Here is a 72089-nt window from a genome sequence, read left to right as displayed (position 1 = left end):
AGAGTATGAAACTGTAAAGTGCTGAGTGTGTGACGGTGGAGACAAAACAAGATATGTGGGCAAGGATGTGCACGAATGAAATGTTCCAGAACAAACAATGACGCAGGAGCAGCAAGGAGTACAAGATGACCCAGGGGCAGCTGGTGGATAACAACTGGGGACCCTGTATGGAAAACTACAACCAGGAGGAGCGAGCAAATGATTCTGCAGAAGAAGAAAGACCAATAAGAGCAAGCTAAAGTTAAATGCAGTATACACATAGCCAATAGAATAATGACAGAATGCCTTTGTTGATGTGCCATTTGCATATTGTGTAGTATAATTAATGGCTGGGCAACTCGGAAGTAGAGTACGTCTGCTGGTGGCAACAGAGGCGTACAGAGGTGTATTGAGAGGGACCCGAGACCCAGGTGATGTATTAGATTTGTGTGTTAGGAATAAATCCACTCGTGTGTGAAAATGCCGGCTTCCTGATACCTTTCTATTACGAGCGCGCATATTGTTGGATGAGTGGCAGTTGGGTAAGGTCACAAATTGGAGTCAGATTAGTAACTCGAGTTCATGTTAAATTAGAAATATATTCCAACAATTTATGGTGACCCTGACGTGATGCAAGAGAGGTAAAAGAGTCTGGGACTCTAAAGAAGTCTGGGACTTCGGTAACCACAAGAGTCTGGGACTCGGGGTCTGGGACCCACGTCCACACCAGGTGACGACCTGATAAAGACGCCACACGTCCGACCGTCTTTCCTCTTGGGCCCACAGTGAGACAAGGTAAGCAGATTCCTTTTCAAATTCTGCACATTGACAACGCTAAATTATAAGAGGAAGGATGAGCGGAACAGTGAAAGTGTGTAGTAGGGTATAAATTCTGTGATTTACCTACTAGAATAGTTTGGAACTATTCGCGGTTACTATACGGTTTAAAATCTGGGATTTACGTATCAGTACAATAGTGTGGATTTAGTAGGGTATAAAATCTGGGATTTACCTACTAGAATAGTTTGGAACTATTTGTGGTTACGATACGGTTTAAAATCTGGGATTTACGTATCAGTGTGGAAGCGGTGTGAGTGTGAGTGTGGAAACTAAAATTGTTCTGCGTAAAAAGTGGTTGGGAGACACACGAGTGGATTTAAAGATGGCGAATAAGAGGAAGTGTGATAGTGGTCTCGGGTCCCTTCAAATTAAGGGTCCCTTCAAATTAAGGGTCCCTTCAAATTAAGGGTCCCTTCAAATTAAGGGTCCCTTCAAATTAAGGGTCCCTTCAAATTAATGGAATAAAAAGTAAGAAAATTAAGAAGGAAAAAGAACGGTGTCAGAAGTTGTTTCTGAAATTAAAGAAGGATGAATTGTTTCACGGAGAAAGAGCAAAATTAATATCCGAGATAGTCTAAAATGTAAAGATTGGAAAATAAGTGAAAGGCAGGATCCTGATCGAATTAAAAATCTAGATAAACAGATCAAACCCATGTAACAGAGTGGGAACCTGGCTGAGGAAAAAAAAAAAAAAAAAAAAAAAGAAACGGAAATTATCTTAAATGTACAGGAGATATTCGCGTTAAAAGGAAAAGTAAGAGAGAAACACTGAAGTTAAAATTTGCAAAATAAAAGGAAAAGAATTACAAATAGCTTCTAAAAGTAAAATAGAGAATAAATCAGACAAGTAAGATGAGCAAAAAGGTGTTCTTAGTGTGCTCTTTTTGGTCTTTTATGTTGTGCGCCAAACGTGTGTGTAGCGTGTGTGTGCGTGCGTGTGCGCGCAGAGGATCCTCATGAATGAGTGTGTGGGTGTATGTGTGGGTGTGTGACTGAGATGTGTGTCCTATGGAAGAAATTAGTCATGGAGAATGTTCAGGAGCCTGTTGAGCGATAATAGGGAAGTTGAGAAGTAGACGATGAGTATGTTTAAGTTGATTGGAGAAACTAAGATGATTGAGGTGTGGCAGTAGAGAAAATAAGGTGTGTGGAAGTAGAGACTATAAAGTGTGTGACAGAAAGTGACTAGAAAGGTGGCTTGATAGGATGAGAATAAGAGACAACAAATGTTGTGTAGAAGACAGTGAAAGATGTTGAATGTGAATATGATGAAGGGGGAACAGTAAAGTAGGCCTGCCCTTTGAGAGGGTGAGATTGAGGAGCGTGCCTGCGCTTGCGCGTAGTCGTGGGTCTGTGCTATGCTCGTGTGGGTGGTGGGCCGGCATCATGATTGTTGCAGGAAATGGCCAGCCTGTGAGCAATCAACATTGATGCCGCGTCCCCCCTCGCACGGGGGGTGCTATGGCTGCGGGTGAGGCAGAGAAAGTGTGAGTTTTTCAGAGAATGTTTGAAGAAGAGTGATGCACATTTGCATGAAGGATAAAAGGCACTGATGAGAAAAAAGTATAACCAAAACGTCATCCTCTATGACGTTTGCGCAGCGTTATTTGTTGGTATTATTTGTGAGCTGTGTCTCTGCTGTTTTTTGTGTTGTCTGTGTGCTGTCAGTGTTGTGTTAAAAGGATGAAATTGGCTAAAATAGGTAAATAAAAAGAATTTATTACATTGTAGTTTATCTGATTTGCACCGCAAACCAAAAGCAATTTTGAAAGATGTGTCATATTAAATGATAATGTAATCGTATGTAGTAATACAACACCTTATATGGGTTCTCTAAGTTATATAAACATACATTTTGTAGAGCTTGTTTGACATGTGCTAAAGAGAATCCATAGGGTTATAATGCCTGATCATAATAGATGCATTCTCAAAATGGATTGAATTGTTTCAAAATGAACACTGAATGCCTTAACAGTGGCAAAAACGTTATGTAAAGAAACAATGACGTTATTGCATGTTAGGTGGCCATCTTGGTTGCCGTTTTGTTAACTTTAACAATATGGTATTTGTGGGAACTAAGCGTCATAATGAATAGGGGAGAGATGAGTTGGCAATTTATATAGAACACTCCCAAAATGATGCTGCATTGTGTTGATTTAAAAAAGATCAATTTGGCCTTTGCAGTGTGATCCGCTGTGTTGCATCTGGCCATGGAGAAAGTATGATGTTTATTTGTGTACTTTGTCAACAACCGATGTAGATGTTAAAGAATAAAATTAATATCTTTAAAATGAATGTGGATTGAGACCACAGGTAAACACCCAGGCAGCTACCCTGAAGCTGAGATGATGTTCAGGACGGCGATGCTGAATGGCCTCCCAAATGAGGTGCAAGCGATTATGAGAATTGATCTCTGATGATCTCATTTTGGTCTGTCCGGAACCGAGATTCAAGAGGCATTTGATACACCATTGCCGCATCTACAAGGAAAAAGCAAATAAAGATCAAAAGGAAACTGACGCTCTGGCGACTAGTTTGGTTAAACTACAGTTGGCGAAGTTGCATGGTGAGGCAAAACAAGAAAAGGTTAAACAAAAACAGATGTATCAGACTCCAGTGGGGGCTGGACGGGGCCGAGGCCAAGGGTTCCGTGGTGGATACAGAGGGCGTGGTCGTGGCGCCCCCCTGGGACGAGGGCGGAATTGGTTCGCTCCAGGGACTTGCTTCAGGGTCCCCTGATCACTGGGCACGGGATTGTAATGGCAACCCACCACCACCACCGGGGGCGGAGCAGCAGAACCAGCAAGCAGGGCCACCACACCAAAGGGGACCGCAGCAGCCCCGCCCGTGGCCACAGCCGAATCCACAAGGGCAGTATTACCAAGCCGACCCGTGGTACGGCCCGGACGAATAGGGGGGCCTGGGAAGCTCGAGAAGCACTGGCCAGGCAGAGCCAATGCTTTGGTTGACAGTGGCAGATACTCCGGTCCAGATGTTGGTGGACACTGGAGCAACACATTCATCGATCAACATGCCACTGCCAAGTACAGCGTTGTCGAAACGAGTTACAACGTTGGTCGGTTTCTCTGGACGTCCTCAGACTCTGCCCTTTACTCGGCCATTGAAAACGGAAATCACAAACACCGGACAGAAACTATATCATTCATATGTTCATGCAATGGACACACCCATCAATTTGATGGGCAGAGACATGTTGTCAGCATTGAGAGCCCAGATTTTGTGCGGCGAGAAGGGACTTACAGTGACATTTCCTGACGGACAGGTTCTGGAATGCTCCCAGCCTGTGACACCTCAGGGTCAGTGGTTGATGGCACCACTCCCCACAGTACCAGAAACGGCACGAATCTACTGGGCGAGATTGAATCCTGAGACTCCATTTGGGGGAGGTGTCTACTCCACGTACCTCTTGTGGAAACCGTGGATCCAGGCATTAGCACCGTACCACCCCCCAGTGGATCCATTGCATTGCACTCTATATTATGATAGAGAATCAGATGAGATATATAGAGATGCGTTTGAAGAAATTGAGGGAGATGATTGGACATTACAATCACCATGCATCTTTGTGGGCCCCGAGGGGGTGGCAGCATATGTATAGTTGTCGCCGGAGCAAGAGCAATGGTATCGAATGAGTGAGGAAGGTTTGCCTGTCACTGGCTGTGTCGCCAGGCCATGAGCCCCGCCAATTGGGGCCCATGGTGAAACGATTAACACAACAACATGACTGGATGATGACTGAGATTCCAGATGTGTGGCATTCGGCCGCAACCAAAAGTTACAGGATAATGGCAAAAATGGTAGATGAGTCAGACCTTGAATTGGTCTTCCTGGACCGCCATCATGGGCGGGAACAGACGGACCATGAGTCTGCACAGGCGATGCTGGATCAAATGCCACAGACCTTGTGGTCACAGGGTCCATTTGATGTTGGTTTTTGTCATACCGTTCAGCCGATCCAATTGGAAGTTGATTGCTCCAGTCCGGTCCGCCGTCCTCAATATCGATGGCCGAAGGAAGCAGACAAAGATATGGAGGACACAGGGGCACAGTGCCTGCCAATGGTGAGCATAAAGGTTGACCGCCCGGACGGGCAGGTCAAGAGAGGGAACGTGTCGATGGCGAGAATTGGATCAAAGTCGGACTCAAAAGTGTCTGAACAAAGACGACGACGATGCAAATGTTTAACTTTATTGACTATTTTGCTTGCTGGCTTGTGCTTTGTGTGGACTAAGTTGGCGTGTGAACATATGGTGCGGGATGGCAGAAGTGATGGAGCGAAAGGAGAACGAGTGATGGTGTATCATTCCTGTAATGGAACGGTATGGTATGAAGCAGAGCAAGATGGTGGTAAGACGCTGACACAGACACAACAACTACTGCTAAATCTGAAGTATAAACAACCGACACAGGTGAACGCTTGGGTGACAAATTTCAACTGGACTCAACAATGGCTTGATTTGTTAGACAGATTGGACAATTATCAACCATGGTACCAGGACTGGCCCTTGGTACGCCCACAGGAACCAAGAAGGAGAAGAGAGGTGAAGTCAGAAAATGAGTGGGAGAAAAAAGGCTACCAGCCTTGGATAATAGGCTGGGCATACAATAATTCGGTGAGAGTAACAGTGGCCCCTAATACAACTACCCACGTAAATATACCAATAAAGGGTATACATCAGTGATGGCAGACATGCCGGTAGTAACTGGAGACATGTTCCCTGGTTATTGGTGGTATATGACAGGGCATGTGACAATGTGGGGATGGGATTCCTTGGTTACCACACAGGCGGGTGATTATTGGACACCGTCAAAGAATAATATTGCTAAGTATTTCCATAATAAGATCCTCCTAAGAAAAGAAGGGGAGATATTGAAATTGACAATTGCAATGGGTGATAAGTCAATTGCGCCACCACACCAAGAAGTGTTAGTGCTAAATACATCATGTTGGGGGTTTAAGTTGTGGGCATATTCGTCTGGAAAAGATCCATATTTTCCAATTATCATTTGTGAGAATGGGACTATGACAAAAGGGGAAGCACCAGTGTTAAATAATTATACCCGTCAAACGGGTACCACGGCCAAAACAATGATGACGGTGGATGACTGGTTTATGATTCACACAGGTATTTCTATGGTCACTAATAATTGGCTCCTGATGGCTGAACAGGCCGCTAACAATACTAACGAAAATTGTTTGGTATGTTTAGGTGCGAGACCAGTTTTGAAAATCATGGCAGCAACTGCTGTATCCAAAACTTGTCTCTTTGGTTTCCTGTATAACAAGACTCTCCAAGGAGAGTGCAGCAAATTGGACTTGGCCTTTCCACTGACAGATATGGAAAAGAAAAAGCCCATTTTTGACGCCCATGTTGCACAACAAAATTTCACCTGCCTAAAGTTAAATGGGACTGGCCCTGGGATTGGAAATATCCAGGAGTCATGGTGTAATGAAAATGTGTCTTTGCCAGCAGGAATCCCTCTCGCTCGTGCTGATGTTTGGCTGTGGTGTGGAGCTAAAGTGTTGTACGATAGGCTTCCCTCCAATGCCTCAGGTAAGTGCGCCCTAGTAACGCTGATCATGCCAATTAGTGTGACAGCATTAGACGTGTCCAGAATAAATTGGGAAGGCGTTGGACAGTGGGAAAGAATCCCCTTCCTTGTGAGGAAGAAAAAGGACATGCAAGAATGGTTGAATGCAGGAGACCCCACGTACATAGATGCAATTGGAGTTTCGAGAGGGGTCCCTGATGAATACAAATTGGTGGATCAAGTGGCGGCAGGATGGGAGAGTATTTTCCTGCTCATTACAGTAAACAAAAATGTGGACCGGATTAATTATGTCCACTACAATGTCCAACGATTGGCGAACTTCACCCCCTCGGCACTCCAGGCAGTGCATGAGCAATTAACAGCCACGTCTCTTATGGCATTCCAAAATAGAATAGGTTTAGATATGGTGTTAGCGGAAAGAGGAGGAGTGTGTGGTATTTTTGGGGATCAGTGTTGTACTCTGATTCCCAACAATACGTCTCCTGACGGTCGGCTCACTAAGGCATTGGAGGGTCTGCGCACGCTAAGTAACAAAATGAAGGAGCACTCAGGTGTGGACACCAGTTGGTACTCTGACTGGTTAAACGTCTTTGGTAAATATAAAAGCTTGATTGCATCAGTACTGATTTCTATCGCTGTGTTTGCCGCTATTATGGTGTTATGCGGATGTTGCTGTATTCCATGTATCAGATCATTAACTGTTAAGACAATTGAACGCACGTTGGGGCCACTCCCTCCGGGTGGCCAGTACATGATGATCCCTCAGAAGGACCCCCAGGAGGCGGAGACAGCTGTGGCCCTCCGGGAGTTCGGGATGTGAGTATGTGAAGGTGGCCTCAGGGACCTGAGGCCATGAGGAGAATGAAATTTTTTACTGATTTTTAATTTTCTACTACTTTTTAATTGTTTACTGATTTTTAGCTTATGGCTATTGATTTTTAGCTCGTGTTTAACAATAAAACAAGGTATTCGAGTGATGACCTCAGTGGTCTGAGGTCATGAGAGGGAATAAAGGAATATAAGAGTTTGATCTTAAAGTAGTTCATTAGACATCCTGTGTATGAGAGTATGAAACTGTAAAGTGCTGAGTGTGTGACGGTGGAGACAAAACAAGATATGTGTGCAAGGATGTGCACGAATGAAATGTTCCAGAACAAACGATAACCCAGGAGCAGCAAGGAGGACAAGATGACCCACAGGGCCAGCTGGTAGATAACAACTGGTGACCCTGGAAGGAAAACTACAACCAGGAGGAGCGAGCAAGTGATTCTGCAGGAGAAGAAAGACCAATGAGAGCAAGCTAAAGTTAAATGCAGTATACACATAGCCAATAGAATAATGACAGAATGCCTTTGTTGATGTGCCATTTGCATATTGTGTAGTATAACTCATGGCTGGGCAACTCGGATGTAGAGTACGTCTGCTGGTGGCAACAGAGGCGTACAGAGGTGTATTGAGAGGGACCCGAGACCCAGGTGATGTATTAGATTTGTGTGTTAGGAATAAATCCGCTCGTGTGTGAAAATGCCGGCTTCCTGATACCTTTCTATTGCAGAACGAGCGCGCATATTGTTGGATGAGTGGCAGTTGGGTAAGGTCACAAATTGGAGTCAGATTAGTAACTTGAGTTTATGCCAAATTAGGAATAAATTCCAACACGAGGCATCCTGCTTTTATTCTTTAACGGGACCCGGAGACATTACACTGGTGACGAGGAGGAGCATGTCCCGCGCGAAAACAGAAACATTCGTCGGACTCAAAAAGAAAACAGAAAGAGGAAGAAGAACGACACGACGCACCGAGTGAGTTGCTAAGATAAAGGAGATAACTTGGAACAACGCCGTCATGTCGCTCTCGAGCAGTGTCACAGTCCCCCAGTTTGATACCGAGAGCGAAGTCAGCTCCATTGGACCTCGTTGGATAAAGTGGACACAAAGGTTTGAAAACTACACCACTGCCATGAACATAAATGGAGATGCTAGGCTAAAAGCATTGCTGTTGCACTTAGCTGGAGAACGAGTGCATGACATTTACGACACAATGGCGGCAGCAACAGACAAGTATGCTGATACAAAAAAAAACTCACTACTTTTCACCCAAAAAGAATGTGCAATACAAAATATACATGTTCAGAAAAGCAGTGCAGCAATCAGGAGAAGACCTGGATAGGTACCACACCAGGCTACGTATGCTTGCAAAGAACTGTGAGTTTGTTAACATAGACTCTGAAATTAAAGAACAACTGATTCAAAGCTGCGCGTCGTCTAGGCTGCGCAGAAAGGCATTGAGAGAGCCTGAATTAACGTTGAATGAACTTTTAGACCACGGCAGAAGACTGCAGCTGTCCGAAATACAAGCTATAGGAATGGAGCAAGGTGCAGTTGCTAGTGTGAATGCAGTGCATCAGACAGCTCAGTACAGACATCCAGCTAAGAACAAATACCCAGCATCGAGCAAACCAAATGCCAAGTGCAGGAACTGTGGAGGCAAGTATCCACACAAAGAAGACTGCCCCGCCAAAGGAAAAATGTACTGAGCATGTGGTAAACAAAACAATTTTGCAGGACAATGCCGCTCCACGTTCAGAAATAAAGACCCAAAACAACACAAAGACAACAACAGACAATACCAATACACATATCAGAAAGTACATCATGTGGCCAGCACTGCACCCAGTGACAACAACCAGGCAGACTCATTGAGCAGTGATGAGGAATATGTGTTTGTTGTAAACACAAAGACTACAAAGCTGCCACGGACTAACATCAAATTAAAAAATCTGAGCATGTCAGTCTTGATAGACTCTGGAGCCACAGTGAACATCATCAGCCAGACAACGTATGTGAGACTAGAGTCACGTCCAGAGCTCAAACAGACTGCAACAAAAATATTCCCATATCGTTCCAATGTTCCTCTCCCTGTTGTTGGTGCATTGAAAGGACAAGCCACGAAAGGAGACAATCAGTCTCAAAGCCTGTTCTACGTGATTCAAGGGGACAGTTTTTCCATACTAAGCTATAACACGTCCACGGAGCTAGGACTGATCAAAATAATCACCGCTCTGTTGCCCTCACTAAGCACCATGACCGTTGCAGAAGAGCTCATCAACAGCAACGCAGAGCTGTTCAAAGGAATTGGCAAGCTAAAAGACTTTCAGGTAAAGCTCCACATTAACCTCAACGTATAGCCTACATGCCAACCACACAGACGTGTACCATTTCACATACGACAGAAAGTAGAGGAAAAGCTAAAGAACTTAGAAGCGGATTGCATCATTGAGGCGGTGTCTGGTCCCACACCATGGGTATCTCCCATTAGGACTCCCCCCAAACCAAAAGACCCAGACAAAGTGAGAATCTGCGTGGACATGCGTCAAGCCAACACGGCAATCGAACGCGAACGTCACATCACACCCACTGTGGATGACATCATTCATGAACTCAATGGAGCAACCGTGTTTTCTAAGCTGGATTTGAAAGCAGGTTATCACCAGCTAGAGCTCCACCCCGACACCAGGTATATCACCACGTTCACCACTCATACGCTTGAGGCGCTACAAACGCTTCAACTTTGGCATTTCATCAGCTGTGGAGGTGTTTCAAAACACAATCTGCCAGACCCTCCAAAGCCTCAAAGGGGTGAAAAATCTGAGTGACGACATCATTGTCTACAGTACTTCCCAGTCCGAACATGATTATAACCTCAGGGCTCTGTTCCAGAGGATTACAGAAAGCGGTCTCACGCTGAACAGAAAGAGGTGTGAATTCAACAAGTCCAGGCTCGAGTTCTTCGGATTCATCTTTTCGGCTGACGGCATCTCAGCGGATCCGAAAAAGGTAGCAGCCATACAGCAGGCCGGCGACCCATGGGATGCTGGGGAGTTCAGGAGTCTCCTTGGCATGGCAAACTACTGCTCTCGGTTCATTCAGGACTTTGCCTCCATCTCTGCTCCCCTGCACTCACGAGGAAAGACGCCGAGTGGGAATGGGGACCAGATCAAGCAGCAGCACTGAGAGCCATCAAGGATGGTCTCACCAGAGACACCACCATGTCCTACTTTGATCCAAGTCAGGAGACAGAGTTGGTTGTCGACGAGAGCCCGTGGGGTTAGGGGCCATTCTTTACCAAAAGGTGGATGGAGAGAGACACACCATAGCATACGCAAGCCATGCACTCAGCGACGTGGGAAAGCGCGATTCACAAACAGAGCGGGAAGCACTAGCCATCGTGTGGGGCCGTGAGCACTATCACCTGTACATCTATGGACATCCATTCACACTTGTGACTGATCACAAAGCCCTTGAAACCATCTGGAACAACCCCAGATCAAAACCACCTGCAAGAATTGAACGGTGGGGACTGAGGCTACAACTTCAGAGTGGAGTACAAAAAAGGAGCTGAAAATCCAGCTGACTACATCTCCCGTCATCCGATGCCATCACAGACCAACAACTGAACACGAGCAGAGAAGATTGCAGAAGAGTACTTCAACTTCACGTCTCATCACGCCACACAAAAAGCAATGACCCTCACAGAGATCAAAGAAGAGACTCTGAAAGACCCCGTCCTACAGAAGGTCGGTGAACACATCAGACACAAAACGTGGAACAAAATCACAGACAACACTCAACACACTAACATTCTTAGAAAGTTCAAACAAATCAGCAGCGAGCTGACAGTATACCCCGCTGATGACATCATTCTGAGAAACACAAGAATTGCATCCCGTCAACCCTACAAAACAGAGTCCTACAGCTCGCACACGAGGGACATCAGGGAATAGTCAAAACAAAACAAAAACTTCTCAGAACAAAAGTATGGTTTCCCAAACATAGACCAGCAAGCAGAGGCCATAGTCGACAACTGTATAGCATGCCAGGCAAACACACCAGTCACTCACATGGAGCCATTACAGATGTCAGAGCTGCCCAAAGCTCCCTGGCACAATGCAAGCTGAGTTTTTATGGACCTCTTCCCACTGGAGAATATCTATTGGTCATTGTAGATGACTACACCCGGTCGGTACCCAGTGGTTGAAGTTATTAACTCAACTTCTGCTAACACAGTCATACCAGTCATGGACAAAGTGTTTTCCATATTTGGCATTCCAAGGGTCCTTAAGACCAACAATGGCCCCCCTTTTAATGGTGACCAGTTTGCGAAGTTTGCAACTTATTTAGGCTTCCACCATCGCAAGATCACACCACTGTGGCCTCAAGCTAACGCCACCGCCGAACGTTTTATGCGCACACTAGGCAAGAGCATCCGTATCTCAGGAACACTGAGTATTCCTTGGAAACAACACCTCAGGAGAACTGTTGTTCCAACGAAAGATCTACACGAAAATTCCCACAGCCACAGCCACAGTCATTAGCTCAGATCGCACCATCAGAGCAAAACATCACGCTGATAAAAGCAAGATGAAAACCTACGCTGACACACATCATCATGCAACACCAAGCACATTCACCCCAGGAGACACAGTGCTTTACCATCAGCCCAAGCACAACAAGCTCACCACACCCTACAACACTGAACCATACAAAATATCAAGGATCAAAGGCTTAATGATTACAGCAACAAAAGACGGACACTCCATCGGAAGGAACTCATCCTTCTTCAAAAAGACACATGCCGCGTCGCAGAACACTCCACCAGACTCCGCCCATAGCCGCGACGTACCTGCAGAGGATACAGCACCTCCATGATATCCATAACGACATAATAGACGTCCTCCTTCGTATCTACACTGAAAACGTTTAAACTCGGTTTGGAAGTGAAGTGCCATGTAAACTGTTTTATTGGAGCAGGGTTTATGCACAAAATATTAAGGTGCACAATACACAATAAAGTGAAAAAAACACATATAAGTCGCACCGGAGTATAAGTCACACTTTTGGGGCAAATTTATTTGTCAAAATCCAACACCAAAATCAGACATGAACCAGCAACAACAGGCTCAATGATATGGTATGCTAACGTGACATATACACAAACGAGGAGCTGAGAACGGGCCTGACGTAACATTCAGAGTTATTCAAATAAGTATTACATAAATAACACGTTTATCAAACCATCTGTGTCACTCCAATTCATTAAATGCATCGATCGTCCTTTATGTAAACAATGCCGCGTATGCGCCGCATATGCGCCGCACCGCTGACGTCGGACTCGTTGTAAGTTGCATTTCTAATTATTCCACAGACCCATATAATGATATATAAAGTATATTTCAAATAACTATTATATAACAACAATATTATCAAACTATCTGTCACTCCTAATTATTAAATCCATCGATCTAACTCCTCGTCCTTTATGTCAATAACGCCGCGCGCGCCGCACAGATCTAGTATATAACTATATTGTAGCGTTAACAAAGTACCGGGAAAGACGTGGGTTTGGTAAACAGCTCTTTATTTCCCAAAACAAGAGTTCAACGAGCCAACAACTACTGAACTGTAGCGATAAAAACATACAAGTTGCTACACGAAATAAAATATATCAAATAACTATAACATAAATAAGTTTTTCAAACCTTGTGTCACTCCAAATCATTAAATCCTTCAAACGTGGGGCCCATCGTCATCTTCGTCATTCCGTGATCGAATCCTTTGTCCTTTATGTAAACAACCGCCGCGCGGCGCCGGTGACATCACTTGCAGTTCCAATGACAGTTATCCCTTGCTACATCGTGGTTCGTTTATCGCGGTTTCACTACATCATGGATTTTTGAATTTTGAAAATTTGTGAAAAAAATCACATATAAGTCACTCCTGAGTATAACTTCCCCCCCCCCCCCCCCCCGAAAACTATGAAACTAACTATGAAAAAAAACGCGACTTATAGTCTGAAAATTACGGTACTTTCCAAAAGCTTTTTTTGAATATCCATGCTTTACTCCCCAATAAACTTTTATGCAATGACCTTTACATGTCATTCATATTACTTCACACAAACACTACATCCATGTGCTCCTGGTTCGGCCCCCCGGTCAAAATGTAGAACCCAATTCAAGTCAAAATGTTTGCCCTGCCTTAGTCCTTGGTGTGTGGACATTTGAATGAGGAAGTGTCTCTGTCACTGATTATCTTGCAAACGGACACTTGTGTGCGCGTGAACTGGGAAGGGATGGAGGAGACATGCTCGCAACCGATCATGTGTGCATTCCCGTTAGGATGAGATTAATTTCTTTTCTTTTTCCCAGCGGGCCACTTATTATTGATTTTATGCAACAATGCTTCGGGCCAGCTTAAATTTAGACGCGGGCCGGACGTTAGATATGGGCTGGATTGAGCAAGAAATGCTTGAGTTGAATTTCTAATGGAAAGTTGAAAGACTAACAGCACAATGAATTTCCTCCATGCAGATTTAAAAAATTGTGTGGCATGCGTTATTAGCTGCTCACTAATCGCCAGTATAAACATCATGGAAAAAGCAGGGCAGCTTTATTTTCTAGACTACAAAGACAGTAGTGTCCTTCCACAGTCGACAAGGATAATGTTATTATTTGTGAATCAATATTGCTGTGTGGTTCAGAAGCAACAGAGTAGCACAGGATAGCATTATGATAAGGATAGCCCCTTGACAAATCTGATTAGCAGCCATTTGAAAGGGCCGTTCCCAGAAGGACCGGCTGTCACACTGTCCATGCTTAACCCTTTGACTTTCTGGGTTCAAGTCCAATTAACCTTCAGGATGAAGCAAGAGTGTCACCACCAGTGCAGTCAAAAGAAGCCCAATAGTAATCATTAAATTTCCTGGTTCATTAAGCACATCCAAGCCCCACCTCACTAATCTCAAACCAAGACAGCCATTTGTCATAGTAGACACCCTGACAACAGTGTAACTAGAGAGAGCTTGTCTCAGAGTCCCATCTGTGCTGTAGTAACTCAACTGGCATCAACCCCTCACTAGCAAATTAGGCTACATGATTTATTTGTCCGCTGTGTCGATCAAATGTGGTATTAGTTTGACTTGTGTTGCTCAATACTAAAAGACCGACACCTCCAATATTTCATCTATCTAGTATTGTATCTACATAGTATATACCAGGGTTTGGCAACCCAAAATGTTCAAAGAGCCATATTGGCCCAAAAAAAAACAAAAAACATTTCTGTCTGGAGCCGCAAAAATCTAAAAGCCTTTGATAAGGCAACATAGACTGTCAATACAAAAGTTGTATGCCTACTATTAAAATAATAATAAAAAATAGTGGTATAATTTTGATCATTTCTTCTTGTGGCCCATTAGAGTTCACGTACCTGCGTAGGAGAGCTGTCTGTTCGATATCGGTCACGTCACACAACTCATCCATCACAGGCAATTGAGAAAGCTGGAGCTGAATTGATGTCCTTGATTTGCTGATCGGTGATATTGTTTGTGCGGAGAGGCATGTCTTTCATTTTCTGAATGATCTCGGTTTTGTTTTGGAAGTCCGAAAATAGGCACTCTGATATTTTTATGAATGAATCCTTCATGAACTCGCCATCGGTGAATGGTTTTCCGCGCTTTATTATCTCCCGGGCTGCAACAAAACTTGCCGCAGAAGTAGAGTTTGGAGATGTAATCCACTTCTTGAAACTGTTTTTTCGATCCTCAAATTTCTCCACCAGCACTGCAATTGCACCTTTCCTCTCAGTTCCAACTGGGTGATTGGCAACAGATTTAGCATTCTTTAGCTGAAAATCTCGCTGCAAATTGCTCTTATTATTTGACAACTTCTCCTTGCAAATCAAACATGCAGGCAATGCTTCAGCATTAGCAATGAAAGCAAATACTTCAATCCATTCTTTCTTAAAGCCTCTGTTATCATCAGCAATCTTTCTATTTTTGCCTTTTGAATCCATGGCCCATCACTCACACACTTGTTTGTTTCCCACTCACCTGTGCTGTGTGACGCAATTTTGCTATTTGGCGTCATTCTTAAATTCAGTATTTTTAATATATTTACAACTACTGTAATTTCCGGACCAAAAGGCGCACCGGATTATTAGGCGCACTTTCAATGAACGGCCCATTTTAAAACTTTGTCCATATATAAGGCGCACCGGATTAAAGGCGCATAAAATGGAAGCTACACTGCAACAAACTGCGGTTGACTAGGGTTGCGATATGCATCCACTAGCCAATAACCAATGAGCCCTCTGTAAACAATCGCGTTTCTCAAACTATTCTATAAAATGATCAGAACTAAAGTTCCATCTAACACCTTGGTACTGCTTACCTATGTTTCCCTTCCATATCGATCCGTAAATTTACTCGAAACATTAACAGAGCAGCCGATTTTGACATGAAATTGCCTCGTGCGTCTGGCAGCTATCACTATAGCATTAGCCACCCGCAAACTCAGCTCGCAGACTCCCATGAACCTCAGCAAAGTGTAAACAATCGCATTTCACAAACGAGGGCTTACAAAATGATCGGAACTGACTAAAGTTCGATCTAACACCTTGGTACTGCTTACCTATGTTTCCCTTCCATATCGATCCGTAAATTTACTCGAAACATTAACAGAGCAGCCTGTCTTGACATAAAATAGCCTCACGGGTACGACAGCTATTCAGTGACGCCCCCTGACCACGGTTGCCGTAATGCTGGTAAGCGATGCGACCTTGTAATTTACTAGTTGTACTAAAACGTACTGAAAATTTTGGCAGAGCACTGTGTACAACCAGTATGGATCAACAAATTCATAAATTGATCCATATATAAGGTGCATCGGACTATAAGGCGCTCTGTCAGCTTTTGAGAAAATTTGGGGTTTTTAGGTGCACCTTATAGTCTGGAAAATACGGTACATACATTTTTACAGCATAAGAACAACGGTTGTGTCATGATTACCAACTAAAAACCGTATTTTAAAAAAAACACCAACAACAACAACAAAAACATATTTTTCCATTTTCACGCATTTTTGCAAAAACTCCAGGGAGCCGCTAGGGGCGTGCTAAAGAGCCCCATGCGGCTCTGGAGCCACGGGTTGCTGACCCCTGGTATATACTCAATTCCCAAATCTGAATAAAAATAATTTTTATTTTCAGTCATTTAAAGTAATGCATATTACTAAAATACACACTTTGGAAAGCTACTGAACTACTACTATTTATATTTTGTCTAAATAATAGGCAGTTAGTTTGAATTATTTTTATTATCTAAATTCAAAAAAGGAAAATGTAACTTTCTGTAATAAACTGTGCGATAATGAAAATATCTGTCACACTACGACAGTGGTTCTTAACCTTGTTGGAGGTACTGAACCCCACCAGTTTCATATGCGCATTCACCGAACCCCTCTTTAGTGAAAAAAAAGATTGTTTTTAATTCAAGACATCAATATTTTTCTTGGTGCACAGAATGAGCCATGCATGAACATCATTGATTGATTGATTGATTGATTGATTGATTGATTGATTGATTGATTGATTGATTGATTGATTGACTTGAACTTCTAGTTTTCCCTTGTGACTATAACTGTATTGCATTTGTTTTGCATGCTATAGTCATTATAGTCAATACAATGAGTGAATACAGGACCTACGATTATATGTATTAAAAAAAAGTACATTACAATGATAGAATAAATTAATACAACAATACCAACATATATACTGTGGTTCGACCATATGCTCAGTACTCTGCTCTACTTCTGGTACACACAGTTTCATTTGTACTATACCAAATCCCAGAAAATAAATACAGATGGTTGGATTAAGGTGAAATGCTAGGAAAAACACTCAATGTTCCAGCCTGCACTGACCAGACCTGTATTATCTCAAATACTCAAATTTAGATCTTTCTGTTCTGTCACTGCTCCTTTCAGCTCTACTTGTGCAATATTAAGGGATTTAATCTGCACAGTTTTACAGAGTATTAGTGATGCTAATAGTGTAGCTCGACCACCATCAGACAGCGAGGTCACCAAGTCAATACAAGGGCTTGCTGGGTGTTAATGTTCTGTCGAGAAAGTGTTTGGAAGCTGAACAGGCTTGGTTGTGCCACATGGTTTCCGGGCTGAATATGGGCCATGAGAGAGTTGTTCTCCCAGTTGTACGATTGATATGCTCCCACCTCCATTTGTGTTAAAATAGCAGAAGCCCCCCCCCCCCCCCCCACACACACACACACTTGCTACTGACAGATATATCTTTATGCAAGGATTTGTTCCACTTTATCTGTTTGAACAGGATTAGGATTATTTAGATAGGATTAATGCTGCTTTTCATGGATAAAGTCAACGGTGATATTCTGCGTTTTGAATTTTTCCTTGAACATTGAGTCAACCTGCAGTAAAGTGGTCTCTCATTTATTATACAGTACATCTGTAAGAAGTAACCATTGCTTGCTCATTTGGATGATTTGAACATGAAGTGGTTATTTCTATGAAATGAAAAAGAGGAATGTAGAGGAAGAAAAAAAGAGGAGAAGAAGAGAACTGTTGTGTTTTGTTTTATTTAGGTTTTTTCTTCATGTATTAGGATAAATTATATTAGGATAAATTAGGAATGAGTTTTAATGTATTAATGATTAAACTCAACCTTATTTGCAGAAAACATCAACCTAAGCAGGAACAAAATGCTAAAACATAAAAGACAATAAATAGAATAATAGTTTGATCCGGCCCGCCAAACCTGAATAAATTGTATTACTAAACACTTAATGGGGTGATTTTCCCTGCAATGACTGCGTTTCGTCAGTAGATGGGGAACACTCGCCCACGCATTTACTCCCATAAATCTAACAGAAAGCTCAGTGTACTCAGTAGCACTCTGCACTCTATTTCTATCAGTGTCGAATTTCGAGTGTGAGCTGGTGTGTGAGCAAGAAAGTGTTTCCACACCATTCTCGTAATTCGTGCGCTGAGCTTTCAGATACAGTTTTACGCTAAAGCCACCCACAAATCTTCACTTGGAATCTGTTAGGTTTAAATACCATCAGACAACATTACATGCTAAAACAAGAAGGAGAAGACAACCAGGATGAGTTTACTCGCGAGGAGAACGATAGAGAAAGGAAGCTCAGTTACAATCTCCACCAGTTCTGAGTTCCTCCCCCACGTGCTCCTCCTTTTAATGTCTTGGGTGCCCTGGTTACAGAGGCGTTGCTACACTAAAGGGAGGGGAGATAGTGGCTGTAGCAACGCTGATTAGCTAAGGAATGTAGTGTAGTGTGAATTGATATTCTCGACCCCCACATTGGGAGTGCAGAATCTGCTTTCTTCCCCCAACCAGTTGTCCTCTCCACAGGTGGCCGACTCCTCCTCGACTGTGATCAGATAACTTGAAGCACTTTGAATCTCGCTTACCTGTGAAACAATGCAACTAAACCCTTGCTAAGTTTAACTTCTTAGTAAACTAACACAACACATAATAATAATAATAATAATAATATCTAACCTTACTTAAACCTTTCAACACATATTAAGTAAATGTAAGGTAACTGATATACAGTTCCTTAAACGAACATTGAGTAAATATGGGATAACTTTAATGTGACTACTTCAAACTATATATATCTAGTTTCTATCATCTACAATCTATGAATCAAAGCTACAGTTAACTGAAAAGGAATAAAGTCCCGAACCAAAGAACATTTCGCAAGCAAAGAAGACCTGCTCATTGTCATTGAAGACTTCTTTCAAAACAAACACAAAAGGACAGGAAGGAACCATAAGGCTGATGGGGATCAATAGACCTTCTTTGAACTAAATACAGAGCATTTAGTTCAAAGGAGAGTCGTAAACTCGTAAAACATAAGCCCCCCTGGTCTGGCAGGCCAAGGCTTTCTCGAGGTTACTCCAACATTTCCCTCCTGTTTATCACATATTTGCTCAATCAATACATCACCAAACACAACCACTTCTCTCGATTTTCAGTTGTCGGATCACAAGTATGAGCACAAATATGTTTACAACAAAAGGATAATCGTTGCGACACAGTCATTCAGGAACTCACAGATCTGGGAAAAAGTCTGCGAACTCAAATGAAAGCATTCCGTCATCATCATCGTTATCATCATCATGCTGGCGTTCAGACATGAGGCATACCCGGGCCATCTTGTCTTCCATAGGCGATATTGCTGTAGTGATGAGACGATTAAACAGAGCACGCAGACATGGAATACAACAACATCCACACAAGGTGAGTATAGCAGCAAATACTGCAATTGATACTATAATTGAGGACACAAGGGCTTTATACTTCCCAAAGGCATTCATCCAGTTGTCCCACACCGATGTGTCCACACCAGAGTGCTCTTTCATCCTCATGTTGAGGGACCGCAGGCCTGCAATGGCCTTCGTCAGGCTCCCATCAGGGGCAGTGTTGTTGGGGATGAAGGTGCAGCATTGTTCTCCGAACATGGCGCAGACCCCCCCTTTCTCAGACAACAACATATCAAGAGCAATGCGATTCTGGAAAGCCATTAGGGAAGTTGTGGCTAGCTGTTCGTGCACGGCCTCAAGCCCAGCTTGTGTCCAATTGCCCAATTTCTGCACATTGTAATGGATGTAATTTATCCTGTCTACGTTTTTGTTTATCGTACACCACCAACAAAGGGAAGACTCCCATCCAGCTGCAATTTGGTCAACTAATTTGTATTCACTAGGAACCCCTCGGGGTACTCCAATTGCATCTATATAAGTTGGATCATGGTCACCTTTCCAATTTAAAGATCTTTTGCTTCTACCGACTTTAGCCCATTCCACCGGCATCACCCTTTGCTCCTCTACCACAAGATTCATGGCAGTCACTGGATATATGGAGGTGGGCAAAATTAACGTGACTAAAGCACAAATACCCGTATGGTTTTTTGGCAGACGATCAAAAATTCTATCATCACCGCACCACCACCATATATCACTTCGTGACACAGGAACAAAGGATACATCGGCTTCAATTTTTTCACTGCACCAGTCATCTGACAGATTTCCCAGCTTTTTCCCAGATCCTGTTATGTAAATACACGTAAAATTACCTTTGGCTACATTTCTTGAAAACAATGGTTTTTTTTCTTGAACAGATGTCATAGGGAACACTTTGTCCCACGCTTTACACTCTAGGCTAGGATTTGCAGTAGTCATAACAGATTTCACACAATCTTTGGATAATGGCGACGGGACAACATACAACAATGGTCGGGGACCCATGCATACGACACATTCAGTCTTTGCTGCCTGTGCAGCTTGTTCTGCCAATAACAACCAATTATTACTCTTGCCAGTTACACCTGTAGTCACTTGAAACCAATCATCCACATCCATTCTCGATAGATTTACTGCCATTACAGAAGGTACCTGTGGCAAAGAAATTCGAGTGGTATCTTTTTGATCAGGCAGGCTTTGATGGATTAATTTTTGTGATTGTTTCTCATCAATTAATTTGATCTTTATCAGAGCCAAAGGGTCTTCACCCGGCATATCTACGCCCATTACTAGATAAAAATCATTAACTGAAGACACCCCCCCACAACCTGGTAATGGTAAAAAAGACGATCCATAACCCCCCACTGTTCGAAATGAGTATGGGTTACTTTTAAGATTTGATATAGTCAATAAAAGTGGGTTGTGCTGGCCATCTTTCAATGGTTGCATTTGCCCTCTAGCCAAAGTAATCCCCTTCACTAACATCCATTCCCATGGCCTAGTGTAAAAGGCAACATACCCCTTAGGCCCAGTATTCCACAGCACATTTCCCCATTGACACCATGGTACTGCTTCCACAGCATTTGCTTTCAAAGTACACATGTAAACATCATACTTTTTCCATGGCGTTCTGGATCCACCACAATGAATTACACTGCAGAGGTCAAATTGATAAGTTACCGTTGTCCCTTTCTGGTGCAATAATTCTACACTACTGCCAGACATTCTCACACACCTGTCTGTAGTTCGTCCCGCAGACTCAATAACAGGTCCAATTTGTCGTTTAGCCCGATATGATGGAATGATATTTTTGAAGGCGGTGTGGTTAAATTGCCCGTCCATCTCTGCTTCACTCATCATGGCTGGGCGTGCCCCCACTGGTTCCCACAAATACCCTATTGCTAAAAACAACATAAGGTCAACAAATGCGGCTGCCAGGCATGCAACAGCCCCATTTGTCCACCTCCTTGGCATTGTCATTTCACTGAGAGGTAAGGTCACCTTAATCAGACTTTTGTTCACTTTTTTTTGTCGGACGTTACCTCAAAGGAAATGACTTTCTTGCAATGTGTCAGGTGTATCCAGGTTGACCTCTCAGCTATTTTGATCGCTGTTGGAGTGGTCAACAACACTTGGTATGGCCCTTCCCACTTGGGAGAATGCCAGTGCTTCTTTTTGATGCTCTTAATGAGAACCCAATCACCTGGTTCCACTAATTCCAGTTCCTGTTGAGGGACAGACACATCTTCATTAGTGGTTTGTTTTTTTTGCTTCTCAAATATTTTTCTCATGTAATCTGCCAGATTGGAATCATCATCAGTTTCCCATTCGTTTTTAAAATATGGTAATCTATATCGTCGCCCAAACAGTTTTTCATATGGGGTTAAACCCTCAGTGCTTGTAATGTTTATGTATAGTTTAACCAAATCTAGACATTTTGTCCATGGTCTTCCGGTTTCCTCCATGCACTTTTTCAATCTGTTTTTTATTGTCCCGTTAACTCTTTCCACCATTCCGGCACTTTGCGGGTGGTAAGAGCAATGATTTTTTAATTCTATATGGAACATTGTGCCTATTTTGTTTATCACTTGATTCACAAAGTGTGTCCCATTATCACTATAGATTCTTTCCGGGATCCCGTATCTCGGTATTATGTCTCTACATAACGTTTTTGCCACTGTTAGAGAATCAGGTTTTCTGGTTGGAGCCAATTCAATCCATTTTGTGAATGCATCTATTATGACCAGGCAGTATTTTTTCCCATTATCACGATTTAGTTCAATATAATCCATATGTATTACTTGAAATGGATATTTTGGTTGGGGAAATTTCCCTCGCCTCGGTCTAAGATTACCCTGTGGATTGTGTTTAGCACACGTTAAACAGGCTCTGCAAAAAGTTTTTGAATAAGAATTAAATCCGTATGTTGTATAAATGTGGCTGACCTGCCCTACCATCCCCCCTGTTGACACATGCGTCGCGCCATGTGTCAATATTGCTGCCCATTTGAACAGGTTCTTTGGCAAGATAGGTCTGCCTTCTGGTCACTCATAGATGTCATTCACCATTTTTGCCCCTTTTTTAATCCAAGATTGAATTTCATTCTGTGGACTTTGTTGTTGCATATCTTTTAGAATTGTGTCGGTGATTTGATCTGCATCCTGTGTATATAGAAGTGTTGGTGCCTTTTCTGCAGCAGCCTTTGCGGCCTTGTCTGCAAACTCGTTTCCTCTTGACACCTCATCAGTCTTGTGTGTGTGTGATGTGCATTTGCATATAGCTACTTCTTGTGGCATTTGAACTGCCTCCAAGAGTTCTTCTAGTAACTTGCCATGGGTCACATTTTTCCCAGTTGAGGTCACCATTCCTCTATTTTTCCAATATTGCGCAAACACATGGACAGTAGAAAATGCGTATTGGCTGTCTGTGTAAATTGTCGCCACTTTATCTTTCATCAGCCTACATGCTTCAGTTAATGCGACCAATTCGGCAGCTTGCGCAGAGTAATTAGACGGTAAGGCTTCTGCTTTCAACACTTTATCTTTTGTTACAACAGCATACCCAGTTAACGTTTTTCCCAGTTCATTTTTCCTTGATGACCCATCTACATACAGGATTTCCCCCTTTTTCAAAGGTGTGTCCTGTAAATCTGTTCTACATTTGACTGTTTTCTCGGCCAATTCTTGACAATCATGTTTTTCACCCTCCTCCTCACTTGGAATCAATGTGGCTGGATTTAATATTGTGCATCTCTCCAAAGTCAAATGGGGTTGCGACAGCAAAGTTGCCATACATGACAAATGCCTTGCTGGTGATAAGAAAGTCATGTTGGTCTGTAAAAGCAGGGCTGACACCGCGTGAGGTACTTTAAGAGTTAATGGGTGAAACAGCACAATTCCCGCACTTGCTTCCACTGCCATAGATGCTGCAATTACTGCCCTTACGCAGTGTGGCAGCGCACATGCTACATTGTCCAATTTAGTTGAGAAAAACGCTATTGGCTGACATTTATCTCCCGATTTCTGCATCAACAATGACGTCATGAAATGTCCTTTACAGTCCACAGTTTGGATGAAAGGTTTAGCATAATTTGGTAATGCTAAGGTTGTGCTCGACACCAACGCTTGTTTTATCACACAAAATGCCTCTTCTGCCTCTTCTGACCATTCAATTGGTGATGACATTTTCACATTTTTTTCATACATTAATCTCTGTAGTGGTGCTGTAATTTCTGCATAATTTGGTACCCAACATCTACAGTAGTTTGTTAACCCCAAGAATGACATCATTTGCCTCTTTGTTATTGGTTTTGGCGCTTGCAGTATGGCAATTTTTCTATCTGAAACAATTGTTCTTCCACCTGCACTTAAATTATGTCCTAAATACTTTACTTCTGACCTACACACCTGCAACTTGCTTTTGTTCACCTTGTGCCCCTGTTTTGCCAAATGACAGAGCAATTCTATGGTATCTCGTTTACAACTTTCCTCATCGGGTGAGGCCAACAACACATCATCTACATACACCAAAATTTGGCTTCCTCCTGTAGGTTGAAAAGTGGACATGCTTGCATTCATGGCTTGCGAATAAATAGTAGGACTTTCACAATACCCTTGAGGTAACCTGGTGTACGTATACCTCTGTCCCTCATATGTGAATGCAAACCAAAATTGACTTCCTTTATCAATTTGTATGGAAAAGAATGCATTGCTGATGTCTACTACAGTAAAATACTTAACATCAGGTCTTAATGAATTTAACAGCGTATGTGGGTCTGGTACACATGGAGCTCTTTGAATGACGGCGTTGTTTACTGCCTGCAAATCTTGCACCATTCTCCATCCTGTGGAGGGTGGTGCCTTTTTCACAGGGAAAATTGGAGTGTTGCAGGGCGAATCATCACATTTTACTATCACCCCTGCTTGGATTAAATCACTTATTACTGGTTTTATGCCTTCCATTGCATCTTTTTTCAATGGGTATTGTCTAATGCATGGCCTATATTCTGTTCTTGATCTAACTGTTACTGGCAAGATTCCTTTTATTAATCCAACATCAGTTGGTCCTTGGGACCACAACTGTAGAGGTACTTCTGCCAACAATTCCTCTTCTTCTTGTGTTAAAAGTACGGATCACATTCCTTCATCAGATTTCATGTGGACTTCCCCTTTAACGTGGGTTGTCCAATTCAATGCTTTTCGTGTCATTCCTGTGCTTTCACTTCTCCATGTGTTTACTGACGTTGCGACCCAATCAGTGGCATTTTCTCCCTCTTCTACGAATTCCCCTAAATCTTTCCATTCCATATGTTTGCCCCGGAACAATGATACATGCAGTGGATAAATCATCTTATTTATTTTTCGATCTATCTCTTTTGGTAGTTTTATTGTTGCTGCTGCCACACTCTCAGTATCTGAGTACAGATATGTGATTGTGGCACCAACTGGTGACAACTTCATAAGAGTGTCATAGTACAATTTGTCAGGTCCTGGAAAAGTTTTGTACCAGGTGGTGACATGCAAATCATCAGATTGCATTTTTTCTTCCGGTTTTGTCAGAGACTTTTCTCCTTCATTGAGTAACGCTTCTGCAACCTTCATTGGGTGTATGTTTGGTACGCCCAAAGCATAGTAATAAAATGGTCGTCCTGTACCCTGGAGAACCATCACATCACCGCCCAGCAATTCATCCCTTCTCTTTACCACCAGCTTCCCATTTGCATCAGTTACCAATGCCAATTTCAATTGTGTCAAGCCATCTCTTCCCAATAAGTTCACTGGACAGTCGGGATACAGCAGAACCGGTATGTTACATGCCTCACCCTCAGGATCTCTTATCCAAACTGGCTCAGACATTGTGACAAGGGTCATTAGCCCATTTGCAGCTTTGACCCCCACCTTTTTCCCTGACACGCGCGCGCCTGGTACTGGCTCCTTACAGACTGTTTTACATGCTCCTGAGTCACATAAGAAAGTGATTGCCTCCCCGTTTACCAGTAATCTAATCTGCGGCCCCTTTGTGTCTAAAGAAAATATCTCCTGTATATTTAGGCTAATCTCTATTTCATTTTGGCAGTTAGATTCCCACTCTGTTACATGGGGATCTGATTTATTTCGATCCTGATCTAGTCATAATTGTTTTTGTCCATTTGTGCAGTCACGTGCCATATGACCTATTTCTCCACAACTCCAGCATTTTATTTCACCAAATTGTCCAAATCCTTTTCCTCTGCCTCTGCCTCTGCCTCTGCCTCTAAAGCCTCCTCTGTTAGATGCTCCTCGCCCCCTCTGACCTTTCCACCCTCGGTCTGCATCTTGGTAAAAAGTGTCACTGTCCTCTTCTACCAAAAAAGTGTCTTTTATTGCTTTCACTTCTTTCTGTTTTTCTTTCACCACCTTTTCTGCATGGAGGGCGTGAGTTATGTAGTCCTCCAAAGTTCCAGTGTTAAAGCCTATATAATGTTTGGTTACCCAGCTATGTATTGCTGGCCTGGACCCTGCGTGGATGGCATTTTTTAGTTGCTGTTGATAAGCACCTTGAGGTGCATTATCTTCCACCAGTCCACTGTGTGCTTTAAACACTTTTGTCATGCGCACTCGATACGCATCAAAGACCTCATTATCAATTTGCTTTGTCCTCCCTATTTCTGTATAATTTGCTCTCATCCTATATCTGTTGCGTGCCCGATTAATCAGCCCTTCCATTTGATGAAATAATTCTGGGCTGTTATAGGGTAAGGGTTGACCCTGAGCATTTATGGGTGCCCACTCCCCTCTGACTAAATGCCAATCTGGGCCCAAAGCTGTCATCCAAACTTGTTGGATTTCAGCCCCGTTCAAACTGTAAGATCTCCTCAAGTCTTCCATACCTGTACAAAACTGTTCCACATCTTCCTTATAAGAAACTACACCTTCTAATGCTTTCCTTATATCATCCATTGTCCATGTTCTGTAAACCATTACCACCCTGGGGTGAACTTCCTCATTTCTTGGGTCATAATTTGGGTTAGCCACTTGTATCAATGGAAACAGCGGCATACTTGGAGTTACTTCAGAATTTTCAACACTAGTTCCTTCAGCTGATGGGGCTGAAGGCCTAGGTTCGGCTTTAGGAGTCAATGGATAGTTTGCTCCCATCGTCTTTGACCACTCCATTTCTATTGGGTTTTTTTTTCTGGTGGCTCTGTCTGTCAGCCCATAAGGGGGGGGTGACCCCTCATCAGTGTCAGGCAATTGTGGATACAACTTCTCTATGGCCTTATGTTTTGAAGTTGTACCATGTGTTTTCACCACACTCTTCTCTACTTCCTCTAGACCTCCCTCTTCTTCTCTTGCTCTCTGTAACCTCTGGTTCTCTCTTGCTTGCCGACTATTAGGCCCAGTCTCATCATCTTCCTTCCTGCAATACAGCGCTTTTTCCACTTTCTCTTTTTCTCCTTTCTCTCTCACTCCTGCTACTTTAAGCCAAAACGTCACATCCTCATCTCCTTCCGCTTTCATTTTTTTAGGGTTTCTCTTTGTTTTCTCCTTTATGGCGCCTCTGAGTTCTATCAATTTGCTTGTTTTTAGTTGTCCCTCAAATTTGTATTTTTTAACCCATTTATCGAGATTTTTAAGTCGATCGGGATCCTGTCTTTCAATTATTTTCCAATCTTTACATTTTAGATTATCTCGAATATTAATTTTGCTCTTCCCGTTCCCCATTTTAATCAATTTGGTCCCAACTGTAAAACCATAGGGGTTTCTAAAGTCGGGTGTTTCCAGCGGGATAACGAAAAGATCCTGTGGTGATTCTCACTTCTACCAGCGAACTGGTGGAGAATCCTTGCCTATTGCGTCCACAGAACCACGTTATGTGTTCCCCACTGTTTTAATATGGAATACTATATCTAGTGATACGTATTCCCATTCACACTCTCAATCATTCAGTATTACGGTTTCCCGGGCACTCCGCCAACCCTTTTTGACGGACTTCTCCGTCGGACACTTCTGTCCTATTTATACGGACTTCTCCGTTTTGTTACTTTTCTACGGACTTCTCCGTTTTGTAACTTTTGTACGGACTTCTCCGTTTTGTTACTTTTCTACGGACTTCTCCGTTTTGTAACTTTTATACGGACTTCTCCGTGTGTAACTTTTACTGGTACCTTTAGACGGACCTCTCCGTTCTAACCTAGGATTTTTATAGGGCACGACAAGCCCTCGGCCGCACCATTCTTTTTTAAAAAAAAAAACAACTCACCCCCTGGTTCTCTTCACCTCTGCGCCTCGGACTGCCTTCAACCTTCAGATCCCGGCTGACGAGCAGACAGCCAGCCTTTGAAAAGGATTTTAGGAGTCCACCTAGGGAATTCCTGCCGCGCGCGGTCCTTCTGGATCTCTGCTGTCGCCCGCCGGAATCCACAGGTATATCGGCATCCGGCTCGAAGGACCAATTAAATGTTAGGTTTAAATACCATCAGACAACATTACATGCTAAAACAAGAAGGAGAAGACAACCAGGATGAGTTTACTCGCGAGGAGAACGATAGAGAAAGGAAGCTCAGTTACAATCTCCACCAGTTCTGAGTTCCTCCCCCACGTGCTCCTCCTTTTAATGTCTTGGGTGCCCTGGTTACAGAGGCGTTGCTACACTAAAGGGAGGGGAGATAGTGGCTGTAGCAACGCTGATTAGCTAAGGAATGTAGTGTAGTGTGAATTGATATTCTCGACCCCCACATTGGGAGTGCAGAATCTGCTTTCTTCCCCCAACCAGTTGTCCTCTCCACAGGTGGCCGACTCCTCCTCGACTGTGATCAGATAACTTGAAGCACTTTGAATCTCGCTTACCTGTGAAACAATGCAACTAAACCCTTGCTAAGTTTAACTTCTTAGTAAACTAACACAACACATAATAATAATAATAATAATAATATCTAACCTTACTTAAACCTTTCAACACATATTAAGTAAATGTAAGGTAACTGATATACAGTTCCTTAAACGAACATTGAGTAAATATGGGATAACTTTAATGTGACTACTTCAAACTATATATATCTAGTTTCTATCATCTACAATCTATGAATCAAAGCTACAGTTAACTGAAAAGGAATAAAGTCCCGAACCAAAGAACATTTCGCAAGCAAAGAAGACCTGCTCATTGTCATTGAAGACTTCTTTCAAAACAAACACAAAAGGACAGGAAGGAACCATAAGGCTGATGGGGATCAATAGACCTTCTTTGAACTAAATACAGAGCATTTAGTTCAAAGGAGAGTCGTAAACTCGTAAAACATAAGCCCCCCTGGTCTGGCAGGCCAAGGCTTTCTCGAGGTTACTCCAACAGAATCATTCCATTAAAATGAGTGGCCCAAGGAAAATAAAGGTGAACACTGAGTGTCGAGTGTTTAAAAAAAGTGGACAATTTGGCTCGACCTAAGTGTGTGAGCAGACGTTCAGCCACATGAACAACAACCAAGCCTGTCATAGCAAACCAAGTACCTCGGCTCGATCTTAAGAATTGCAACAAGAAATTTTACCCCAGACTATGATGCACTAGCAAAAAAGGGAGACCAACAAGACTGTTCCTGTTATTTTGCAAGAACCACACGGGAGACAGTATGCCCTTTAAGCACTTGCAAGTGGAGAGCCTGTTCGTTACTGTAGGTACAGCAATGTTCGAACAAACTCTGCCGTTAGTCTCTTACAAGAGCATATTTATTGAGAACAAGTAGGGTGGGGGTGACATTGGACATGTTTGGTGGTCACCTCAGCAACTGGTTAATCAGTGCAGAGGGTCCCAGCTCATTGTTTTACAAGGCCGCGGAAACAGAAACTAGTGGAGCATTGTAGATGACTAACGAAGCAAGAAAGTGTTTCCACACCATTTGGAAAGTTTCAACAACTGAGTGTTTAAACTTTTCAGAGTCAAGGAAAGGTAAAAGGTTTAAACAAAGTTAATAATTCTAGTCTACATTCCAACATAATCATACGATCAAGATAGTTTATAAACCCTAACATATCCTTCCTGTTTATCATATGATTATGCCCACCCCGATGAATCAAACATGAGTAAGAAAATATAATGAAGAAAGAAGAATAGTAAAAATAATAATAAAATAGATCAATAAAAAAACACAGAAATAGTACATCATTGCATGCACCACTTGCGAGGCATTTTCGATGGTCAAATCATCAAGTTTCTACAAAACATGCTTGGCTAAACATCATCTACGCAATCTACGTAGATCAATTTTAGTGTGTGAGTGAAAAACCTGCGGCAAGATGTTATAATGCAGGAAAAGTCTCACACGGTCCCTCTGCCTTCGGCGACCAGAATGTTATCAATAACAACAGTCAAGACAAAAATTGCTCGTGATTGTTCAGCCGTCAGGGACTTGGCACGCCCACTGTTGGAGGGTGAGCACAATTCTCACCCCATTTGCAGCACTCACTGCTTCGTCGGGGGAGAACCTGGAAACGTCTGCCGCGCGGTTGTCGTCTTCAGTCTTCAGTGGCCAGGGTAGACTACCTGGCCACCAAGGGGGAAGAGGATTATTCTGCCTCTATTTGAACGGGGGGCGGGGACGCTGTCGATGGTGGATCTGCTTCCTGGCTGGAACCCTCGTGTTGCAGTCATCAAGTCCAGAACCATCCTGTTTTGCAAGAACATTTGTTCAATAGCCTGAATCGCTCTGTTTTGTCCATCATTGACCCCAGACAGGATCATGAGGGTCAAAGGTCACAATAACCCTTCGTCGACGTCCAGAAGTTGTGTCGTTGTCATCTGATGATGCTGCATCTTCAGGTGTGGTCAGTTACCCTCACTGGTGCACACACTCCTGTCCAGTTGGCGGGCAGCATCGGACAACCCTTTTGACCACAAAGCCACCAGCCATTCTGTATGAAGCAGGTTCCATTTGATGGTGCAGCCATGTTGGTAGGAGAGCCCTCACCACTTGAAATGGCTCTCTTATCCTGACACTCAGCAGTGATATCCAAAGCTCCCATCCAGTTTCCTCCTGGAGAGCAGTCGTCAATGCATTTGTGGGTTGTATTCCCTTGGATGTAGCACGTGTAGTTCACTCCAGGTGGCCCTCTTCTTTAGGCCACTTGTGGCATCTTTCATCCTTCAACAGTTGCGGACATTAATCCAAAAGAGTTCGATCACAGGTTCTTTTCTGTGAGTCCAGGGGTAGCATCACTGACTGTGACAGCATGGTGTTGAAATCCAAACTCCTCCCACAAAGGCCATGCATTTTGCTTCAGTGACAGTCATTGTTCTGGCCTCCAGGTAAACCTTTGTGGAGGAAGGGGGGGGGGTTCGGAACACACATATTATCCCTCCTGTGTGTGAGCTCTCACAGTGAACTTCACATACCGGTACCAAGCGTTGGTTTCGTATGGGTTTCTGGGGTCCCATGACCAGTCCTCAAAATTCTCATCATGACCGTCTTCTTCCACGGTTGACACTGTCAATTGGTCCATTCAGATGAGCCCACAAACCATAGCAAACTCCAGCCATAGTGCAGCATAGAATCCATCTGGCATACGGAGCTCCGTTGCTACTAGGATGGCAGAGACAACGGGACATCCCCTCGCCTAGCGGAGTGGGGATCGCTGGATTCTCCACCACCATTGAGACGCCCCACCCTAGACGATGAGGCCCCTTTGAAGTCGGTCTTTCCCACCACTCCGAATTAGAGGTCCAGCACTCTCTGCAACTTGCAGTGGCTGAGGTGAATCCAGCTGGGCCGTTCAGCAATCTTTACTGCAGTGGGGGTAGTCAGCAAGACTTGGCATGGTCCCTCCCACCGTGGGCTGGCCCAGTTCTTTCTTTTGATGACCTTGATGTAGACCCAGTCTCCTGGCTTGATGGGGTTATCAACCTGAGGGGAAGGAAGATCAGGTAGCAGTAAATTTGCATTCTACACATCTTTCATTTTGAGCGTTCTGATCATGTAATCTGCCAAGGACTGTTCTTCATCTGCTTTTTGCAAATCTGCAGGGAACACAGGTAGTCTATATGGTCTCCCATGGATGATTTCAAAAGGTGTTAGCCCTTCTGAAGTGGGGGTGATTCTCATATAGAGTTTTGCCAAGTCTAGGCACTCCGGCCAGGCTCTGCCTGTTGATTCCATGCGTTTTTTCAACCTGCTTTTGATAGTAGCGTTTGCTCGTTCAACCAGACCAGCACTGGATGGGTGCCAAGCGCAGTGATTTTTTTTTTAACGTTATCCCAAGGTGTACAGCCACGTCCTGTACAACTTGATTCACGAAGTGTGGACCATTGTCACTGTAAATGATCTGCGGGATGCCATGAGCCGGTATGACGGCTTTGAAAATGGCTTTTGCCACTGTTAAGGCATCTGCTCGTTTAGATGGAACTATTTCCACCCATTTGGAAAATGCATCAATCATCACTAGGCAGTATTTGTGAGGTTCACTTTGTGTCAGTTCAATAAAATCCATGTGCGTGATTTGAAATGGGTAAGACGGTTTCAGAAATGAGCCTCTTTTAGGTCTCATGTTTCCTTGTGGATTATGTTTCACAAAAACTAGACATGCTTTACAACATTTTTTTAAGTAAGCATCTAAACCAAAGGTAGTAAATTGTTGATGTATGATGGACCTCATCCCTCCTGTCGATACATGGCAAGGCCCATGTGTCGCAATTGCTGCTGCCTTAAAAGGTGACTTTGGTAAAACAGGTTGGCATTGATGCAGTGGATATGATCTGTACCCACTATTGCACCTTTTGTCGTCCACATGCGTTTTTCCACCATTGGAGCATTGCCCTGCATGTCTGTCAGTATAGTTTTATCTATGAGTTGCATGTCCTCTGAATCTATCAAAAACTTCATGGCCATGTTTCCCTGCTGCTGCTTCTTTAGCAATTTTGTCTGCTAATCTGTTTCCATTTGAGACTTCATCTGTGCCTGTGGTGTGAGCAGCACATTTACACACAGCAGCTTTAGCAGGTAAATGGATGGCCTGCAACAAGTCTCCTAACAAGGAGGCATGGGTAACCGGCTTACCGGTTGATGTTGTCATCCCCCTGTGCTCCCATTGTTTTGCAAAATAGAACAGAGTAGAAAATGCATGCTGACTGTCTGTGTATCCAGTGTCTTCCTTATTTTTTTCTAATTGACAAGCTCTTGTCAGTGCAATTAGCTCAGCAGCCTGCGCTGACCTGTTGTACGGAAGCCTTTCTGCTTCAATAATCCGGTTTGGCAATTTCACAATTGCATAACCACTTTGCTTGTTCCCTTTAGGATCCTTTGAACAATATCCATCCACAAACCACTTTTCCCCTTTGTCAAGTGGTGTGTCACAATCTTGTCTGGGTAGCTGTAGATGTTCTGTAGCATCTAAACAGTTATGCGGGGTTCCATCTCCTCCATCTCAGTCAAACAAACATTAACTAGTCAGGGAAGCGCATAAGCGCGTGCCCTACGAAACATAGCTTCGTTAGTAATTACCAATCCAAAAGCAACTTTTTCTATGGGTTGTTTGTTTTTGTTTTCTTAGCATTTAACTTGCACAAAATCACTCTTTCGTCAAAGTTGCTCCACTAATTTTCCATAGTAGTAATCAACAACTTCAACCATTCAACCTATAATTTCCTTTTATTCAGCGAATCATTTGTCCCTGCTCATTTGCATCTCACACACAGTCACCAAAGAGGAGTCTTTTCATCACATTGGTCTCACTTTATCCAAGTCCTCCACACAACAGTCATATACTATTCTCAACGCAATCCCTATCCAAATTATTCCTAATGTTCCCGATAGAACAATTCACCAATCCAAAAAAAACTCAACACACAAAAAAACAGCTTGCGAATTAATCTGAATTATTATTATTACTATTATTATTTTTAAATAACCAACTCAATCTCTCGGATTTAACTAAAATATAGAAATTTGTATACTCTTATAACACAAATAATCTTTTTTTTTCACATTTAGTTTTGCAATGTGTGAAATCCACAACTTTGCTTCATCCAATTCCAGAAAATATGTTTTCTCTGTCTTTTGAATTTGTCATCAGGGTGAGACACTAATGAGCGCTAGTGTAAACCAGTTTCTGCCTACAAACAGATTTCTTTCTTCTCTTTTTTACTTTTTTTTATTTTTATACTTCAAAATTATTTCTGTTTTGCGGTGCAAATTGGATAGACCACAGTCTAACAAATTTCTTTGCACACAGGTTTAGCCAACTTTATCAGTTTAACACATATGCACACACATTCACCGCCCTCGGTGCGAAGGGAGGGGACCTGGCATCAATGATTCGTCACAAGCTGGCCATTTCTTGCGGTCGACTCCTCCTGGACTGTGATCAGATAACTTGAAGCACGTTGAATGCCGCTTTCCTGTGGAACAATGCAACTAAACCTTTGCTAAGTTTATCTTCTTAAGAAATTAACACAACACATAATAATAATGAGTAACTAGTCCTACCTAAACATTTCAACACATATTAAGTAAATGTGAGGTAACTGATATACAGTTCCTTAAACAAACATTGAGGAAATATTGGATAACTTATATGTGACTACTTCAAACTGTATATAACATTTAACAAAAAAAAACAGTTTCGATCAACTACAATCTATGAATCAAAGCTACAGTTAACTAAAAGGAATGAAGTTCCTTTGCACCTATGCAAAGAAGCTCTTGATTGTTAGTGAAGACCTCTTACAGAAACAAAACACAAAGATAACATAAGGAAGGACAGGAAGGATACATAAAACTAACGGAGATCAAAAGACATCCCTTGAACTGAATAGAAAGAAGTTAGTTCAAAGGAGAGTCATAAACTCGTAAAAGATGAGGCCTCCAGGTCTGGCAGGCCAAGGCTTTCCCAAGATTATTCCAACAGCGACGGCCCTCAATGTCAACTTTCCTCGTTTTCTTTGCAGTTGCCATGGCAGAAATGTGGGGAGAAGGGTGGTGCTTCCACCCTTTGGTAATAGGGGGAATTACAGTTTCAAGTTTCATGATTTTTTTTTTATTCCGTTTGACAGTGCAGGCAGGCCATGAATCCAGGCCTGGATTCACCAGGCCTGGATTCATGGCCTGCATCCAGCCTGCAGCTTCGGTCATTATAAGACCGAAGCTGCAGGCTGGATGAAACCTGACCGGGGGCCGGATTTGGCCCACGGGCCGGATTTTGGACAACCCTGTTTTAAGTGAACTGAATCTTTAGAATCAGTTCACTCAAAAGATTCGTTCAAACGAATCGTTCAACGAATTGTCTCCCCCACAAACTGATCCGCTATTTTTTTTTTTTAATACATCTTAGACATAGACATCAAACGATACAATATTGTAATATAATATAATACAATATTGTGTGTAGTTGTATCGTTTGATGTCTATGGGTTGTTTCCACAAGATGTATTAAAAAAAAAAAATAGCGGATCAGTCTGTGGGGGCGGGACGATTCGTTGAACGATTCGTTTGAACAAATCTTTTGAGTAAATATATATATATACATAAATCTTTTGATATTATATATATATATATATATATATATATATATATATATATATATATATATATATATATATATATATAGGGCGGCTCGGTGGTGCACTGGGTAGCACGTCCGCCTCACAGTTACGAGGGCGCGGGTTCGAATCCACCTCCGCCCTCCCTGTGTGGAGTTTGCATGTTCTCCCCGTGTCCGTGTGGGTTTTCTCTGGATGCTCCGGTTTCCTCCCACATCCCAAATAACAGACCAATTGAGCACTCCAAATTGCCCCTAGGTGTGAGTGCGAGTACGGATGGTTGTTCGTCTCTGTGTGCCCTGCGATTGGCTGTCAACCAGTTCAGGGTGTCCCCCGCCTGCTGGCCGATGATGGCTGGGATAGGCTCCAGCACGCCCGCGACCCCCGTGGGGATAAAGCGGTTCAGAAAATGGATGGATGCATATATATATATATATATATATATATATATATATATATATATATATATATATATATATATATATATATATATATATATATAATAATTGGCTCGGGTAATTAACACATTTCTTTAGATAATACAACACCTACACACGGACCTGTTGGCAACAGTCTTTCACCTGGTCGTGAACGGGAAGTTGCGTCACTGACTCGTTCGTGAACGGGAAATTACGTCACTGACTCGTAAAGTCCCTCCTCCATCTATCACTCGCTACTAATTGGTCGTTCACGAAGATTCACGAATGAGTGACAGACAGCACTGCTGCTATGCCATTGCCAGCCGACACACGTTATGCCGACATTGATGTTTTAATTTTGTATATGTTGGTTTGTAGTGATGGTGTTACTATATTGAATGTGTTTGTAATTGAATAAAAGGTTGAAAAAAAAACGTTATGCGTTAAGTAAAACACGTATACATATTGTCATATAAAGCAGTTAACCAAATGTCTTGATTTTTGTTTTGTTTGGCGAATATAAAAACAAGGGATAAAACACCAGATGAGCTATAACATAAATGTTTATTAAAATGATAATGAAATAATAATAATAATTAATAAAAGTACATCTCAAACCAGCAATCTAATGTGAAACTTCAGTCGATATGTTGGATAACAATATTTAGGTATATACACTGCTCAAAAAAATTAAAGGAACAGCTTTTTTATCAGGGTATGGCATGAATTCAATTACACTTTTCTGATAAGGTTTTGGTCAGGCACGTGTTAATCACTTTCAGCTGCATTGGGGTTGATGGAATTAACAACAGGTACACTAGAGGGGCAACAACAAGATGGTCCCTAAAACAGGACTGGTTTTGCAGGTGGAGGCCATTTCAAGCTCCTCCCTCTTGATCTTTTTGAACTGTTTTTCCACAAGTGTTGGCTTTAGCAAGAGTCATTATCACGACTGGAAGCATGAGGCGATTTCTTAACCCTCCTGAAGTTGCGCAGATTGTACAACTCCTCCAGGATGACACATCCATGCGCGCTGTTGCAAGAAGATTTTGTGTCTCCCAGTACAATCTTCTGAGCATGGAGGAGATTCCAGGAGACAGGCAGTTACTCTAGGAGAGCTGGACAGGGCCGTGAATGGTCCTCATCTTGATATCTGCTGCTTTGTGGAAGGAGGAACAGGTTGAGCACTGCCCGAGCCCTACAGAATGACCTTCAGCAGGCTACTGGTGTGAATGTTTTTGCCCAAACAGTCAGAAACAGACTTCACGAGGGTGGCCTCAGGGCACGACGTCCTGTAGTGTGCCCTATGCTCACTACTCAGCACCGTGGAGCTTGATTGACATTTGCCATAGAACACCAGAATTGGCAAGTATGCCACTGGCGCCCTGTGCTTTTCACAGATGAGAGCAGGTTTACCCTGAGCACCTGTGATAGACGTGAAAGGGTCTGGAGAAGCCAAGGAGAGCGCTATGCTGCCTGCAACATCATTCAGCATGACCGGTTCGGTGGTGGGTCAGTGATGGTCTGGGGAGGCATTTCCATGGAGGGACAAACAGATCTCTACAGGCTAGAGAACGGCAGTATGACTGCCATGGTCAGACCTTACACTGGTGCAGTAGGTCCTGGGTTCCTCCTATCCACGACATTCCCGGCCTCATGTGGCAAGAGTATGCAGAAAGTGTCTGGAGGATGAAGGAATTGACACAATTGAATGGCCCTCGCGATCACCTGATCTAAACCCGATAGAACACCTTTGGGACATAATGTTTCGGTCCATCAGACGCTGCCTCGTTAGACTTTGCAGGAGCTCACTGATGCCCTTAGACAGATCTGGGAGGACATCCCACAAGACACCATCCGTCGTCTCATTAGGAGCATGCAGTGACGTTGTCAAGCATGCATACAAGCATGTGGGGGCTCCACTAGATATTCAAAAGAGTTTTGAATTGCAGAAATTGAATTTAGGCAAAATGGACAAGCCTGCCACATCAATTTTTCACTTTGATTTTTGGGGTGTAAAGAGAAATGTGCTTTCAGCAGTTTGCAAATATATTTTTAAGGTTGTGTTAAACTTATAATCATATCAGTATAATATCTAGTATTGGAGTGCTTGTGTGGATTGGTGGGGGGTGAGGAATGTGCAGGCACACTGCATGAACTTGTCTTCTTCGAACTGTTGTGGAACAGGCCCAGGAAGGGAGTACCAGACGAAGGGAGTACGGGACGAAGGGAGTACCGGACGATAACACCTCAAGGTTGGTGAGGAACGAGAACAAAGAACAACACCACGTCCAGGTGGTCGGGCTTCGAGAGGAGAAAGCCCAGCCCCTGACCAGTGATGACACCTTGACAGGGAGGAGATGGCCATTGACCAATCATAACACAATGTTTTGCATGTTTTAATATTCATATTGTGTATCTTTAAAACTGGGGAACCCGGAAGAATGTGTCGGCTTTTTGGTGGTCACAAAAACGCACTAGTTTTAGTGCGAGGGACCCGGGACCCAGGCCTGTATTAGTGCGCTTTGTTAGGAATAAACAATTGGTAAATTTGGTCTGATTGATCTACTGGTCTTCTCTTTGACAGAACGAACTCGCAAAATTGTTAGGTGCGCCACTGTGTGGATTGGGACATAGCAACTTGTGTTAAGTGTTGATCGCAATTTGGAGTCAGATCAATAGCTAAAATCCGTATACTAACAGGTGTCTATATACTGAGCCTATATACTTTAATTTTTTTTAGCAGTGTATATGCATACACATTTTATAAAACCTGTAAGTAAATCATAAATCTACATTCTTGCTTACATAGTGCACGCAAGGAGACGCAACACGTTCACTGACTGATCCGTTGATGCTTGGAAAGGCAGTTCACTCATTGACTCTTTCGCGAACGGGAAAGTCAAGATTCGTCCCCTCACTGATCCGTTCTCACGATGAACTGGAAATGCGAATCACTCACTCACTGATTCGTTCACTCAGATTATTGTTGGTGAACGGGAAATGCAATTCACGACTCGTTCGTGAACGGGAACTTACGTCATTTTCTTCGTTTTCTTTTACGGCGAAGTGGCGCCAGCTTCAATGGGCATTACCGACACCTACTGGTTGAAGTCATATGAACTGAATAAAGAACGAATCACTTTAGGAAGTGATTCGTTCACTCTCGTTCACTGAAAAGATTCGTTCTTTAGATCGAATCGTTCACTCACGATTGTGAACGGTAAATTGCGTCACTGACTCGTTCGTGAATGGGAAATTATGTCACTGATTTGTAAAGTCCCTCCTCCATCAAGCGGTCGCTGCTGATTGGTCGTTCGCGAAGATTCACGAGTGAGTGAATTTTATTTTGTATTTGTCGGCTAAAATATCCATTTTCTGAATCGCGGGCGTGTTGGAGCCTATCCCAGCCGTCATCGGGCAGTAGGTGGGGGACACCCTGAACTGGTTGCCAACCAATCGCAGGGCACACAGAGACGAACAACCAGCCGCACTCGCACTCATACCTAGGAACAATTTAGAGTCTTCAATTGGCCTACCAAGTATGATTTTGGGATGTGGGAGGAAACCGGAGTGCCCGGAGAAAACCCACGCGGACTCGGGGAGAACATGCAAACTCCACACAGGGAGGGCCGGAGGTGGAATCGAACCCGCACCCTCCTAACTGTGAGGCGGACGTGCTACCCAGTGAACCACCAGTGGAAGAAAAAGTATGAATTAGAAGGAAAGTTGAAATGTGGAACATAGTGGTAGAGGTTTTGGAGGAGAGTGTTGCGAGGAAGACAAAGGGACTGAGAAAAGAAAGAAAAGAGAGAATTGCATTGTGTTAGAGTGTGGTTAAAAACTTGACAAAAGAGAAGAGAACAAATTCAAAAGACAAAAAATCGAAAGATAAAAAGTGATGAGGCCGCCATTCAATTACAATTTGAAAAAGAATTCAGTGGCATCCCATTCAATGATGCAGCTGAGAGTCCACATCAGCAACAGCTTAAAAATGCGCTCCCCACTGGTTTCCGCCCTGAATTAGGCAACTGTGTGAGGAAACACTTGGTGGAGGTGGACACTGCTTGTGTTACAACAAACATGCAGTAGGCTAGATACGCTGACAAAGTGGTCAAGAAAGGCAAAATTTCTGATGTAGTTCATCTGGATGATGATGATAATGATCTAGATGAAGATACAACAGTCTTTTTCCAAAGTTCCCTACGGGGCAGAGGAAGAGATAGAGGCCAACAAGGTCACAGGCCACCATTCAATTCAAAACCCCCATCAGATTCAGACAACTGTTGGAACTGTGGGAAACGTGGACGCTGGTCAAAAGAGTGTTATAGAAAAAAACTAAATCAATCAAAGGGTGGAGGCAGAGAAAAAGTCAAATTTTCAGCATGACTAGCTTTCTCCCCTTTGACCGCTCATGCTCCTACAGAGAAAGAAATAATAGATGTCCATACATGAGACATTCTGAGCGCATTAGAAGAATAAATAAATAAATAAATAAATAAACTCGTTACTTTTGGTTTAGAACATTTTTTAGATTATTAGAACTCCTGTCCATACAAGAAGTATGACAATGCTGAATATATGCCAAATGACAAATGACCAGGGATCAAATTATGTGTGCACACGAAAGTTAAAATTTGCGAATCAAATGGTAAAGAAATACAAATTGCTTCGAAAAGATAAATAAAGAATTGGAATATGCTGTCCTCGCGTTTGTGGGCGGGAACCGGCTTCATGATCGACTGCAAGAAATGGCCAGCTTGTGACATATCATTGATGCCGGGTCCCTCACACCCTCACGCGCGAGAGCTGTGCATGTGTGTGCTTAAGAGTGTGCCTATGTGTTAAAATGATGAAATTGGCTAAACTTTTAGTGCAAAGAAATTTGCTAGACTGTGGTCTATCCAATTTGCACCGCAAAGCAGAACTATAGAGAAGAAAAGAAAGAAATCTGTGGACAGAAACTGGTTCACACTAGTGCTCATTAGTGTCTCGCCCTGATGACAAATTTGAAAGAGAGAAAACAGGCTTTCAGGATTTGGATAAGGCAAAATTGTGAATTTGAGACATTGCAATGCTACATTTAAGAGGAATAATTGATTGGTTGTGTTATACGATTATACAAACTTTTATATGTGAGTTAAATCCGAGAGATTGAGCTCTTTAAATTTAAAAACTAAGAAATAATTCAAATGATAGAATTGTTTGTGTCTATGCACCGAACGGCAGCTCAGAGTACCCACCCTTCTTGGAGTCCCTGAAGAAAGTGCTGAAGAGCGCTCCTTCTGGGGACTCCATCGTTCTACTGGGTGACTTCAATGCTCACGTGGGCAATGACAGTGAGACCTGGAAGGGCGTGATTGGGAGGAACGGCCCCCCCGATCTGAACCCGAGCGGTGTTCTATTATTGGACTTCTGTGCTCGACACGGATTTTCTATAATGAACACCATGTTCAAGCATAAGGGTGTCCATGTGTGCACTTGGCACCAGGACACCCTAGGCCGCAGTTCGTTGATCGACCTTGTAGTCGTGTCATCGGATTTTCGGCCGCATGTTTTGGACACTCGGGTAAAGAGAGGGGCGGAGCTGTCAACTGATCACCACCTGGTGGTGGGTTGGCTCCGATGATTGGGGAAGATGCCGGTCCGACCTGGCAGACCCAAACGCTCTGTGAGGGTCTGCTGGGAACGTCTTGCAGAATACCCTGTCAGGAAGAGCTTCAACTCCCACCTCTGGCAGAGCTTTTCCCACGTCCCGGGGGAGGCGGGGGACATTGAGTCCGAGTGGACCATGTTCCGCGCCTCCATTGTTGAGGCAGCCGACCGGAGCTGTGGCCGTGAGGTTGTTGGTGCCTGTCGTGGCGGCAATCCCCGAACCCGCTGGTGGACACCGGTGGTAAGGGATGCCGTCAAGCTGAAGAAGGAGTCCTATAGGGCCTTTTTGGCCTGCGGGACTCCGGAGGCAGCTGACCGGTACCGGATGGCCAAGCGGAGCGCGACTTCGGCGGTTGCTGAGGCAAAAACTCGGGCGTGGGAGGAGTTTGGCGAGGCCATGGAGAATGACTTCCGGACGGCTTCGAGGAAATTCTGGTCCACCATCCGGCGTCTCAGGAGGGGGAAGCAGTGCACGGTCAACACTGTTTACAGTGGAGATGGTGTGCTGCTGACCTTGACTTCGTCGGATGTCGTGAGTCGGTGGGGGGAATACTTCAAAGACCTCCTCAATTCGACCAACACGCCTTCCTTTGTGGAAGCAGGGCCTGAGGACTCTGAGGCGGACTCTCCAATCTCGGAGGTCGAAGTCACTGAGGTAGTTAAAAAACTCCTTGGTGGCAAGGCCCCGGGGGTGGATGAGATCCGCCCGGAGTTCTTAAAGGCTCTGGATGTTGTGGGGCTGTCTTGGCTGACACGCCTCTACAGCATTGCGTGGACATCGGGGACGGTGCCTCTGGATTGGCAGACTGGGGTGGTGGTTCCCCTTTTTAAGAAGGGGGACCGGAGGGTGTGTTCCAATTACAGGGGAATCACACTCCTCAGCCTCTCTGGTAAGGTCTATTCAGGGGTGCTGGAGAGGAGGATCCGTCGGGAGGTCGAACCTCGGATTCAGGAGGAGCAGTGTGGCTTTCGTCCTGGCCGTGGAACAGTGGACCAGCTCTACACCCTCGGCAGGATCCTCGAGGGTGCATGGGAGTTTGCCCAACCAGTCCACATGTGCTTTGTGGACTTGGAAAAGGCGTTCGACCATGTCCTTCGGAGGTTCTCTGGAGGGTGCTTCGGGAGTACGGGGTGCCGAGCCAACTGATAAGGGCGGTTCGGTCCCTGTATCACCGCAGTAAGTCGGATTCGTTCCCAGTGAGGGTTGGACTCCGCCAAGGCTGCCCTTTGTAACCGATTCTGTTCATAATTTTTATGGACAGAATTTTTAGGCGCAGCCGAGGCATTGAGGGAGTCCAGTTTGGGGACTTCAGCATCGCGTCACTGCTTTTTGCAGATGACGTGGTGCTGTTGGCTTCTTCAGTCCGTGATCTCCAGCTCTCACTGGAGCAGTTCGCAGCCGAGTGTGAAGCGGTCGGGATGAGGGTCAGCACCTCCAAATCCGAGTCCATGGTCCTCGGTCGGAAAAGGGTGGAATGCCCTCTCCGGATCGGGGATGAGATCCTGCCCCAAGTGGAGGAGTTCAAGTATCTTGGGGTCTTGTTCACGAGTGAGGGCAGGATGGAGCGTGAGATCGACAGGCGGATCGGTGCAGCGCCGGCAGTAATGCGGACTCTGTACTGGTCCGTCGTGGTGAAGAGAGAGCTGAGCCAAATGGCAAAGCTCTCGATTTACCGGTCGATCTACGCTCCTACCCTCACCTATGGTCACGAGCTATGGGTCGTGACAGAAAGAACGAGGTCCAGGATACAAGCGGCTGAAATGAGTTTCCTCCGCAGGATGTCCAGGCTCTCCCTTAGAGATAGGGTGAGAAGCTCGGTCATCCGGGAGAGACTCGGAGTAGAGCCGCTGCTCCTCCACGTTGAGAGGAGCCAGATGAGGTGGCTCGGGCATCTCATCAGGATGCCTCCTGGACGCCTCCCCGGTGTTGTGTTCCGAGCATGTCCCACCGGTAGGAGACCCCGGGGACGACCCAGGACGCGCTGGAGAGACTACGTCTCTCGGCTGGCCTGGGAACGCCTTGGGATCCCCCGGGATGAGCTGGAGGAATTGGCTGGGGAGAGGGAGGTCTGGGACTCCCTCCTAAAGCTGCTGCCCCCGCGACCCGACCCCGGATAAGCGGAAGAAGATGAAGATGAAGAGAAAATTCAGATTAATTTGCCAGCAGTTTTTTGTGGGTTTTTTGGGGGGAATGGTGGATTGTTCTATCAGGAACCTTGGGAAAAATTAGGATAAGGGACGTGAGTTGAGAATGATATATGAATGTTGTGTGGAGAACTTGGATAAATTGAGACCAATTGAGACTCCTCTTTGGAGACGTGTGTGTGAGATGCAAATGAGCAAGGATGAATGATTGCCTGAAAGAAAGGAAAATACAGGTTGAATGGTTGAAGTTGTTGGAGACTACTATGGAAAATAACAACTTTGAAGAAAGAGTGATTAAATGTTAAGAGAAAAAAAAGTTGCTTTTGGATTGCTAATTAACTAGAGAGAAAAAATGGAGAACCAGTAACACATGCAGAAGATGTGAGAACTGGGAAACTGAGAAGCGTTTTGGAAAGAAAGTCAAATTAAATGATGATAGGATCATATGTAGTAAAGAACACATCCTCCCAAAACGTTTCTCAAGGTGAGACATGGGCATCGCCAAGCCTCAGAAGGGAGAATGTGGTACAGAGAGTGGAAGATAAAAGAAATACAACACTTTACTACATACAGATTCTCTAATACCGTATTTTTTTTACTAAAAGTCCCCCCGGAATTATAGGTCGCATTAGCCATGAAATGCACAATAACATGAAAAAAAAACATATATAAGTCCCTCCGGAGTATAGGTCGCATCCCATCCACCGTCCCCAGACAGCCATCTGGCCGAACGCCGGCCCCCGACTTCCATCCGCGGAGGTAAAAGAGAGCTCCGTAGAGTAGGACCGGGCGTGCGTAAAAGCCATAATAGTTTTTCAAACCTTCTGTGTCACTCCAAATCATTAAATCTTTCAAACTCTTCATCCTCCGTGTCACTTACAATCAAAACCGCGAATGATGCCGTTAGTACGTGGGGCCCTTCGTCATCGTCGTCATCCCGTGATCGAATCTTTGTCCTTTATGTAAACAACCGCCGCGTTGTTGACGTCACTTGAAATTCAAATTACAGCAATCCCTTGCTACATTGCGGTTCGTTTATCGTGGTTTCCCTTTTTTATTTTTTTTTATTTTGAAAATTTGTGAAAAAATTCACACATAAGTTGCTCCTCAGTATAAGTCGCCCCCCCCACCCAAACTAAGAAAAAAAACGTGACTTAAAGTCCGGTACATATGGTGTAAGTTCATTTTTTTCTCAAACTCTTGCTGTAAACAATTCGAAGATGATTGAAAAGTGACTAAACAAGCTATGAGGAAGTGGTGTAGCTGTTTGGAAGGGCACGCTTCCCTGGCAAATCAACATTATTTAACTGATAAGGGGATGGGCAAAGAAACCATCTGCTACAGGACTTACGGTCCATTCCTCCAGTAACCAAGATCAGAGAATCTCCTTTAAAACAGGAGGCAATAAATGAAATAGCCCCTGTCATAAATGGTCTTTGGTCAGGGGGAATCATTAGGAAGTGCTTAAACTCTTCTTGCAAACACTCCTATTTGGCCAGTACAAAAGGGCAATAAAATTGCCTGGTGAGAGATACACGATTTGCAAAAAGCAGACGAAGAACAGTCCTTGGCAGATAGCATGATCAGAGCACTCACACTGAAAGATGTGTCAAATGCAAAGGTCTTTCTTCCTCTCAGATTGACAACTTAATCATGCCAGGAGACTGGGTCTACATCAAAGTCATCAAAAGAAAGAACTGGGCCAGCCATGGTGGGAGGGATCATTCCAAGTCTTGCTGACTACCTCCACTGCACTGAACATTGCTGGAAGGCCCAGCTGGTTTCACCTCAGTCACTGGAAGTTACAGAGAGTGCTGGACCCCATTTTCGGAATGGTGGGTAAGTCTGACTACAAAGGGGCTTCATCGTTTAGGGTGGGGCATCTCAATGTTGGTGAAGAATCCAGCGATCCCCACTCTGGCTAGGCAATGGGATATATCGGTGTCTCTGCCAACCTAGTAGCAAGGGGGGACTCCACATGCCAGGTGGATTCTCTGTTGCGTTGTGGTTGAAGCGTGCTATGGTCTATGGGCTCATCTGAATAGACCGATTGACAATGTCAACCGAGGGAAATGATGGTTACATGATGATAACTTTGAGGACTGGTCATGGAACCCCAGAAACCCATACGAAACCAACACTTGGTACCAGTATGTGAAGTTCACTGTGAGATCGCACACACAGGAGGGATGCTATCTGTGTTCCAAACTCCTCCCTTCCCTTCACGGTAGTTCACATGGAGGCCAGAGCAATGACCACTGTGGGAGGAGTTGGATATCAACACCGTGCTGTCACAGTCAATGATGCTACCCCTACTGCCCTGGACTCACAGAAAAGAACCTGTGATCGAACTAACTAATCTCAATGTGACTGTAGAAGGCCGACAGATGCCACAAGTGGCCTAAACAAAAAGGCTACCTGGAATGGACTACACGTGTTTCATCCAAGAAAATGAAACCCAAGAATGCATTCACGACTGCTCTCCAGGAGGAAGCTGGATGGGAGCTTTGGACATCACCGCAGTGCCAGGATAGGAGAGCCATTTCAAGGCGTAAGGGCTCTCCAACCAACATGGCTGCACCATCAAACGGAACCTACTTCATACAGAAAGGCTGGTGGCTTTCTGGTCACAAGAGTTGTCCGATGCTGCCTGCCAACTGGACAGGAGTGTGTGCACCAGTGTGGGTAACAGACCACACCTGAAGATACAGCATCATCAGATGACAAGGGCACACAACTCTTCTGGACGTCAACACAGGTTTGTTGCAAACTATAAAACCACATTACCCCGTCTGGGGACCAAACGTCCCTGACAGCCACAAAGTGCGGTCCGTCGAAAGTTGTTCATGCGCTTTTTTCTTGGATTGGAGTTGGAAAACAATCACTCTTCATAGAGAAACAGTATTATTTTCAATCCTTTGTGACTTTCTCGTTAATGGACAAAACAGAGAGATGTGGCGGCTGTGCCTCAGGCAGTAGAGCGGGTCGTTTAGTAACCGGAGGGTTGGCGGTTCGATCCCAGCTCTGTCACAGTCACATGTCGTTGTGTCCTTGGGCAAGACACTTCACACAGCTTGCCTCCAGGTCGCCATTGTAAATGAGAAAATGTTCTCAATTGGCTTACCTGGTAAAACATTGAATTAAAAAAAAAAAAAAGATCCAGGCTATTAAACTTATGGTCTTGCAAAACAGGATGGTTTTGGACTTGATGACTGCAGAGCAAGGTGGCGTGTGCCACATTATTGGGACTTCCTGTTGCACATACATTCCAGGAGTTAATGACACATAAACGACGCCATGAACTCAGAAGAATTTACAGCGGGCCATGTTGAAGGATAAATGGGATTTCTTTTCATGGCTATTCTCTGGCGCCGGGTGGCAACTGCTGTTGAAACTTGTGACTCCTATCCTTGTTGTGCTGTGATAGTTGTGCTCATTTATTACCTGTATTATGTCATGTTTTAAGTCAGCTGTATCAAAATCTGTCTTCTACCATAGCTGAAGTGCGAATACAACATCTCAGGCATGTTGGATGTGATGATTTTGATGCGCTGCGGACAGAGGTTTGCGATAATGCTGATTAGCTGAAGGTTTTTCACAGAAACTTGATAACTTGACTGTCGAAAATGCCACGCAAGTGATGAATACATTGATGTACTGTTTCTGTGTTTTTATTTTTATTTTTCTATCTTCATTATATTTTCTTGCTTATCTATCAAATCGAATGAATCCAGATATCCATCCATCCATCATTCCATCTTGTTCCGCTTATGCGGGGTCGGGTCGCGGGGGCAGCAGCTTTAGGAGGGACTCCCAGACTTCCCTCTCCCCAGCCACTTCATCCACCTCATCCCGGGGGATCCCAAGGTGTTCCCAGGCCAGCTGAGAGACATAGTCTCTCCAGCGCATCCTCGGTCGTCCCCGGGGTCTCCTACCGGTGGGAAATGCCCGGAACACCTCCCCAGGGAGGTGTCCAGGAGGCATCCTGATGAGATGCCCGAGCCACCTCATCTGGCTCCTCTCAACGTGGAGGAGCAGCGGCTCTACTCCGAGTTTCTCCCGGATGACCGAGCTTCTCACCTTATCTCTAAGGGAGAGCCCGGACACCCTGCGGAGGAAACTCATTTCGGCCGCTTGTATCCTAGATCTCATTCTTTCAGTCACGACCCATAGCCGTGACCATCGGTGAGGGTAGGAGCAAAGATTGACCGGTAAATCGAGAGCTTTGCCTTTTGACTAAGCTCTCTCTTCACCACGACGGACCGGTACAGAGTCCACATTACTGCTGACGCTGCACCGATGCGCCTGTCGATCTCACGCTCCATCCTGCCCTCACTCGTGAACATACCACAAGATACTTGAACTCCTCCACTTGGGGCAGGATCTCATCCCCGATCCGGAGAGGGCATTCCACCTTTTTCTGACCGAGGACCATGGACTCGGATTTGGAGGTGCTGACTCTCATCCCGACCACTTCACACTCGGCTGTGAACCACTCCAGTGAGAGCTAGAGATCACGGCCTGAAGACGCCAACAGCACCACGTCATCTGCAAAAAGCAGAGATGCGATGCTGAGGTCCCCAAACTGGACTCCCTCAATGCCTCGGCTGCGCCTAGAAATTCTGTCCATAAAAATTATGAACAGAATCGGTGACAAAGGGCAGCCTTGACGGAGTTCAACCCTCAATGGGAACGAATCCGACTTACTGCCGGAAATGCGGACCAAACGCTGGTATCGGTGATACAGGGACCGAACCGCCCATATCAGTTGGCTCGGCACCCCGTACTCCCGAAGCACCCTCCACAGAACTTCCCGAGGGACACGGTCGAACACCTTCTCTAAGTCCACAAAGCACATGTGGACTGGTTGAGCGAACTCCCATGCCCCCTCGAGGATCCTGCCGAGGGTGTAGAGCTGGTCCACTTTTCCACGGCCAGGACAAAAGCCACACTGCTCCTCCTGAATCCGAGGTTCGACCTCCTGATGGACCCTCCTCTCCAACACTCGTGAATAGACCTTACCAGGGAGGCTGAGGAGTGTGATTCCCCTGTATTTGGAACACACCCTCCGGTCCCCCTTCTTAAAAAGAGGGGAACCACCACCCCAGTCTGCCAATCCAGAGGCACCGTCCCCAATGTCCACGCAATGTTGTAGAGGCGTGTCAGCCATGACAGCCCCACAACATCCAGAGCCTTTAAAAACTCCAGGCGGATCTCATCCACCACTGGGGCCCTGCCACCAAGGAGTTCCGCTTGGCCATCTGGTACCCGTCAGCTGCCTCCGGAGTTACGCAGGCCAAAACGACCCGATAGGACTCCTTCTTCAGCTTGACGGTATCCCTTATCGTCGGTGTCCACCCGCTGGTTCGGGGATTGCTGCCACGACAGGCACCAACGACCTTACGGCTACAGCTCCGGTCGGCTGCCTCAACAATGAAGGCGCGGAACATGGTTCACTCGGACTCATTGTCCCCCGCCTCCCCCGGGACGTGGGAAAAGCTCTGCCGGAGATGGGAGTTGAAGCTCTTCCTGACAGGGAATTCTGCCAGACGTTCCCAGCAGACCCTCACAGAGCATTTGGGTCTGCCAGGTCGGACTGGCATCTTTCCCCACCATTGGAGCCAACCCACCACCAGGTGGTGATCAGTTGACAGCTCCGCCCCTCTCTTCACCTGAGTGTCCAAAACATGCGGCCGCAAATCTGAACTGCGGCCTATGGTCTCCGGGTGCCAAGTGCACACATGGACACCCTTATGTTTCAACATGGTGTTCATTATAGAAAATCCGTGTCTGATTTCCCTCTCCCGATCCCTTTCAGATCGGTGAGGCCGTTCCTCCCAATCACGCCCTTCCAGGTCTCACTGTCATTGCCCACGTGAGCATTGAAGTCACCCAGTAGAATGATGGGGCCATGTATTGATGGCAGGCGCCCAGCCGGGGGGCAATAACTATGCCAACACCTGCTCGACGCCTCTCACCGTGGGCAACTCCAGAGTGGAAGAAAGTCCAGCCCCTCTCGAGAGGCCTTGAACCAGAACCTTTCTGCCTCACACACCAGCTCGGGCTCCTTTCCTGCGAGAGAGGTGACATTCCATGTCCCATGAGCCAGCCTCTGCAGCCGGGGATCGGACTGCCAAGGTCCCCGCCTTTGGCTGCCGCCCAGCTCACTTTGCACCCGACCCCTTTGGCCCCTCCTACAGGTGGTTAGCCCATGAGAAGGGGGACCCACGTTTTCTTTACGGGCTATGCGCGGCCAGGCTTCATGGGCGAAGGCCGGCCACCAGGCGCTCGCCTTTGATCCCCACCTCCAGCCCTGGCTCCAGAGGGGGGCCCCGGTGACCCGCGTCTGGGCGAGGGAAAACAAAGTCCATTTGTGTTTTTTGTCACAAGGGGCTTGGGTGAGCCGTGATTTGTCTGGCCCCTTACCTAGGACTCTTTTGCCATGGGTGACCCTACCAGGGGCATGAAGCCCCAGACAACATGGCTCCTAGGATCATGGGGGCACGCAAACCCCTCCACCACGATAAGGTGACGACTCACGGAGGGGTGAATCCAGATATAATAACAAAATTCTGGGAAGGTTTGGCATGACTCATTGTAAACCTCGACCACCCTTAGTGAAATCGCTAATGGTGTACTCTGTTGCTGACTGGGCTCCCAATGATTTTGTTTTTGGTAGAAGAGGGGGCATAATGACTCTTTTGATAATAGAGGTTGCAGACCCCTGGTCTAGTACAACATATGTGTGAAGAGGCCAAAAGCTTAAAATTATTCTTAAGGTTTAAAGAGAACATTCACATACCAACATACAGTTCCATCAATGACACAAAGCAGAAATAATTGCTTTATGTTACGCCAAATATGAAAGCCAAACATTTTAAGATAATTTATAACGTTATGTAAAATCTTTCACATTAAAACTTTGGATTACAACATGATGTTGAACTTTATCTTTGTGGGTAGTATCAGTATTATGCTTACGTAACACCTACCTAAGTGGGACAAAACAGTAGCAATTCAAATCTTACTCCTTCCACAAGTCATCTTAATTTTGACTGAAAGGACCGGGCTTCGTTTAAAACCTTACAATGAAGGCAATTAAAATATGAACACATCTGTGGATGGTCTTTTTTTTTTTTTTTTTTTTTTTTTTTTGCCAGGAGAGGTTTACAATGCCTATTGGTTTTTGCAACCATAGCTCTGCCCCTGTCCCAGCTGTACACTGGAGGATCTGAAGCAAAACCCACATTGGCAGCTCTCAAGTACCACAGGATGAGAATCTTTCTCTGCTACTTGTTACAATTAGGATGTTATTATTAAATTATTATTATTATTATTATTATTATTATTATCATTATTAAAGTAATTATAACATCTTAGGGAGAATTCACTCTGCTTGTGTATTTGTCTTGGATGCTTTTGATTTTGTTGCTTGTAGTAATTGATTATTTATATTTATTCATATTTAGCTTGGGTTTTATTTTGACATTCTTTTACAATCAAAACACATAACCTACTTCTAATTCACATCCAAGCTGCCCAGGACTGTCCAGACAATGTGGTGTCAGAGTTTCTTTGCTCACAAAGACGACAGGGTGTTTTAACAGGCCATCTATCAGCTAAGGGACAGCACTTGTCCCCAACCTTCCTTCTCAGTCATCACAGCTGTGGGGACTTGTTGTGAAGGGGAAGCCAGTTCCATTCTTTCCGCGTGTCAATAAACAGCATGCTTGTCTTTCTCAATTGTTTGCTTTATCAAGTTCCCAACCTGTGTTTGACAAGTAAACCATTGCCTGGTGATGGATATTTCCTTACAATTCTAAAATAGTGGGATTGTTGTTTATATTGTACATACCACTACGGCAGTTATTCACTCTTTTAGGCAAGTTGGTAAGAGAGGCAGGCGAGTCAGAAGGATTATTCTTCTGAATATCAATTAACCTTTTACACAGTGCATTCTTGGTAAATTGGAAACAAGTTTAGCCAGGATTTATTCACTTGTCCCTTTCAGACAGGACCCCCTCAAGGAGCTAACTGCCAGGAATTTATGCAGTTGAAAATTCAGCAATGGAATTTCAGATAATAAGATGTGCGATGCCATCAGCATGACAGCAGCAACATTTTCCACACATAGGGACAGCGACAGCAAGTCTTGTATGTCAAACTTTATACCTTGGTTGTGGCTAGGAAGTTCCACTTCCACCAGGATGGCTTCAAGCCCCCATTCCACATCTGCATCTTTCAGTACAGCAAGATGAAAAAATGCCAGCTTGTATCAAAAGAAATGCTTTCAAGAGAGATAGGCATGAATTTAAACTAGTAGAATAGTATCAAACACAAAACAAAAGTATATATTCAACATGAAAATGTGTTGGTCTTTTAAATCATAGCCAAAGCTGATCATTTTGGCTACGGATGAGCTCTTGTAATTTGTTGTCTTGAAGGATTTCTTCAAACATTGTTAGAAATGAAACGTTGTCATCTATCATGGTTTAATTTTCCTTTGCCTCTTTAATTTATCAGCTCGAGCTGCACATTGCAATGATTGCACCTTGTCCTGCAGTGCTTTAATTGCTTCCCTTCTTGTTGCATGGTCAAAATAAAAATCCTATGATCAATTGTAGCATAAAAAAAAATGACTCTCCATAGATGTGACTGAAACACTACTCTCTCTGAAGTTCTGTCTTTGAAGGTCTGTTTTGTCAGTTGTTCACGAGTCACGAATAGTGAGCATGTTTTCAATTGAACTCTATTGATGCGGGCTCAAAATATCAGATAAGTCTAAATTTACTGAATATGCTACAAGGTCGTTCTGTTCCAAAAAACTTTTCATCCTGTAGAATTTACTGTTCCATCAAGTGGACACATCTTGTTGAAGCCTTGCCTCTTTCATGCCTAGTTGTTTCTGTAAGGTTTGAAGACGAGACATGGCAAGCAGAGTGTCTCAAGTGTCCTACTATCTTTCTGCTGAGGGAAGCACATTCTGTGATGAATTTCTTTTTGGTTCACAACAAAATTAAATTTATTAAACTGTGTGCCATACAGGCCACACTTGCAAATCCACACAACTCCAACTTTGTCACCTTTCATGCATTATTCCTGAGCACACCATGCAAATAACAGGTGTGTGGGGGGGGCTGTTGCTTTTGTACTACACTGTGACAGCATTGTTTCATTGTCGCTGTATGCGACCCAGTGCACACCTGTGCGTGCAGCATCGCTTTTTGCATAATAAAATCTTTATCCAACCACTGAGCCACTGAGGCGGACGTGCTACCCACTGCGCCACCGAGCCGCCCTATATATATATATATATATATATATATATATATATATATATATATATATATATATATATATATATATATATATACACATACATACATACATACATACATACATACATACTGAACAGGGAGCAACAGCAATGTGTACATGTTCTATTAGGGTGGACAATCTCTGTACAATATGATGCTCACATATGTACAATCCTTTTATTATTTTATGCAAACGTAACTGCTCAATCAGAACACAAATACAACACACATAACTGTATGAACACACACACATTGGCAAACACACGCACACATAGGGGGGTGCCGCCCCCCACACTCAGGTATGAAATGGTCATGTGACAAGTTCCCGCCTCAGGTACGAAATGGTCATGTGACAAGTTCCCGCCTTTCCGGACAGTATAAAACAAGCTGACCTGGAGACAGAAGTTGTTGTTTCATCTGCTGCCGTGCCTTGTGTATTGGCCGTCATTAAACAACCCAAGATCTTGCCAATAAAGAACCAACACTAAACTCCACACCTTTGTTTTTCTGGCTCAACAACGGACATCCCGCACAACACGCAACAAATGGTGACCCCGACGTGGGTTTGTCCAGTTGAGCAGGTTTCGGCCGCTTTCAGGTGAGGTTTGCCACTTCGGGCCGGAGGTCCGCTTGGAAAAGGTAAGAGGAGTTTTTCCTTCACAAACTGGGACCTTCGCACCGTGGTGGCATTGCCCCGTCTGGCGCTAACCGTATTTTGTCGTGAGTTGAACGGGTTTGTGCGCACAAACTTGCTCTGGTAGGATAAAGCGGACTGGTGTGGGCAAGAGTTGCTTCATTTATTGGGGTATATGTAGACGTCGTTTGTGTTGTTGTTTGAGATAAACAAACACGTCCCGCGGCGTGGCAGTTTTGTGATCTCGAGTGACCTTCGGGATTTGTGCCGCGTAGACCGCACCGCGTTTGTATTGTTTTTTTAGATGAACTTTTGAGATACGGGTCCCGCGGCGTTGCAGTTTCGCGATCTCGAGTGACCTTCGGGATTTGCGCCGCGTAGACCGCGTTTGTGTTGTGATTTGAGAAAACCTTGATAAACGGGACTTTAAAAATGTTTTCTAAATTTCAGCGGCAGCTCTGTCACAATAATGCGACCAGCGCGGTGCAGTTGCGTGGTCGGCGACGCGCTACGGTTGAGCGTTCGGCAGTGCACTGCAGTTGCGCACTCGGACAAAAATGCGCAAATGAAAAAATGTCGGGTTTTTTTTTTTTGCTTGGAACGGATTAAAGAAAAATTCCATTATATGTAATGGGAAAACATGATTCGGAATTTGAACAATTCACTTCTCAAACAGCCGTCTGGAACGAACCGTGTTCGAAAACCGAGGCTCTATTGTATTGTTAGCTTAAAATATCAAGAAGTATCAACTACATCTTACATTTCCAATCAAAAAAGGGGTTAGGGTTTGCTATAGGATGGTACTCTATCTCACACATCTCTACATAAAAGTTCCTCAAGGCGAAGAACAAGGTGCTTCAGGCCAGCCCAGTCACAAGATAATACCTTATTGGCCCGAATATAAGATGGTGTTTTTTGCATTGAAATAAGACTGAAAAGTGGGGGTCGTCTTACATTCAGGGTTTAGACATTATACCCATTCACAACGCTAGATGGCGTCAGATTTCTTCAAAGCAAATGCTGAACTTAACTCTCCAGGCCAAAGCGAACCTGTCACCTGTCACGAAGAATAAAAATAAAAATAGCGGTAGCAGTTTACATTTTTTTATTGCAATGTTTTTCCTTATTCAGATTTGTTTCAAGACTACAGTTACAGTTACTTTACTTTGATGGTTAATGCAGTTATTGTAATTTTGTTGTTTACAGTCCACCCTATACAGTCCTCAGGCTCCCCAACAATAGCGGTTGCAGTTTGCATTATTTTATTGCAATGTTTTTCCTTATTCAGATTTGTTTCAAGACTACATTAACAGTTACTTTACTTTGATGGTTAATGCAGTTATTGTAATTTTGTTGTTTACAGTCCCCCCTATACAGTCCTCAGGCTCCCCAACAATAGCGGTAGCAGTTTGCATTATTTTATTGCAATGTTTTTCCTTATTCAGATTTGTCGCAATCCTACAGTTAGACTTCACTTTGATGGTTAATGCAGTTATTGCAATTTTGTTGTTTTATCACAGTAGTTTGGTTTATTTACATTTCAAAAAACAGAAGCCATTCATTTACAAATGTGATTGCACTTTACATATTTAAATGTTCAGATATTAAGATGTGATAAACAGCCTTTCCATGATTTGAATGAGGCAGAATATGCTTTCTCAAATATATTGTTTTAATCATTTGTTTCAGATGTACTGTAATTATTTTCTGTATAAAATTAAATTTGGTGTTCAAAAAGTATTTTTTCAAACTTGAATCAAAAAGTCTTTTTTCAAACTTGAGTCTTGAAAAACAGGGTGTCGTTTTATAATCAGGGTCGTCTTATATTCGGGCCAATACGGTATGTTTATGGTCATACATTTTTCAGTTGTTCTGAAAGACATTGTGATGATATGGGCCTCATTGTCAAATGTTTAAGGTCCTTATACTGCAATATTTACCCTTTCTCTACTACAAGGTAGAGGGCATACAGTATTTTGTGATAATAGCTAATTTGAAAAAAGACAAATGTCCTTTGACCAATCCATTAAGAGAATGTTTCCTTGAAACATTCCTTGAGGACAAATTCTGGAAAGGGAGGACTGCAAGTTTAAGAGCGGTGTGAGAGAAGCCAACTAGATCAAATTAGAATGGCCATCAACTATCATTTGCTTTCACCATATCCTGGCATCACGCCCAAAAGATTGTACGACTCATAGAAAGAGTTGCCATTAACAAGTTGCTTTTCACCAGGCAGGTGGACAACCACAGGACGAATGAAGTCACATTAGGCAACATTTGGCAAATAACAACAACCGGACTGTGACCAACCCCAGGTTAGATATTCCCCATCAGAGACATACAGTATAAAGGGAAACTTGACGCTTCAAAAATAAGAGCTGAAGCCTCCAACAAGATAAGTCAAATTGCCTCTATTGAATCATGTGGATAATGCTCTATGACCAACGTGACTAAGACTTACAAATATTAAATAAAGAGGCGAAATCTTTCTTGTAGTATTTTTCATTTTTCAACCTGGTTAACAGTAAGCTTTAGTATGTCTTAAATCAGATTAAATAATATTGATATGATTGCAAAATAAGGCTGTTTCAATAAACGATTTTGATCTTCTATGGAAGTGCATCTGCTATTATCTATGAATGCATGCCATTGTGCTATACGGGCACACACATCACCCCTTCATGTAATTTGTCCTAAAATATCCCGACAAAATGACAGAAAAGTATTGCAATTTTTTCATTTTCCTGAATCTAAAGCTCCTGTTCCTTCAAAGCAATCCAAGATGCCATCGGATAAAGTGTAGTGACACAAAATGATGTAATTTTCTCGACAGATGCCTAGAATAGAAAATAATAGCCTTGCATCAGGGTTATTGATGCGGAGTCCAGCATTCATGTGGTTTTGGATAAGCAGATCAGACTGCTACTTTTTTTTTTTTAGCTTTTCATTTAAGGGACACTGTGTTTTGATTTTTCATTTTAACAAAACACTATCAATTTCAATCATATTAAATAATATAAAATATGTTCTATCACATCAATTTACATTTTTCATGTAATCGGCGTAGTAATATGTGACGTGTAGAATGGAGCGGGGCTACCAAATACAGCTTGGATCAGGGTTTATTGAGGGAAAAGGGGTGTGACATGAGACGTGACAGTACCTCCCCCCCACAAGGAACGGCTCTTGACGTCCCAAACCCCCAACGTTGTGTGTGTATGTGTGGGGGTGTGGAGGGGGGGGGGGGGGGGGCGGAAGCGCACAGGTCCCAGTGACCCACGATCGTTAAGAATGTCAGACTTATCTGTGGCAGACGCAGGGTCCGAGCTGGCAGCATCAAAGTCTCTGAGTCCGAAGCGTGGGCAGCGGGATACGGGGAGTGCAAACCGCACCCAGCGATATACGGGAAGACGGTACCGTGCGCAGTGGCAAATGGAGAGACAGAAATGCACGTGGCGGAATACGGGGAGGCAGGACAGCACTCGGCGGCATACGAGGAGTCAGGACCGCACTCGGCAGCATACGGGGAGTCAGAACCGCACTCTCCAGCATACTGGGAGTCAGAAGCGCACTCTGCGGCATACATGGAGGCAGAACCGCACTCGGTGGCATACGGGGAGTCAGAACCGTGCTCGGCAGCATATGGGGAGTCAGAACCACACAGGGCGGCACACGGGGAGCCAGAGCCACGCGCAGTGGCAGGAGTCAGAGTCACAGGATCCGGCAGTTGAAGCCGGGTCAGATGATGATCACTGGTCCGGTGCCGCTGGGACGCGGTCCGATAGCGGCTGCAGATCCGATGGCGCTGGGACAAGGTCGTGTGGCGGCCACAGGTCGCTGGAACATGGTCCGGCAGCGCCCGTGGTCCGGCAGCGGCCGTGGTCCGGCAGCGACCGTGGGTCCGGCAGCGGAAAAAGTTTCGTTTGTGCTGCTCCGGTTTCGTAGATATTAGACATTTAGTTTATCGCGATGACGTCACCCAGCCCCCCAATGCTATGTTTTTTTTAGTTATGACACATTTAATTTATAGCGATGACGTCACCGTATTTCGTCGCGAATGTCAACAATGTCAATCTCTGGAATGCTTCTGATGCAAGACGAATGGACCCAGATTGTTACAGATTGTTTCTGCCGCAAAATTTTTTGTTTGCGCTCAGTGAATAATTCAATTTGCCATTTATTAAATATGAATTTATTTTCGAGAGATGTCAAATCCTTGCTCCATAGATCGTTGATTAACCATTTGTTTGTGCCATTGCAATTTTTCATTATTAAAATCATGCATCTTCGTTAACCCCCTGTCATATATTTTATTCTAACAATTTTTCTAACAATTTTTCACTTGTTTTTCACATCCTGATAACTCCTCAATTCTTACACATGTATTATCCAACTAATTACCATGCAAAGTGATCTCTGCAGGCCAGCTCTGTACACCTTTGTAAAAACAAACAGACACAATATCTGGTCAGCTCTGGGATTCAGTCATGATGAACCTGATCCTGAAACTAGCAGTGAAGCAAGCTCGGAATCAGGTCCTGAACTGTCATTTCAGCTTCATATTCCTTTTGACAAGTGGATGGAATTTATTCCGAAAAAGGCTGAATACAAAGATAAGAACCGTCAAACCCAAAAAAGAGAATATACCATTTTGAAGCCTGGCACCTGGACCCACATCATAAATGAACACATCTGGAAAACAGTCAAAATTCCTTGCACATTTGTTTTTAAAAAAGCCAAGGTCTATCCATCGGTCTCAAATAATTATATTGAAATCAGGGGATACTGCAAGGAGTGCCATGGCCTTCTCAATATTAATTGTGGCGGAGAGACAGAAATTAACAGCCCATTAATCTTGAACTCTTTCAAGATTTCAAGAACATTAAGAACAGTGTTGACTCCCTTCACACTGGTAGCTCAAAGCGGTTTCTATCTGGACAGTTGCGTGCGCAGGTAGCCAAGGAACTTTGTGAGGGCAGGATGGAACCACATGTATGGCGAGCATCACAGGCAAATAAACTGATGGACTTCGGAGACTCTGAGCCAAGCCAGGACCGACCCAGGATTCTCTTGGGCATTATGTGGCATACTGCAGGAGGACTGCATATGCCTGGGAGATCTATAATGACCTGGGAAGTGGAGTGAAAGCAGCATCAGTAAATACTAAGATCTTCCCACATGCTGTGTTCTACACAGTGCAGTGATTCATTGTTTGATTTGTTGGAAAAAAAGTGTTGATAAGGTTCCCTTTGAAAAAAAAAAGTTATTTTTCACGTTTTCAAGTTTCTTTTTCTCGCTGTCATCAACTTCACATACATGTATTAATTGTTGCATTAATTGATGTTTTGGAACAGACATAGACTCACCAGGTAATTTAGGTTGCGGTGAACCTTTTTCACGTCAGATGTAATTGAAATAAATGATCATATAGGCTTATTTGGAGAAAAAGGAGGGGCTGGGTGACGTCGTCGCGATAGAAATAATTGTCTCATATCTACGAAACCAGAGCAGCACAAACGAAACTTTTTGCTGCACAAACCAGCACAAACGAAGCACAAACGAACGGTACCATTTTGGGTCCATTTGGAGAAAAAGGGGGGGCTGGGTGAACTCCGGATGACCTATAAAATAATCTTTTATAACTCGAAAATCGTTGCTGCACAAACGAAAATTTTTGCTGCACAAACCAGCACAAACGAAGCACAAACGAAACAAACCATTTTCCTTAAATTTTGCGTGGGTGGGGTGGCCAGCTTCACGCAGGTATGTTACCTTCTTGACTTCAAAATGTTTGCAAAAGTTTAATAAACAATAAAGTGTTTATAACTACAATAAAGGTTAATAAAAGTCTTGTAAACTACATTGTAACAATATATTTGTTAAAGTTTGTATGCTGGTGGCATATTTCTTATCCACAGGGAGCACCTGTGAGCAGAGTGCATAGGGCCCAAGTCCGACTCATCAGCATCACTAAGGGAGAGCTCTTAAGGAGCATGCTGGCAACTGCTCGTCGCCTGAGCGTCCCTACCAGTATGATCATCTCCACGGTTGTGCCTCTAATTCCTCGATCTTGCTCCTTGATCTTGCTCCTAGTTCTCGCCTTGCTCATCCACGCCACACTCTTCAGATCTTCTGATTACTTCCACCGATAACCACCAAGATCCACCCCGTCCTGGCTGAACTCCTCACGCCGCGCCTCTGCTGCCCCGCTCCGTGCTCCTGGCTCCGATCAGCTCGCTCTACCTCCATCACAGCTCCTCCAATAAACACTCCAAACTACTAACTCCTACTCCTACATTATTTGTACAACTTACAGCTGGTTCAGACTTTAAAATTTCAAAATATGATCACATTTGATGTTTTTAATTGAGACGTCTATTTTAGGTCTATACCGTGACCAATTTTAGACATCCAAATTAAGTCTATACAAGACCAGACGCCTAGTAGACGTCTATGGCTGACAGAGTAGGGTGATAAGATGTCCTCTTTTCCCCGGACATGTCCTACTTTTCAGCCCTAAAAATCTGTCTCGGGGGGGATTTTAAAAACTGTCCAGGATTTTGTTCGACTGGCTCACATGTACAGTACATTGTCAAAAGAATTGCCACTCCGTTCCATTTCACTCTATTCTAGGTTTCTCTGTAATTGTTCGCAAAAGACTTACACCTTTCTCCTCAAATTTAGCCACCTTGCTGATTGGGTGTGTGCATGTGGAGGAAGTCGGCGACTGCTTGCCAGCGAGTGGAGATACCAATTCTAAAGATTCAGTTCACCTAAAAGAACTGGAATGCACCTCAAGTGCTGAGGGGGCGGGCCAGACTGAACCTGCATTGTCGCCTGGCTAGTGCCGCTGACTGAGCCAATGCAACCTCGAAAGACGAGAGAGGAGGGGGAACATCAAAGTGTGCTGCTCTCAGGCTGAGAGGCCGGCACTGCAGACTTAGATAATTCTGATTCCGCTGAAGGAAAGAAAAAAAAAAGCTTGTGTATTGATCTCATAACACGAATATTGTTCAATATCGATACTAGCGGTGGTATCGATACTATCAATACTAGGATCGATCAACCCACTCAACACTTTAGGCTATTTTTAGTTGTAATAAACATCACCAAACTGTAACAACAAATACAAGCATTGATTGCAAATTTCAATGGCATTGATGCTTCCCTGCAAACATGGAAGCAGCTCCATTTTTGCCCTTCTTGTTTATTTATTTATTATTATTATTCACTCTTGTTTATTCATTGTATGTGCCTTCTTGTTTTTACTTTTTGTGTTGTTTTCTTGGATGTAATATGTTTTGTAATATGTCTTGTTACCGTGGGATGGTGGGAAATGCAATTTCAATCTCTTTGTGTGTCTTGGCATGTGAAGAAATTGACAGTAAAGCTGACATTGACTTTGAGCTCCTTTGCTTGTAGTGAAAAATTCAAGATTCAAGAATAATTTATTCGCCATCTTTGAGCGTCCCAAACAAGGAATTTGACTTCGTTACATCACAGTCTCTGTTCAACATTTAGGTGACAACACTCAGGACATGTGAAAATTACAAATGACAATATGACAATATTCTCAGCCATCCCCTGATCTTAAACTCCCAAGAGGGCAAGGAAAAACTCAAATCTCCGACTAGGGAAAGTGAGAAACCTTTAGAAGAGACCACAGATAGGAGAGTCCCACTTCCAGGATGACCAGACTGCAATGGATGCAGAGAAGACACATAGTGCAAACAGTGTAGACAATCAAAAACGATGTGGAGAGCAGGATGGTATTGCACAGCAATGACTCTGAGACTCTAAGAATGGTGTGAGTTCATCAGAGCAACAGCCTGGGGGAAGAAGCTGTTTCTGTGTCTGCTGGTTTTGGCGTACAAAGCTCTATAACGCCGTCCGGAGGGGAGTAGTTCAAATAGACTGTAACTTGGGTGAGAAGGGTCTGTAGAGATGTTGCTTGCGCGTTTCCTAGTCCTGGACAGGTACAAGTCTTGGATAGATGGGAAGTTGATTCCAATGATCTTTTCTGCAGTCCTGATTGTCCGTTGCAGTCTGTGCTTGTCTTGTTTGGAGGCAGATCCAAACCAGACTGATGGAGGTGCAGAGGACAGACTGGATGATGGCAGTGTGGAAGGTCTTCAGCAGCTCCCGCGGCAGGTTAAACTTCTTGAGCAGTCTCAGGAAGTACAGCCTCTGCCGGACAGAGTCTATGTGGCCGGTCCATTTCAGGTCCTGTGAGATTGTGGTACCCAGGAACTTGAAGGTGTCTGAGGAGAGTATGGTATTACTGCGGATAGTGAGGGGTGAAAGTGGTGAAGGATCTCGCCTGAAATCCACTGTCATCTCCACGGTCTTGAGCGGGTTCAGCTCCAGGTGATTTTGGCTGCACCAGTGGACCAGCCACTCCACCTCTTGTCTGTACGCAGTCTCATCACCGTCCCGGATCAGTCCAATGAGAGTCTTGTCGTCTGCATACTTCAGGAGCTTCACAGGAGAGTCACCTGAGGAGAAATCGTTGGTGTAGAGAGAGAAGAACAGTGGGGAGAGGACGCACCCCTGAGGGGCGCCAGTACTGGTGGTCCTGGTACCAGATGTGATGCTCCCCAGCCTCACACGCTGTCTCCTGTTGGTCAGGAAGCTGGTGATCCACTGACAGGTGGAGGCAGGCACTGCGAGCTGGATGAGCTTCTGTTGGAGGATGTCAGGAGCGATGGTGTTGAACACCGAGCTGAAATCCACAAACAGGATCCTGGCGTACATTCCTGGGAGGTCCAGGTGGTGCAGGATGTAGTGCAGTCCCATGTTGATCGCATCATCCACCGACCTGTTTGCCCGGTAGGCAAACTGGAGGGGGTCAAGCAGGGGGCCCGTGACATGCTTCAGGTGGTTCAGCACCAACCTCTCGAAAGATTTCATGACCACAGATGTCAAAGCGACAGGTCTGTAGTCATTAAATCCTGTGATGGTGGGCTTCTAGGCCACTGGAACGATGGTGTGGCTTTTGAAGCACGAGGGCACCTCACACAGCTCCAGGAAGCGGTTGAAGATCCGTGCAAAGGTGGGCGCCAGCTGCTCAGCACAGACTTTCAAGCAGTAGGGTGACACGCCATCTGGGCCCAGTGCCTTCCTGATCTTTTGTCTCCGGAACACTTGGCGCACTTCCTCCTCACGGATCTGGAGTGCGGGCACGGCCTCTGCAAGAGAGAGATTAGGTGACAGAGGTGATGGAGGTGTGGACAGAGCGGTTGTGAGGGCAGGGGAGTATGTTGATTGTCCTGCAGGAGGTCCTATTGTGTGGGAGGACCGATCAAACCTGCAGTAGAACCTGTTCAGCTGGTTAGCAAGCCTTGGGCTCTCCACAGGACGGGGGGTTCGTTTCTTGAAGCCCGTGATGCTCTGCAGATCTTTCCACACTGTTGAGGGATCAGGATTGGCAGAGAGGTGTCTCTCCAGGCTCTCCCCGTAACACCTCCTGGCTCTCCTGACCTCTCCGTTCAGTGTGTTTCTGGTCTGCTTGAACAGGTGCCGGTCGCCGCTGCTGTAGGCCTCCTACTTGACTTTGCGCAGCCTCCTGAGGTTCGGTGTAAACCAAGGTTTGTCGTTGTTGTACGTGCATAAGGTCTTAGTCTGCACACACAGATCCTCACAAAAACAGATGTATGATGTGACAGTGTCAGTGAGTTCATGCAGGTCTGAAGTTGCAGCGTCAAAAACTCCCCAATCTGTGCAGTCAAAGCAGGCTTGGAGGTCCTGCCTTGACTCCACTGTCCACTTCCTCACAGTCCTCACTACAGGCTTAGAAGTTTTTTGTTCCTGCCTGTAGGTCGGGACCAGATGAACTAGACAGTGGTCCGAGAGTCCTAAAGATGCACGAGCCACAGAGTGGTATGCATCCTTAATTACGGTGTAGCAGTGGTCCAGTGTCTGTGCCCCTCTGGTGGGACACGTAATGTGCTGTCTGTATCTGGGGAGTTCGTGTGCGAGGTTCGCCCTGTTGAGATCACCCAAAACAATGATTAGTGAATTTGGTAGAGGTTTCTCCATGTCTGTCACCTGGTCGGCCAGCATCTGCGTGGCTTCACTCGCACGCGCGTGTGGTGGAATGTAAACAGCCGCCATGACGATCGAGGAGAACTCCCGTGGTGACTAGAACGGTCGGCAGTTTATGAAGACTGTTTCTAGGAGAAGGCTGCAAGACTCTTTCAACACCGTGACGTCAGTACACCAACGTTCATTAATGCAGAAACAGAGTCCACCTCCCTTTGATTTTCCGGTGAGCTCCGCGCTGCGATCTGCCAGCATTAGCCGAAACCCAGCTAACTCCACGGCGTGGTGGGGGGTGCGTTCGTTAAGCCACATTTCAACGAAACACAGCGCGGCGGATCTGCTGAAATCAGTGTTCCTCGAAGTGAGGAGCAGCAGTTCTTCCATCTTGTTCGCCAGGTAGCGAACATTCGCCAGATGAATTGATGGTAGGGCAGAGCGGAACCCTTTCTGACTCAGCTTAACGAGGGCTCCGGCTCGTTTTCTGCGCCGTCGTCGGCGTGCTACCTTGTATAGCATCGCCGCTCCAGCTAAAATCTCCGGCAAACAGTTTGAATCGGAGAGGACAGGGGAGAAATATACCAGAAGAAGACTGTCCGATGTTTAACAGCGCTTCTCTGGTAAAAGTGATCCGGGATGGACAGCAGAGAACACAGAAAACACACAAAAAAAGACAAAGAAGCAGAGAGCGACCCACGGAGGCTGCCGTACGCGGCGCCATCTTGGATATATATATATATATATATATATATATAGTTGGAATTTATTTCTAATTTAACATAAACTCAAGTTACTAATCTGACTCCAATTTGTGACCTTACCCAACTGCCACTCATCCAACAATATGCGCGCTCGTTCTGCAATAGAAAGGTATCAGGAAGCCGGCATTTTCACACACGAGTGGATTTATTCCTAACATACAAATCTAATACATCACCTGGGTCTCGGGTCCCTCTCAATACACCTCTGTACGCCTCTGTTGCCACCAGCAGACGTACTCTACATCCGAGTTGCCCAGCCATGAGTTATACTACACAATATGCAAATGGCACATCAACAAAGGCATTCTGTCATTATTCTATTGGCTATGTGTAAACTGCAGTTAACTTTAGCTTGCTCTCATTGGTCTTTCTTCTCCTGCAGAATCACTTGCTCGCTCCTCCTGGTTGTAGTTTTCCTTCTAGGGTCACCAGTTGTTATCTACCAGCTGGCCCTGTGGTTATCTTGTCCTCCTTGCTGCTCCTGGGTTATCTTTTGTTCTGGAACTCAGACGTCCTTGCACCACATATCTTGTTTTGTTCCCACCGACACACACTCAGCACTTTACAATTTCATACTCTCATACACAGGATGTCTAATGAACTACTTTAAGATCAAACTCTTATGTTCCTTTATTATATATATGAATATATATGCACTCAATATGAAGTGCATTTTTTTTTCTTTCCTCACAATGGCTTTCGCAATTTTTGGTGATAAGTGAAACGCCCCTTGGTCCCCTTTCACATATTGCTGCCGACGCTGCACCGAGCCGCCTGTCGATCTCGTGCTCCATCCTGCCCTCACTCGTGAACAAGACCCCAAGATACTTGAACTCCTCCACTTGGGGCAGGATCTCATCCCCGATCCGGAGAGGGCATTCCACCCTTTTCCGACCGAGGACCATGGTCTCGGATTTGGAGGTGCTGACCCTCATCCCGACCGTTTCACACTCGGCTGCGAACCGCTCCAGTGAGAGCTGGAGATCACGGACTGAAGAAGCCAACAACACCACGTCATCTGCAAAAAGCAGTGACGCGATGCTGAAGTCCCCAAACCGGACTCCCTCAACGCCTCGGCTGCGCCTAGAAATTCTGTCCATAAAAATTATGAACAGAATCAGTGACAAAGGGCAGCCTTGGCGGAGTCCAACCCTCACTGGGAACGAATCCGACTTACTGCCGGAAATGCGGACCAAACTCTGGCATCCGTGATACAAGGACCGAACCGCCCTTATCAGTTGGCTCGCCACCCCGTACTCCCGAAGCACCCTCTAGAGAACCTCCCGAGGGACACGGTCGAACGCCTTCTCCAAGTCCACAAAACACATGTGGACTGGTTGGGCGAACTCCCATGCACCCTCAAGGATCCTGCCGAGGGTATAGAGCTGGTCCACTGTTCCACGGCCAGAACGAAAGCCACACTGCTCCTCCTGAATCCGAGGCTCGACCTCACGACGAATCCTCCACTCCAGCACCCCTGAATAGACCTTACCAGGGAGGCTGAGGAGTGTGATTCCCCTGTAATTGGAACACACCCTCCGGTCCCCCTTCTTAAAGAGGGGAACCACCACCCCAGTCTGCCAATCCAGAGGCACCGTCCCCGATGTCCACGCAATGCTGTAGAGGCGTGTCAGCCATGACAGCCCCACAACATCCAGAGCCTTTAAGAACTCCGGGCGGCTCTCATCCACCCCCGGGGCCTTGCCACCGAGGAGTTTTTTAACTACCTCAGTGACTTCGACCTCCGAGATTGGAGAGTCCGCCTCAGAGTCCTCAGGCCCTGCTTCCACAATGGAAGGCGTGTCGGTGGAATTGAGGAGGTCTTCGAAGTATTCCCCCCACCGACTCACGACATCCCGAGTCGAGGTCAGCAGCACACCATCTCTACTGTAAACAGTGTTGACCGTGCACTGCTTCCCCCTCCTGAGACGCCGGATGGTGGACCAGAATTTCCTCGAAGCCGTCCGGAAGTCATTCTCCATGGCCTCGCCAAACTCCTCCCACGCCAGGGTTTTTGCCTCGGCAACCGCCGAAGCCGCGTTCCGCTTGGCCATCCGGTACCTGTCAGCTGCCTCCGGAGTGCCGCAGGCCAAAACGGCCCTATAGGACTCCTTTTTCAGCTTGACGGCATCCCTTACCGCCGGTGTCCACCAGCGGGTTCGGGGATTGCCGCCACGACAGGCACCAACAACCTTACGGCCACAGCTCCGGTCGGCTGCCTCGACAATGGAGGCGCGGAACATGGTCCACTCGGACTTAATGTCCCCCGCCTCCCCCCGGGACGTGGGAAAAGCTCTGCCGGAGGTGGGAGTTGAAGCTCTTCCTGACAGGGGATTCTGCCAGACGTTCCCAGCAGACCCTCACAGAGCATTTGGGTCTGGCAGGTCGGACCAGCGTCTTCCCCCACCATCGGAGCCAACCCACCACCAGGTGGTGATCAGTTGAAAGCTCCGCCCCTCTCTTCACCCGAGTGTCCAAAACATGTGGCCCCAAATCCGATGACACGACTACAAGGTCGATCAACGAACTGCGGCCTAGGGTGTCCTGGTGCCAAGTGCACACACGGGGTTTGAACTCCCTGTGTGGTGTTTGCATGTTCTCCCCGGGCCCACGTGGGTTTTCTGCGGGCACTCCGGTTTCCTCCCACATCCCAAAAACATGCTTGGTAGGCCAATTGAGCACTCCAAATTGTCCCTAGGTGTGAGTGCACAAACAAATGGTTGTTTGTCTCTGTGTGCCCTGCGATTGGCTGGCAACCGGTTCAGGGTGTCCCCCGCCTACTGTCAGGTCTAAGTATGATCAGACATTAAATCACATGCTGGAACGAAGAGGAGAAGACAACCAGGATGAGTTTACTCGCGAGGAGAACGATAGAGAAAGGAAGCTCAGTTACGATCTCCATCAGTTCTGAGTTCCTCCTCCACGTGCTCCTCTTTCTAATGTTTTGGTTGCCCTGGTTACAGAGGCGTTGCTACACTAAAGGGAGGGGAGATAGTGGTTGTAGCAACGCTGATTAGCTAAGGAATGTAGTGTGGTGTGATTTAGCACTTAATTGTCGGCCCTCGACCCCCGCACTGGGATTGCAGAGTCTGTTCTCTTCCCTCAACCAGTTGTCTTCTCCATGGGTGGCCGACTCCTCCCTGAACAACCCTGAATAGAGTGGTCTCACATCTGTTCAATTAAGCTTTGTGGAGCCTTAATAACTCTCCCAGTCCTTCTTAACCCACTGGGTTCAACACTCTGTACTGAAGAAAACTCAGATTCCTCAGCAGACTGGGCCGTTGCAGAGGTCTCCGGAGGATTGGTTCCATTTGAGGGACGTGCAGTTAATGTCTCCTATAAGGTACCCCTTCAGGAGTCATGATATCATTTGACCTGGGCGCCACATTGTCCACCACCCGTGGCTCAACATTCCGACCTTTCCCATCATGCATCCTAACTTTATCCAAATGGCGCATACTTTCCAGTTTCCGAGATCTTGTCGTACAGCCGTTTTTTGCTCACGCATTTGTTTCTTCCTTGCAAGTAGCACACCGTGGTCGGCCTGGGTCGTTTCAGGCTCCACCAAGCACAGGTAATCTTGTCCTCAATCTCCTGTTGAACATCAGCTTTGGACCGGAAGCTTTGGACCCGGAAGCAATCTGAGGAGAGGACGCTGGCGCTGATTGTTCGCCGCTTCTCCACCAGAATTAGTTTAGTTTTAGTGTTTTTAGTGTTTTATTTAATTCTCCACCAGAATTAGTTTATTTTTAGTGGTTTTAGTGGTTTTTTTGTTTGTTTTTTTGCCATTAGCCTAGCAAATGGCTAACACGCAAGTTCAGCTTTCTCCAACCGGCACTATATTAACTTACTCCATCCCCCGCTTGCTGGAGCTGAGTAATCACACCATTCCAGGGTGTGTCTCAGTCATCAAAGAACTCGGACTTCTCCGCAGACCTCGTTACATCCACAGAAGTACCCATTGTAACTTTGTTTTCTCCCAACCTGCCCATAACGCTATTCCATCCATCTGCTCCTCCACTGCCCGATATCCCGTCGCATGTCCAACACGTCATCAGAGACCCGGCACACTTGGATCTTATTGTAGCAACCAAGCGGGGCTGCAGTACTCCAGGTGGCCTGAAAAACATGGTGTGGAGTCCACTCTTACACGGAGCGGGCTCCGACTCAAGACAGACACCGGGTTGCCGGGAAAACACGGAATGGACATCTCTCTGGCACGGAACGGACTTCAACACGGAGCAGCCCCGGGGTGGCCAGGACAAAACGAACTGGATTTCACTCCAACACACAGTGGACTGCACTTCATGTGGCACAGAAGACGTGGAGTGGATTTCTCTCTTCTTCGCCCCCTACCTAAACGCAGCCCCACATCCACAATCAAAATGGATCTCCTCAACATCCAAGCACTCACCCGTAAATCATCATTTATTCACAACCTCATCCTGGACAAAGGCTTAGACATAATGTGCCTGACTGAGACCTGGCAACCACCGGATGTCTATCAATTCCTCAATGAAGCCCGTCCCTCTGGTTATAAATACATAACTAAACCCCGCAGCACTGGCCGTGGCGGTGGCCTTGCTGTATTCCATTGTCTTGATCTAGAGCTGTCCCCCCTCCCTCTACCTGATCACTCCTCATTCGAATCCCTTGCATTCAAATGTAAACCTCCATATCCTGTCACAGTTTTACTTATTTACCGCCCTCCTAAACTAAACCCCGCTTTCATTCCAGAACTATACGATCTACTCACTACACTCTGTACCTCCACTTCCTCTAATTTAATCATATTAGGTGATGTTAACATCCATGTCGACACCCCCTCCCGCCCCCCTGCCTCTGACCTGTTGCAACTATTGGACTGTTTACACCTCACTCAACATGTAAATGTCCCCACCCATGACAAAGGGCATACACTTGACCTTGTCATTTCCTCATCGGCCATAAGCAACCTACAAGTTCACGAGGTTGGTGTGTCTGACCACAAACTTATTCAAATGGAACTGCCTTTCCCACGCCCCCTCTCCAAACCCAAGCGGCAAATCTCTTTCAGAAATTTCAAATACATCAATCAAGACACTTTAGCACAGGACCTCCTGCTTCTCTCCTCCTCCTCCGCGACCTTTCCATCAGTCAGCAAGGCAGTGGACCATTACAATAACTCTTTGGCCAAACTTCTAGGTATCCACGCCCCCATAAAAAACAAAACAGTCACTTTTTCACGCTCAGCCCCCTGGTACACCAGTGAGCTGCGGCTGATGAAGTCAACTGGACGCATCCTGGAGCGTCATCTCAATGCCTCAGGTCTGACCGTGCACAAACAGGCCTATAAAGAACATCAGAAGGCCTACTCAAAAGCCCTTGGGATTGCACGTGCCCAGTTCTACTCCAACATCATAAACAATACCCCTGGAAACTCAAAACAGCTATTTTCAACCATCAACCACTTTCTCAAACCCCAACCCACCACTCCAACGGAATCCTCAGAGGTAGTGTGCAATAACTTTATGACCTTCTTTACCGCTAAGGTTGACAACATCCGCACCCAGCTCCTCTCCTCTTCTGGCCCCTCCACTTCACCCCTTCCTTCCACCTGGGTCAGTCCAGCCTCTCCGCTGTTTCTCCCCTATCTTGCAGTCGGAGGTAGAGGACATCATCAAAAAGATGAAACCCTCCACATGTGCCCTGGACCCTTTCCCCACAGCCCTCATTAAACATCAAAGCTCAGCCATCAGTCCCCTAATAACCAATGTCATCAACCTCTCACTCCAGTCTGGCTCTGTACCCCCTGCATTGAAGACAGCCATTATTACCCTCCTGCTCAAAAGGCCCTCGCTTGACCCGGACAACCTTGCCAACTACAGGCCAATATCAGGCCTCCCATTTCTCTCCAAGGTTCTGGAAAAAGTCGTAGCTGCCCAACTTCACGCCCATCTCACCCGCAATAACATCGCTGAGAAATTTCAATCCGGTTTTCGCTCTGGCCACAGCACCGAAACAGCCCTTGTTAGGGTCACCAACGACCTTCTCATGGCTGCCGATGCAGGCTCCTCGTCACTCCTCATTTTGTTGGATCTGTCCGCTGCATTTGACACTCTCCACCACAACATCCTCCTTAACCAACTTCACTCCACTGCCACTGCTCTAACCTGGCTTCAGTCCTACCTCTCGAACCGAACCGAGTACGTTTCCCTGGGAGGGAAAAAATCAGACACACACACAGTCACCTCCGGTGTCCCCCAGGGATCTGTACTCGGTCCTACCCTCTTCAATTTCTACATGCTACCCCTTGGCAATATAATCAGGAAGTTCGGCATCTCATATCATTGTTACGCGGACGACACCCAGCTATACCTCAAACTCAACCCCCCACCCTCTGCAACCCAGCCTCATCCATCTCCCTCATCCATCCTCTCACTGTGTCTGGAGGAGATAAAGGCGTGGATGAATCTCAGCTTCCTACAAGTCAAAAGCGATAAAACCCCTGCCATGTTATTTAGCACTCCCCATCAGATCCATACCTGCCCAATCACAAGCATCTCATTCGCCGGTCACACAATCCCCCTCTGAGCCACTGTCACCGACCTGGGTGTGATACTGGAGTCTCAACTCAACCTAGAGTCACACATAAAACACATCTGCAAAACCTCCTTCTTCCACCTCAGGAACATTTCCAAACTCCGCCCCACACTTACCCTGACAGATGCTGAGAAACTTGTCCACGCCTTTGTCTCCTCCAGGCTAGACTACTGTAACGCACTCCTCATCAGGATCCCTAGCAAGAGCCTCCAGAGGCTCCAGTACATCCAAAACAGCGCTGCTAGGATCCTGATGAGGGTGCGGAAAAGCAACCACATCACACCCATCCTCCGTTCTCTGCACTGGCTCCCCATCAAATTTCGAATAAATTATAAGATCGCCCTCCTCACTCACCAGTGCATCCTCGGACATGCTCCCCCATACCTCAAAGAACTCCTTGCGCCCAAATCTGCCACCCGAAGCCTCCGCTCATCCAATTCTCACCTTCTCTATGTCCCCAACACCAAGCTGCGCACCATGGGCGACCGGGCCTTCTGCCGTGCAGCCCCCACACTGTGGAACTCCCTCCCCGACCACCTAAGAGCACCCCAATCCACTGACTCTTTCAAAACCGGACTTAAAACTCACCTTTTTACTTTGGCATTTCTGTAATTCCTGTTTTTATATCCTGGTTGTCTACCAGTTGTTTTATACTTGTCCTTGCTTTTTATTCTTGTTTTTACTTGCCATGTAGCACTTTGAGATTCCCTCGAATATAAAGTGCGTTATAAATATAATTTATTATTATTATTATTATTGTTATCAGCTCTGCGGGAGACCGTCCATGTTTCAGGGGAGCATCCCTGTAATTGAGCAGAGCTAGGTATGGGTCAGAGCTAGAGTCCAACGCTTTCTTAATCAAGTGTTTGACATTTGTTGCGTGTTGCGCGGGATGTCCGATGTTGAGCCAGGAAAACAAAGATGTGGAGTATAGAGTTGGTTCTTTATTGGCAAGATCTTGGGTTGTTTAATGGCGGCCAGTACACAAGGCACGGCAGCAGATGAAACAACAACTTCTGTCTCCAGGTCAGCTTGTTTTATACTGTCCAGAAAGGCGGGAACTTGTCACATGACCATTTCGTACCTGAGTCGGGAACTTGTCACATGACCATTTCGTACCTGAGTGTGGGGGGCGTCACCCCCCTGTCTGTGTTTATCCAGTTATGTGTGTTGTATTCGTGTTCTGATTGAGCAGTTATGTTTACATAAAATAATAAAAGAATTGTACATCTATGAGCATCACATTGTACAGAGATTGTCCAACCTAATAGAACATGTACACATTGCTGTTGCTCTCTCTTCACAATCTTGACGCTGTTCTCCACCAATCCGTTAGCCTGTGGGTATAAAGGACTAGAGGTGATGTGCTTAAATCCATATGACTCGGCTAAGTCCCTGAAATGCCGGCAGTGAAATTGAGGTCCGTTGTCTGTTTGTACAATTGATGGGATCACGTGACGTGCGAAGAATGACTTGATGTGGGTCATCACTGTATTTGCTGAGGTG

The 72089-nt window shown here is 45.1% G+C and overlaps 1 protein-coding gene across 1 annotated transcript; it reads right to left on the bottom strand.

Moving 5' to 3' along the window:
• Positions 1 to 18372: 18372 nt before the first annotated feature.
• Positions 18373 to 28847, bottom strand: LOC147057640 (uncharacterized). The gene has a single exon (XM_085910281.1). The coding sequence runs from the start codon at positions 21512 to 21514 to the stop codon at positions 19343 to 19345; it is 2172 nt and encodes a 723-aa protein (XP_085766407.1). The 5' UTR covers positions 21515 to 28847; the 3' UTR covers positions 18373 to 19342.
• Between the last annotated feature and the right edge of the window lie 43242 nt (positions 28848 to 72089).

Source organism: Syngnathus leptorhynchus, chromosome 4, assembly GCF_054491065.1.
Source record: "Syngnathus leptorhynchus isolate UIUO chromosome 4, UIUO_Slep, whole genome shotgun sequence".
Lineage (NCBI taxonomy): Eukaryota > Metazoa > Chordata > Actinopteri > Syngnathiformes > Syngnathidae > Syngnathus > Syngnathus leptorhynchus.
This window is presented reverse-complemented; position numbering and strand designations above follow the sequence as displayed.

Excerpts from the sequence above, each read along its gene's own strand:
- LOC147057640 (XM_085910281.1), bottom strand. The coding sequence starts at position 21,514 with ATGACAATGCCAAGGAGGTGGACAAATGGGGCTGTTGCATGCCTGGCA.